Genomic DNA, 72,089 nt, shown 5'->3' on the forward strand with positions numbered 1-72,089 from the left:
AGCCACGAAGCTGGCCAGTAAAACCTGAAACGATCATTTTGCAAATAGTTCTATCTGTATTTTTCATACTTTTACAGATAGTTGCATACATAAGCATTCTATGCACAAGAATAGTCAATTGTCTATCAGTCAAACCATCAAGATTCCATTCATAAATTTCGGAACCACTATAAGACGTATTAGTCTGATTCCAATCACGTTCCTCTATTAAAACATCTTGAGGAGTAGGATAATTATAATAATAAATTTGCATTCTGGGTTTATCAGCATACTTATTATTCTTTTTGGGATAACCTCTGAGTTTATTAAACTCTGACTAAACTTCATTTTTATAATCAAAAGTGGTATCTAATTTATCGGCAAAATCTTTTGATAAATTAATAGGTTTGATATTTAAACCGGATAACTTTTTATCAAGAAGTTCTTCTAAATCATTTAAAGATTTGAATTTAAAATCTTGACACTCATGGGGTCTTTGAACATGAGTACGAACAATTTGAGGTTCTGATTTGCTTCCAGACGTAGAGGCAATATCAGTTGTCTTCTTGCTAGTACTCATATCTTTTATCAAAACAGTTAATTCATCAAGTTTTTTATCAAGAGAACTGATGTGTTCACCCAAAACTTTAACATATAAACTTAAATAGTTATTTTGAGAAATCAAATTATTAATTTCTACGATGCTGACTGCAGCAACATTTTCATCAATAAATTTTTGAAATGCAGTAAATGTAATAGGTGTATTATTTGGTAAAACAAAAGGTGCTTGAGCAGGGTATATTGCTTTAGTAATATTTCCCTTCCCATCTTTATAAGATCTTTCTAAAACCTTTATATAAAGCGGTAAATAAGTGGTTATAAACCAAGGAACAAAATATATAATTTGATTATGTAGAGCACAAGTTTCATAAAACTCTTGAGAAATATTATTTAAATCCTCTTTACTATAAGTATTAAAAAACCAAGTTTTAAACCGGTTCCATTTATTACAAAAAATTCTTTTTGAATATATTTTCTAGCTTGTGACCCTGGACTAAAATCTATTTGGTGTGGGATCATTAAGTATCATTGGGGTTGAAATCCATTTCGGATGCAGAAGGAATATCCTTATCAGAAATATTATCACTATCCTAAACAATATTTGTTTGGAGGTTAATCTTAACCCTTTCAACTGGCTTATCACCCATTTTGGTAGAAATTATATGAAAAGATGCAGCACGATTTCTAGCTGGTCCATAGACTGGTTCAACAGGTGAAATATGTTGAATATCAGGCAACAGTCTACGATTGGTAAATGAATGTCTATTATAATTAGGACTAATAGCAAGCAAAAGTCTATTATTAGAAAATGACTGCCTATTATAAGTGAAACTATTATCATCAAATTGAATGCAAATCCTACCATCCGGATTTTGAGTAATATGAGAATATTCTGTATTACTGACAGCATTAGTAATCTGACTAGGGGATATAACCGAATCCAAAGTCCAAGTAGTTGGGAAATTAATTTCTTCCCACTTAATAGGTCTCCTCGCGGTGACCTTAGACTTTGCAAAATTAATTTTCACTAATATAGTCTAATCGTATATATCATACAATTTACATCTAGGGTTTAACGTAGATAGTAATTTAAAATAAATTCTATATGATAAACATATAAGTTCAGATCCAGGCGCATAATTATAACTATGCGTTTTCACATTTAATGTCAATGCATCAAGTATATTAACATCAGATAGAGATAATTGAAGATTGGGTTGAGTATTAAAATATATTGGACCGTAGGCCACAGTAGATTCAATAGAACCCATCAGAGACTATTTAAAATTTAGATTTTTAGCATCTCTGAGAGCAGCTAAAAACGTCTCTGGTAACCCTTTAAGGGTTAATGGCTTAAAAGCAATTTGAACCATACCAACATGCAGATAATTATATTGATTTTTATATAATTCTACATCATGCTTGTTTAACAAACGAATAGTCTGTTCAGACGAATTTAAAGCTAAAGATTGCTCAGTAGTTTTAACTAGCTGTTTTGAAGAAAGTTTATCAAACCATCCATAATCATATATTGTTCTAATAGGGACTTTAGGAATTGTCCATTTGTTTAACAAATCAAGGTTTTGAAGTATATCTACCTCTTCAAGTCTAGTATTTTTCATACTAGTTTCTCCTAAATTCATAATGAGAATAACATATCTATGTCGAATACTTCAGATCTATCTCATATATACCATGAAAGTTCCTAGGCTCTGATACCATTTTAACAGTAGATAGACTGTTTCAACAGTAGAAACACTGTTTTATACAGTAAAAACAATGTACAAGGCTCTGATGATGATAATAATAATAATAATAATAATAATAATTCCCTTCTCTCTTCCATTTTCAATCTTTCAGTGTGTTTGTTTCTGTCGTTGTTTGTGCCATCATCTACCAAATACCTATATTTAATATTCAATATATCCTAACATAATACATGTCGCCATCATCTAACATAATACATGTCTCCTTGATTTGTATACATCTAACTTAACAAACTTATACTTTCAGATTATATCCTGTTCACTTTCATGTTGTGTCACCTTTATTGCAGTAACTATATAGTATAATTATTCACAGTTTTCTCTTCTTGGGCGACTCATGCAATTTAGAAAGTTGAGGCTTTCAATTGTCAAACACGTGTAGTTCTCTTGTAACTTTACTATGAATATTACAGGATAAGTTTCAGTTTTCGTTCAAGTTGAATTTACTAGTAGATGATAATCAGTTAACTCATTTAGGATTAATCTGTTATGCATTTTCTATTCTAGAAGCAAAAGTCGTACTTTATTCGCATTCAACGAAATGAGTTAACTAATAGCTGTTTTTCTGTCAACTTGTAGGGTGGCTGTGAGATATTGAAGGAACATTCAATCGATGTTAAAGAAAATAAATATAAAACTAATTGACGGATAAGTTTCTGCTGCATTGTGGTCAATATTGAAAAGTATAAATAAAAAAAATTATAATACGCCGGAAAATTTTGAAGTACTTAAGCGCTATTAAAAAAGTTGATGTGCACTAATTATATTATTTTGTGTGAAGACGAGGTCTATTAATGGAATAGATATCAATTAGATATGATAATAAGTGTACGAGTCATATTATAAGTGATGTGGGGTCTAGGGAGAGCCCTCAGTGCAAGTAAAGTTGAGAATTTCATGATAGACTAAAGTTGCAAATGAGTACGCACAAAACCAAACTTTGGACGAGCATATATACATATATATAAGGAGATATGTGGTGTATAACCTATCAAATTAAAGGTATTTGAGTATAGTTTCTAACGCTTCAAACCGTTTGTCATTTGGACATTCCTACAAGAAGTTATGACCAAATTACCAAATGCTGGCGTAGGAGCCTGCGGATGCGAAGCATCCGAGGCCGCGTCCGAAAGAGAGGCTGGCAGTGAAGTGCTGCCATAGCGTCCAGGTCCGCATCCGAACTTTAAAGAGGAGTGAAGTGGGGATGCGAAGCATCCAGGGCTGCATCCGAAACCCAGAAATCTGGGCCTATAAATACAAGGTCGGGTAAAGAGGGTATTTTGTGTATTTGGGGGTTAGGGTTCTTGAAGTGAAGGGGCGATTTTGAGCTCAAGTCAAGTCCAATCAACCAAGGTAAGTTGTTAATGATGTTTTGGGTTGATTATCACTCAATATACATGAGTTCTAACATCATTTTTTACTTCCAAATACAGATTTCATCATCAAATCCTCAAGAACACGAAAATCACCAAAGTTGTGATTTTTCAAGATTGATCTACTAGAGGTAATTCTAATGCTTCAAACTCGTTTATTATGAGTAGTTAGAAGTATTTGAAGCATTTATTACAAGTTTTAATGGTTGAAAGATTGGATTATAAAACTCTAGTTTATGGCATGAATAGTACTTTTGAGAAAATAAGAGAGAAGGTGAATGGTAATCTTGGCGATGAAATTTATGAATACAATGAACCTATGGGATTTGTTACTAAATTGGTCCCAATGGATGTTGATATTGTAGATTGAAGTTGTTTAGTATAGTATATCGTTGTATTATCATTAAGGGGTGAATTTCAGTTTCGGATCGTTGGCATTGAATTGAGGAGACAAGAGGGCATTCAGAGGTGGATACGCACGGAGTGAAAATTTCCTGAGTATTGATTAGCTTGCTCAACGTTGGGTTCATCTTGTTGAGGTAAGTAACAGTTTTAACTCTGGCTTTGAGGGGTGATACCCACGCTAAGTGACGGGTGTGTGGGTGTGCACCACGAGAGATTGAGACTTGGTCCGTCCCGTGAGGCTGTGAGGTCTAATGGCTATTATCTGTGGTTATGTGTTTATTATTGTTGAACTTGTTTATCTTCATGTTAGAGATCATGCTTAGGCTTTATTCATGCTCACATTATTTGTACTCAATCCTAGAAATGATTGTACATGTTTACCTCAGTCTCTATTATTTGCTAATATGCGGTGATACTTGATGTGGGCTGTGTTCCCTTATTTGTTGGTGATGATGAGGCTAGTGAGGTACATGATTGAGTGAGGCCGAGGGCCTGGTTGTGAGGATATTAATACCATAGCGCGTGAGTTATCCACGTAACACGTGAGTTGACCGTGCGGGTCCAGGTATTTATACCATAGCGGTGAGTTGTCCGTGTAGCACGTGAGTTGACCGTGCGGATGCAGGTATTGATATTGATTGAGTGAGTCTGAGGGCCTGGTTGTGAGGATATTAATACCATAGCGCGTGAGTTGTCCGCGTAGCACGTGAGTTGACCGTGCGGGTCCAGGTATTTATACCATAGCGCGTGAGTTGTCCGCGTAGCATGTGAGTTGACCGTGCGGGTCCAGGTATTTATACCATAGCGCGTGAGTTGTCTGCGTAGCACGTGAGTTGACCGTGCGAATCCAGGTATTGATATTGATTGAGTGAGGCCGAGGGCCTGGTTGTGAGGATATTGATACCATAGCGCGTGAGTTGTCCGCGTAGCACGTGAGTTGACCGTGCGGGTCCAGGTATTGATACCATAGCGCGTGAGTTGTCCGCGTAGCACGTGAGTTGACCGTGCGGATCCAGGTATTGATATGATGGCACGTGAGTTGTCCGTGCTTAGCGCTTGGGCTTTGGGAGCCCCTCCGGAGTCTGTACACACCCCCAGTGAGCGCAGAGTGTTGAGTGTTTTGAGTATTGAGTGTTGAGTGCGAGTGATGAGTGATAGAGTGACACTGCTGTGAGGTTGTATTTATTTGTGTTGTTGCTGCATTTATCTGTTAAACTTCTTTGTGGAATTTAAAGAGTTATGGAATTTACCTATTTATTTCTGCTTAGTTTTAAATTGTGAAAATAAATAATTGGACTGTTTTACTTAGCTCGTCACTATTGCTCAGTTCCTTAGTTATTTCTGTTACTTGCTGAGGTGGTTGTACTCATGCTACACCCTGCACTTTATGTGCAGATTCAGGTGAGCTAGAGCGCGGCGATCGTTAAGTTCAGGCCGGGTATCTGTGGAGACTGCAAGGTAGCTGCTAGCGTCCGCAGGACCTTGTTACTCCTTTTATCATTTCTTCTTTTGGATAGTTAGACAGTTTATATATCTTAGTTTATAGTTTTAAACGCTCATGACTTAGTGACACCCCGATGTTTGGGGCTCGTTTTCGTATTTTCTATATTATATTTAGAGTTGATTTAGTTTATGAGAAATTCAAATATTGAAATGTTTTATTAAATTCTTATAATCGGTTTAGTAGAAATATTTTAGAAAGTAGTCTTGCCTTGTAACACGATAGGCGCCATCACGACCATGGTTAGATTTTGGGTCGTGACAAGTTGGTATCAGAGCTTTAGGTTACATAGGTCTCACGAGTCATGAGCGGGTTTAGTAGAGTCTTACGGATCGGTACGGAGACGTCTGTACTTATCTTCGAGAGGTTGCAGAACCTTTTGGAAAACTTCACATTCTTGAATTCTTTTCGTGCGTTATTGATTCAGCTTGAAGTGTAACTATTTGAATTCCTTCCACGCATTTGTATGCGAACATGAGCGCTCGGTATCAGTTGAGCATCGACGGCTTGTGATTCCCTGGATGAGGTGTGAGATGTAATTTCTGTGCATTGACGTTGGGCCAGTCTGGAGGACATGAGGCCGGTTTTTTACTATAGCTTGAGCACTGAGGTGTTGATTGTGTGAGAGCGTACTTGTGGTACTTTGAGGGATATTTAAGAGAGTATTCAGTAGCTTATGAGCCTTACGGCGGTGTGATTTTATGCTTGGGTCTCGTGTGGTGAGTCTGGGTTGAGGATTATGGCATTATGGCGGGGCAAAGTATCAATTTGAAGGTAATTCAGAAGGGACTCGGGTAGATAGGACAACTTGGTAGTAGGTTGGATCGGCATAGTAATATGTATGATTAGTTCTTTGGGTGTGTATGAGGTAATGAGTTCTATAGGTATTTTGTGGCAATGTCCTTGGGTTTTTGGTGGCCTGTGTAGCTTGGTTGAGTTAGAAGGATTCAGTCCTGACGGATTGGTTTTGAGCCATTGGGGTTCTCTGGCAGGTGGACGACCCAGTTACAGGGGAAACTTTGCCAAAATGTTTACGAATTTGTAAAGAAAGCCAAATTTTAAGGGCCATAAGTAAGTTGAAATTTTGGAAAGGAAGTATGAGATTGATGTAGTCATGATTTCCTATGGATAATGGTTGGAGGTATAAGGATAACTCTATTCTTAGAAGTGACTTTTGAAACATTCGAGGACGAATGTTCTTAAGTGGGGGAGAATGTAACACCCCGGAAAATTTTGAAGTACTTAAGCGCTATTTAAAAAGTTGATGTGCATTAATTATATTATTTTGTGTGAAGACGAGGTCTATTAATGGAATGGATATCAATTAGATATGATAATAAGTATAAGAATCATATTATAAGTGATGTGGGGTCTAGGGAGAGCCCTCAGTGTAAGTCAAGTTGAGAATTTCATGATAGACTAAAGTTGCAAATGAGTAAGCACAAGACCAAACTTTGGACGAGCATATATACATATATATAATGAGTTATGTGGTGTATGACCTATCAAATTAAAGGTATTTGAGATAGTTTCTAACGCTTGAAACCGTTTGTCATTTGTACATTCCTACAAGAATTTATGACCAAATTACCAAAGGCTGGCGTAGGAGCCTGAGGATGCGAAGCATCCGAGGCCGCGTCCGAAAGAGAGGCTGGCAGTGAAGTGCTGCCATAGCATCTAGGTCCGTATCCGAACTTCAAAGAGGAGTGAAGTGGGGATGCGAAGCATCCAGGGCTGCATCCGAAACCCAGAAATCTGGGCCTATAAATACAAGGTCGGGTAAAGAGGGTATTTTGTGTATTTGGGGGTTAGGGTTCTTGAAGTGAAGGGGCGATTTTGAGCTTAAGTCAAGTCCAATCAACCAAGGTAAGTTGTTAATGATGTTTTGGGTTGATTATCACTCAATATACATGAGTTCTAACATCATTTTTTACATCCAAATACAAGATTTCATCATCAAATCCTCAAGAACACGAAAATCACCAAAGTTGTGATTTTTCAAGATTGATCTACTAGAGGTAATTCCAATGCTTCAAACTCGTTTATTATGAGTAGTTAGAAGTATTTGAAGCATTTATTACAAGTTTTAATGGTTGAAAGATTGGATTATAAAACTCTAGTTCATGGCATGAATAGTACTTTTGAGAAAATAAGAGAGAAGGTGAATGGTAATCTTGGCGATGAAATTTATGAATACAATGAACCTATGGGATTTGTTACTAAATTGGTCCCAATGGATGTTGATATTGTAGATTGAAGTTGTTTAGTATAGTATATCGTTGTATTATCATTAAGGGGTGAATTTCAGTTTCGGATCGTTGGCATTGAATTGAGGAGACAAGAGGGCATTCAGAGGTGGATACGCACGGAGTGAAAATTTCCTGAGTATTGATTAGCTTGCTCAACGTTGGGTTCATCTTGTTGAGGTAAGTAACAGTTTTAACTCTGGCTTTGAGGGGTGATACCCACGCTAAATGACGGGTGTGTGGGTGTACACCACGAGAGATTGAGACTTGGTCCGTCCCGTGAGGCTGTGAGGTCTAATGGCTATTATCTGTGGTTATGTGTTTATTATTGTTGAACTTGTTTGTCTTCATGTTAGAGATCATGCTTAGGCTTTATTCATGCTCACATTATTTGTACTCAATCCTAGAAATGATTGTACATGCTTACCTCAGTCTCTATTATTTGCTAATATGCGGTGATACTTGATGTGGGCTGTGTTCCCTTATTTGTTGGTGATGATGAGGCTAGTGAGGTACATGATTGAGTGAGGCCGAGGGCCTGGTTGTGAGGATATTAATACCACAGCGCATGAGTTATCCGCGTAACACGTGAGTTGACCGTGCGGGTCTAGGTATTTATACCATAGCGCGTGAGTTGTCCGTGTAGCACGTGAGTTGACCGTGCGGATGCAGGTATTGATATTGATTGAGTGAGTCCGAGGGCCTGGTTGTGAGGATATTAATACCATAGCGCGTGAGTTGTCCGCGTAGCACGTGAGTTGACCGTGCGGGTCCAGGTATTTATACCATAGCGCGTGAGTTGTCAGCGTAGCACGTGAGTTGACCATCCGGGTCCAGGTATTTATACCATAGCACGTGAGTTGTCTGCGTAGCACGTGAGTTGACCGTGCGAATTCAGGTATTGATATTGATTGAGTGAGGCCGAGGGCCTGGTTGAGAGGATATTAATACCATAGCGCGTGAGTTGTCCTGTAGCACGAGAGTTGACCGTGCGGGTCCAGGTATTGATACCATAGCGCGTGAGTTGTCCGCGTAGCACGTGAGTTGACCGTGCGGATCCAGGTATTGATATGATGGCACGTGAGTTGTCTGTGCTTAGCGCTTGGGCTTTGGGAGCCCCTCCGGAGTCTGTACACACCCCCAGTGAGCGCAGAGTGTTGAGTGTTTTGAGTATTGAGTGCTTAGTGCGAGTGATGAGTGATAGAGTGACACTGCTGTGAGGTTGTATTTATTTGTGTTGTTGCTGCATTTATCTGTTAAACTTCTTTGTGGAATTTACAGAGTTATGGAATTTACCTATTTATTTCTGCTTAGTTTTAAATTGTGAAAATAAATAATTGGACTGTTTTACTTAGCTCGTCACTATTGCTCAGTTCCTTAGTTATTTCTGTTACTTGCTGAGGTGGTTGTACTCATGCTACACCCTGCACTTTATGTGCAGATTCAGGTGAGCTAGAGCGCGGCGATCGTTAAGTTCAGGCCGGGTATCTGTGGAGATTGCAAGGTAGCTGCTAGCGTCCGCAGGACCTTGTTACTCCTTTTATCATTTCTTCTTTTGGATAGTTAGACAGTTTATATATCTTAGTTTATAGTTTTAAACGCTCATGACTTAGTGATACCCCGATGTTTGGGGCTCGTTTTCGTATTTTCTATATTATATTTAGAGTTGATTTAGTTTATGAGAAATTCAAATATTGAAATGTTTTATTAAATTCTTATAATCGGTTTAGTAGAAATATTTTAGAAAGTAGTCTTGCCTTGTAACACGATAGGCGCCATCACGACCATGGTTAGATTTTGGATCGTGACAAGTTGGTATCAGAGCTTTAGGTTACATAGGTCTCACGAGTCATGAGCGGGTTTAGTAGAGTCTTACGGATCGGTACGGAGACGTCTGTACTTATCTTCGAGAGGTTGCAGAACCTTTTGGAAAACTTCACATTCTTGAATTCTTTTCGTGCGTTATTGATTCAGCTTGAAGTGTAACTATTTGAATTCCTTCCACGCATTTGTATGCGAACATGAGCGCTCGGTATCAGTTGAGCATCGACGGCTTGTGATTCCCTGGATGAGGTGCGAGATGTAATTTCTGTGCATTGACGTTGGGCCAGTCTGGAGGACATGAGGCCGGTTTTTTACTGTAGCTTGAGCACTGAGGTGTTGATTGTGTGAGAGCGTACTTGTGGTACTTTGAGGGATATTTAAGAGAGTATTCAGCAGCTTATGAGCCTTAGGGCGGTGTGATTTTATGCTTGGGTCTCGTGTGGTGAGTCTGGGTTGAGGATTATGGCGTTATGGCGGGGCAAAGTATCAATTTGAAGGTAATTCAGAAGGGACTCGGGTAGATAGGACAACTTGGTAGTAGGTTGGATCGGCATAGTAATATGTATGATTAGTTCTTTGGGTGTGTATGAGGTAATGAGTTCTATAGGTGTTTTGTGGCAATGTCCTTGGGTTTTTGGTGGCCTGTGTAGCTTGGTTGAGTTAGAAGGATTCAGTCCTGACGGATTGGTTTTGAGCCATTGGGGTTCTCTGGCAGGTGGACGACCCAGTTACAGGGGAAACTCTGCCAAAATGTTTACGAATTTGTAAAGAAAGCCAAATTTTAAGGGCCATAAGTAAGTTAAAATTTTGGAAAGGAAGTATGAGATTGATGTAGTCATGATTTCCTATGTATAATGGTTGGAGGTATAAGGATAACTCTATTCTTAGAAGTGACTTTTGAAACATTCGAGGACGAATGTTCTTAAGTGGGGGAGAATGTAACACCCCGGAAAATTTTGAAGTACTTAAGCGCTATTTAAAAAGTTGATGTGCATTAATTATATTATTTTGTGTGAAGACGAAGTCTATTAATGGAATGAATATCAATTAGATATGATAATAAGTATACGAGTCATATTATAAGTGATGTGGGGTCTAGGGAGAGCCCTCAGTTTAAGTCAAGTTGAGAATTTCATGATAGACTAAAGTTGCAAATGAGTACGCACAAGACTAAAATTTGGACGAGCATATATACATATATATAATGATTTATGTGGTGTATGACCTATCAAATTAAAGGTATTTGAGTATAGTTTCTAACGCTTCAAACCGTTTGTCATTTGGACATTCCTACAAGAAGTTATGACCAAATTACCAAAGGCTGGCGTAGGAGCCTGCGGATGCGAAGCATCCGAGGCCGCGTCCGAAAGAGAGGCTGGCAGTGAAGTGATGCCATAGCGTCCAGGTCCGCATCCGAACTTCAAAGAGGAGTGAAGTGGGGATGCGAAGCATCCAGGGCCGCATCCAAAACCCAGAAATCTAGGCCTATAAATACAAGGTCGGGTAAAGAGTGTATTTTGTGTATTTGGGGGTTAGGGTTCTTGAAGTGAAGGGGCGATTTTGAGCTCAAGTCAAGTCCAATCAACCAAGGTAAGTTGTTAATGATGTTTTGGGTTGATTATCACTCAATACACATGAGTTCTAACATCATTTTGTACATCCAAATTAAAGATTTCATCATCAAATCCTCAAGAGCACGAAAATCACCAAAGTTGTGATTTTTCAAGATTGATCTACTAGAGGTAATTCCAATGCTTCAAACTCGTTTATTATGAGTAGTTAGAAGTATTTGAAGCATTTATTACAAGTTTTAATGGTTGAAAGATTGGATTATAAAACTCTAGTTCATGGCATGAATAGTACTTTTGAGAAAATAAGAGAGAAGGTGAATGGTAATCTTGGCGATGAAATTTATGAATACAATAAACCTATGGGATTTGTTACTAAATTGGTCCCAATGGATGTTGATATTGTAGATTGAAGTTGTTTAGTATAGTATATCGTTGTATTATCATTAAGGGGTGAATTTCAGTTTCGGATCGTTGGCATTGAATTGAGGAGACAAGAGGGCATTCAGAGGTGGATACGCACGGAGTGAAAATTTCCTGAGTATTGATTAGCTTGCTCAACGTTGGGTTCATCTTGTTGAGGTAAGTAACAGTTTTAACTCTGGCTTTGAGGGGTGATACCCACGCTAAATGACGGGTGTGTGGGTGTACACCACGAGAGATTGAGACTTGGTCCGTCCCGTGAGGCTGTGAGGTCTAATGGCTATTATCTGTGGTTATGTGTTTATTATTGTTGAACTTGTTTGTCTTCATGTTAGAGATCATGCTTAGGCTTTATTCATGCTCACATTATTTGTACTCAATCCTAGAAATGATTGTACATGCTTACCTCAGTCTCTATTATTTGCTAATATGCGGTGATACTTGATGTGGGCTGTGTTCCCTTATTTGTTGGTGATGATGAGGCTAGTGAGGTACATGATTGAGTGAGGCCGAGGGCCTGGTTGTGAGGATATTAATACCACAGCGCATGAGTTATCCGCGTAACACGTGAGTTGACCGTGCGGGTCTAGGTATTTATACCATAGCGCGTGAGTTGTCCGTGTAGCACGTGAGTTGACCGTGCGGATGCAGGTATTGATATTGATTGAGTGAGTCCGAGGGCCTGGTTGTGAGGATATTAATACCATAGCGCGTGAGTTGTCCGCGTAGCACGTGAGTTGACCGTGCGGGTCCAGGTATTTATACCATAGCGCGTGAGTTGTCAGCGTAGCACGTGAGTTGACCGTCCGGGTCCAGGTATTTATACCATAGCACGTGAGTTGTCTGCGTAGCACGTGAGTTGACCGTGCGAATTCAGGTATTGATATTGATTGAGTGAGGCCGAGGGCCTGGTTGAGAGGATATTAATACCATAGCGCGTGAGTTGTCCTGTAGCACGTGAGTTGACCGTGCGGGTCCAGGTATTGATACCATAGCGCGTGAGTTGTCCGCGTAGCACGTGAGTTGACCGTGCGGATCCAGGTATTGATATGATGGCACGTGAGTTGTCCGTGCTTAGCGCTTGGGCTTTGGGAGCCCCTCCGGAGTCTGTACACACCGCCAGTGAGCGCAGAGTGTTGAGTGTTTTGAGTATTGAGTGCTTAGTGCGAGTGATGAGTGATAGAGTGACACTGCTGTGAGGTTGTATTTATTTGTGTTGTTGCTGCATTTATCTGTTAAACTTCTTTGTGGAATTTACAGAGTTATGGAATTTACCTATTTATTTCTGCTTAGTTTTAAATTGTGAAAATAAATAATTGGACTGTTTTACTTAGCTCGTCACTATTGCTCAGTTCCTTAGTTATTTCTGTTACTTGCTGAGGTGGTTGTACTCATGCTACACCCTGCACTTTATGTGCAGATTCAGGTGAGCTAGAGCGCGGCGATCGTTAAGTTCAGGCCGGGTATCTGTGGAGATTGCAAGGTAGCTGCTAGCGTCCGCAGGACCTTGTTACTCCTTTTATCATTTCTTCTTTTGGATAGTTAGACAGTTTATATATCTTAGTTTATAGTTTTAAACGCTCATGACTTAGTGATACCCCGATGTTTGGGGCTCGTTTTCGTATTTTCTATATTATATTTAGAGTTGATTTAGTTTATGAGAAATTCAAATATTGAAATGTTTTATTAAATTCTTATAATCGGTTTAGTAGAAATATTTTAGAAAGTAGTCTTGCCTTGTAACACGATAGGCGCCATCACGACCATGGTTAGATTTTGGATCGTGACAAGTTGGTATCAGAGCTTTAGGTTACATAGGTCTCACGAGTCATGAGCGGGTTTAGTAGAGTCTTACGGATCGGTACGGAGACGTCTGTACTTATCTTCGAGAGGTTGCAGAACCTTTTGGAAAACTTCACATTCTTGAATTCTTTTCGTGCGTTATTGATTCAGCTTGAAGTGTAACTATTTGAATTCCTTCCACGCATTTGTATGCGAACATGAGCGCTCGGTATCAGTTGAGCATCGACGGCTTGTGATTCCCTGGATGAGGTGCGAGATGTAATTTCTGTGCATTGACGTTGGGCCAGTCTGGAGGACATGAGGCCGGTTTTTTACTGTAGCTTGAGCACTGAGGTGTTGATTGTGTGAGAGCGTACTTGTGGTACTTTGAGGGATATTTAAGAGAGTATTCAGCAGCTTATGAGCCTTAGGGCGGTGTGATTTTATGCTTGGGTCTCGTGTGGTGAGTCTGGGTTGAGGATTATGGCGTTATGGCGGGGCAAAGTATCAATTTGAAGGTAATTCAGAAGGGACTCGGGTAGATAGGACAACTTGGTAGTAGGTTGGATCGGCATAGTAATATGTATGATTAGTTCTTTGGGTGTGTATGAGGTAATGAGTTCTATAGGTGTTTTGTGGCAATGTCCTTGGGTTTTTGGTGGCCTGTGTAGCTTGGTTGAGTTAGAAGGATTCAGTCCTGACGGATTGGTTTTGAGCCATTGGGGTTCTCTGGCAGGTGGACGACCCAGTTACAGGGGAAACTCTGCCAAAATGTTTACGAATTTGTAAAGAAAGCCAAATTTTAAGGGCCATAAGTAAGTTAAAATTTTGGAAAGGAAGTATGAGATTGATGTAGTCATGATTTCCTATGTATAATGGTTGGAGGTATAAGGATAACTCTATTCTTAGAAGTGACTTTTGAAACATTCGAGGACGAATGTTCTTAAGTGGGGGAGAATGTAACACCCCGGAAAATTTTGAAGTACTTAAGCGCTATTTAAAAAGTTGATGTGCATTAATTATATTATTTTGTGTGAAGACGAGGTCTATTAATGGAATGAATATCAATTAGATATGATAATAAGTATACGAGTCATATTATAAGTGATGTGGGGTCTAGGGAGAGCCCTCAGTTTAAGTCAAGTTGAGAATTTCATGATAGACTAAAGTTGCAAATGAGTACGCACAAGACTAAAATTTGGACGAGCATATATACATATATATAATGATTTATGTGGTGTATGACCTATCAAATTAAAGGTATTTGAGTATAGTTTCTAACGCTTCAAACCGTTTGTCATTTGGACATTCCTACAAGAAGTTATGACCAAATTACCAAAGGCTGGCGTAGGAGCCTGCGGATGCGAAGCATCCGAGGCCGCGTCCGAAAGAGAGGCTGGCAGTGAAGTGATGCCATAGCGTCCAGGTCCGCATCCGAACTTCAAAGAGGAGTGAAGTGGGGATGCGAAGCATCCAGGGCCGCATCCAAAACCCAAAAATCTAGGCCTATAAATACAAGGTCGGGTAAAGAGTGTATTTTGTGTATTTGGGGGTTAGGGTTCTTGAAGTGAAGGGGCGATTTTGAGCTCAAGTCAAGTCCAATCAACCAAGGTAAGTTGTTAATGATGTTTTGGGTTGATTATCACTCAATACACATGAGTTCTAACATCATTTTGTACATCCAAATACAAGATTTCATCATCAAATCCTCAAGAGCACGAAAATCACCAAAGTTGTGATTTTTCAAGATTGATCTACTAGAGGTAATTCCAATGCTTCAAACTCGTTTATTATGAGTAGTTAGAAGTATTTGAAGCATTTATTACAAGTTTTAATGGTTGAAAGATTGGATTATAAAACTCTAGTTCATGGCATGAATAGTACTTTTGAGAAAATAAGAGAGAAGGTGAATGGTAATCTTGGCGATGAAATTTATGAATACAATGAACCTATGGGATTTGTTACTAAATTGGTCCCAATGGATGTTGATATTGTAGATTGAAGTTGTTTAGTATAGTATATCGTTGTATTATCATTAAGGGGTGAATTTCAGTTTCGGATCATTGGCATTGAATTGAGGAGACAAGAGGGCATTCAGAGGTGGATACGCACGGAGTGGAAATTTCCTGAGTATTGATTAGCTTGCTCAACGTTGGGTTCATCTTGTTGAGGTAAGTAACAGTTTTAACTCTGGCTTTGAGGGGTGATACCCACGCTAGGTGACGGGTGTGTGGGTGTGCACCACGAGGGATTGAGTCTTGGTCCGTCCCGTGAGGCTGTGAGGTCTAATGGCTATTATCTGTTTGTCTTCATGTTAGAGATCATGCTCATATTATTTGAACTCAATCCTAGAAATGATTGTACATGTTTACCTCAGTCTCTATTATTTGCTAATATGCGGTGATACTTGATGTGGGCTGTGTTCCCTTATTTGTTGGTGATGATGAGGCTAGTGAGGTTCATGATTGAGTGAGGCCGAGGGCCTGGTTGTGAGGATATTAATACCATAGCGCGTGAGTTGTCCGCGTAGCACGTGAGTTGACCGTGCGGGTCCAGGTATTTATACCATAGCGCGTGAGTTGTCCGCGTAGCACGTGAGTTGACCGTGCGGATGCAGGTATTGATATTGATTGAGTGAGTCCGAGGGCCTGGTTGTGAGGATATTAATACCATAGCGCATGAGTTGTCCGCGTAGCACGTGAGTTGACCGTGCGGGTCCAGGTATTTATACCATAGCGCGTGAGTTGTCCGCGTAGCACGTGAGTTGACCGTGCGGGTCCAGGTATTTATACCATAGCGCGTGAGTTGTCTGCGTAGCACGTGAGTTGACCGTGCGAATCCAGGTATTGATATTGATTGAGTGAGGCCGAGGGCCTGGTTGTGAGGATATTGATACCATAGCGCGTGAGTTATCCCGTAGCACGTGAGTTGACCGTGCGGGTCCAGGTATTGATACCATAGCGCGTGAGTTGTCCGCGTAGCATGTGAGTTGATCGTGCGGATCCAGGTATTGATATGATGGCACGTGAGTTGTCCGTGCTTAGCGCTTGGGCTTTGGGAGCCCCTCCGGAGTCTGTACACACCCCCAGTGAGCGCAGAGTGTTGAGCGTTTTGAGTATTGAGTGCTGTGTGCGAGTGATGAGTGATGGAGTGACACTGCTGTGAGGTTGTATTTATTTGTGTTGTTGCTGCATTTATCTGTTAAACTTCTTTGTGGAATTTACAGAGTTATGGAATTTACCTATTTATTTCTTCTTAGTTTTAAATTGTGAAAATAAATAATTGGACTGTTTTACTTAGCTCGTCACTATTGCTCAGTTCCTTAGTTATTTCTGTTACTTGCTGAGGTGGTTGTACTCATGCTATACCCTGCACTTTATGTGCAGATTCAGGTTAGCTAGAGCGCGGCGATTGTTGAGTTCAGGCCGGGTATCTGTGGAGATTGCAAGGTAGCTGCTAGCGTCCGCAGGACCTTGTTACTCCTTTTATCATTTCTTCTTTTGGATAGTTAGACAGTTTATATATCTTAGTTTATAGTTTTAGACGCTCATGACTTAATGACACCCCGATGTTTGGGGCTCGTTTCCGTATTTTCTATATTATATTTAGAGTTGATTTAGTTTATGAGAAATTCAAATATTGAAATGTTTTATTAAATTCTTATAATCGGTTTAGTAGAAATATTTTGGAAAGTAGGCTTGTCTTGTAACACGATAGGCGCCATCACGACCATGGTTAGATTTTGGGTCGTGACAAAAATACATTAGCGCCCAGGCACATAATAGTTGTAATATTTTTTATGGAGAAAGAAGAGTTGAAAGAAACAGAAATTGAGAGCATTACATGGTAATTTGCTGGAGAAAACTTTGCCAGAGCCATGAGGATGAGACGAGCACATGAGAGATGCCCTACTCTTTGGTATATAGGATTGAGGCAGTAATACCGGTCGAGGTCGGAGAACCCAACCTAAGGTACTCCCACGACATGAGCAACGACGAGAGAAGAATGCAGGAACTCGACGAAATTGACGAACAAAGAGACATGGCCTACATAAGAATGGTCGCCCAAAAACAACAAGCAAAGCGTTATTACAACAAGAAAGCGAAGATCCAGCCGCTTAAAGTCGGGGATTACGTACTGAAAGCCAAAACTCAAGCGAGCAAAGATCCCCGAGAAGGCAAGCTAGGAACAAACTGGGATGGTCCGTACAAAATCACAGCCAAAGCGAACAAGGATTCATTCCAACTAGAGACAATGGAAGGAAAACTACTACCAAACAACTAGAATATCAACCACCTCAAATACTTCGACTTTTGAGATAAAAAGCGTCCCCCAAGTCGTACTCTTTTTCCTTCACTTGAGTTTTGTCCCATTTGGATTTTCTCAAGGAGGTTTTTAACGAGGCGATGAAGGGAACACTTCGGGTTGAAGTACGCAAAAGTAGAGTCGTGGTTACTATTTCATTGCTCAACCTCTCAATACTCTCCATGTCAACCAATGAAGGGACTAGATAGACTGGGACTAGGACTGGAACGCCAGCCAACACCCAAAAATCTGTAAATTTCTCCAATTATGTAATCAAAGCAATAATGTCAAAGCAATAAGAAACTTATGCTTATTAGCACACCTTTTTCGTGTTAAGGTTATGTTCGACCTACCGGCTCTCGGCCACGATTTAATGAAAGGTTATGTTCGACCCCGCTCGAACAAACACCTACCGGACCTCGGCCGCAATTTAACAAAAGGTTATGTTCGACTAAACTCGAACAAACACCTACCGACCTCAGCTGTGATTTAATGAAAGGTTTTGTTCAACTAAGCTCGAACAAACACCTACCGGCCCTCGGCCATAAATTTAACGGATATGTTCGACTAAGCTCGAACAAACACCTACCAGCCCTCGGTCGCGATTTAACGAAATGTTATGTTCGACTAAGCTCGAACAAACACCTACCGGCCCTCAGCTGTGATCCAATGAAAGGTTATGTTCGACCAAGCTCGAACAAACATCTATCGTCCTTTGGCTACATTTTAACGAAATGTTATGTTCGACCAAGATCGAACAAACACCTACCGGCCTCAGACCGTGATGTAACGAAAGGTTATGTTCGACTAAGCTCGAACAAACACCTACCGGCCCGCAGCCGCAATTTAACGAAAGATTATGTTCGACCTCGCTCGAACAAACATCTACCGGCCCTCGACCACATCCCAACAAAGAAACAAAAATATACACAAGTACAGAAAATAAACCACAAGAAGAGAAGAAGATGCAAGGAACAACTTTATTTCATATACCCAAAACTGTTTACAATAGGCTCGTGAAGATGACGGCAAAAAATACACAAAAAATCAAAATAAAAAACTACTGGTCACCACCATTACGGCCTTCAACATCCTCGCCAACTTGGCCCTCAACAACGTCAACACCCTGACCATCAATACCCTTGCTATCGCTACCTTTGCCCTCAAGATATGCGGCATCATACCAGGAATTCTCCTCGAGCCGGTCTACACCCTCGTCCCTCTCGTCCTCACCGGCCTCAGGCATAACTGGATCATACCCACAAGAGACTCGAGCTTTACGAACCTTAACACAAACATCTTTGAGGGCAGCCTAAAAATGGATCCCCTCGCATGCAAATCTTGAAAGACATCTAATTGAGTCTCGGCATGAATCCACTCCTCATATAACTCCCGAAGAACATTAGGAAAATCTGAAGTACAGGAAGAGGATGGTTGTGCCAGTAATCGGACCTTCTCGGCCTCCAGAGTAGCAACTCGATCGTAGAGGCCAGAAGTTTCTTTCTCCAACTCTCAAATCCTCTTATCGAGCGCTCTTCTTTAAGCCTGGCCATTGTTAAGTCATTTTCTCACTCGAAATGGAGAGTCCGGATCACCACCTCAAGAGACTCCACCTTCATCAAAGCCTCTGACCGAGCGGACTCCACCTTCTGTAGCTCCTCCATCTTCTCGAAGACCTCGCCACTAAGAGCCTCTACCCTAAATTGACACTCCTCAAGCTGGGCTCGCAGCAAAAACACCCAAGCTTGGAGATCACTACACTAGGATTCGACCCTCTTGCTGAGCTTGAGCTCTTCCTCATTGCTCCTCAACATATGCTCCACGACGCTGCACTTCCCCACCATCTGCACTAGCTCTTCATCTCTGGCCTTCAAGTCATCCCTCAGTTGGCGCACATCGCCGCCTTCACGAAGCCGACACTGAAGCTCCCGATACTTCTCGAGGACTCTGAAGTACTTGTCCTTAAACTTCACATAGATATATTTACGCCTCTTCTCCCTACGAGCACTCTCAATTTCTAAGATGACCGTCTACAAAACGAACAAAGGAAGTTAGAGATTGTGAAAGAACAAAACCAAAGGAAAATAACTAACAACAAATATACTTACCTGAAGGGCGAGGCCGACAATGTTACTCGATAGGTCTCTATCATTCATAGTCTTGATGGTCATACCTTCAACTTCAGAACTAAGAGGGACAAGGGAGGGGATAATCATCTCGGTATCCACGAGAAGATTACGGTCCATCGGGATCGTAATAGTCCTCGAACCCCCCTCCAACTTCACTTCAAGCTGAGTAAGCCCCTCGTCGATTATCCTCAGCTCGTCTACACCCATGTCGGAATCAGATCCAACATCCTCCTCAGCAATAACCTTACCTCTATTATCAATCGAAGAGGGTACGTCCGCCGCAACACCGGAAGATGAGGCCTCTTCGCGTCTAGGAAGAATAAGGTCGTCACTGCCCACCACATCTTCGATCGCATCCCCCGTAGGTCATATACCCATATCCTCCAAACAAATAGCCTCGGAACTAGCCTCTGGGCTCTCCCCGATATGCACTGTGGAAGTCTCTTGAAGGACAAAACCGCAGTCTCCTACATCGGCGGCCGCCAAACTCTTCCCACCCAATATCCACGGCCCTCCTCTTACGAGGCATCAAATCTCCATCACCGGGCAAAGGTTCATCAACTTGTCTATAAGAGCGTACAAGGGAGAAGCCGAGGTCTCCACAGCCGAAGGAGGGACAGATTCTGACGCAGCAACGGGAGGGACCGAGAAAGAAACAACATCAGTCATAGTCGAAGAAGGGGCGGGAGCCAAGTACGTAGTAGCTTTCCTCTTCCAGAACAAGGGTACGGGAGCTCTCGACCTCCTCGGTGATCCCCTGGCCAAAGCTAAGAAAACACAAGGAAAGGGAAAGGTCAGCAAAGGTAAACAAAAAAAAACTAAGATACCGATGGGAAAAGGAACTTACCAGTCGAAGGGAGAGCATGCCTAAACTTTTTGAAGAAACTTGGCCACTCACGAATCCCTATGATGTGAGGGAGGAGTCGATAGACCCGGTCAGAAATGTGAGCGGCCAAAGGAGGAGGCGAGGTCTTGGCTGCATGAGAAGAGGACAAGAGGTCAAGGCCCACGACTAGGCACAGGAGAAAAACCATACACCTATAAGCAAGGAAATTAGGTACTTACGAGCATAATTCCAAGTCTCAGGAAAACTGTCGACATTGGCTACCACGTCCTTGGTTCTGACAAAAAACATTTGAACCAGAATTGGCAGTTGGCTTTGTCGTCCATCTTCACCACCAAGCACTTGCCCCCTCGGTGGCGAAGATTCAACATTGTTCCCCTATGAAAGATATGGGCAAACAAATGTATTAAGTGCCGAAGTGTCAACTCGACCCCGGCTAGCTCGGCAAATTTGGTAAGCATCTTTATAAGTTTATAAATGTACGGCGCGAGCTGAGCTGGGAAAATGCCGTAATAATGACTGAATTCCTCCGCCAGCGGAAGGAGAGGGAGAGAGTGGCCGACTTGGAAGGGGTAGGCGTAGAAGGCGCAATACCCTAGACGATGGACCTGCACCATATCCTACCCAACTGGGATTAATTCAATGTGATTGGGAAGGCCGAACTTAGCACCTTAAGCTTTTCCAATTCCTTCACCGTCATCACAGATCGAAAGGCTCTAGGTTCAGCATCAAGAGATTTGGTGAAATCGGATCTGCAATCAGGGCTATGTGGAATTATCTCCTCCACCGACGGGAAGGTTCTATCCTCGACGGCGACAGGAACACTCTCCTCATGGGAGGGAAACACCACTGCCAAGAGGGCCACATGACTTCCCTCACTAGACTCAGAAGGCATGTTAGACATAACTTGATATAGGAAAGAGGGGTATCAAATGATGAAGAGCTAAGAACAATACAAATCATTGGAACGGAGAAGAGAAGTTCGAAGCAAGAAGATAGCAAGAGAAAAATATGGGATTTCGAAACAACAGAAAAATTAAACCTCAAAATTGCATCTAATAACCTCTATTTATAAAGGTCTTGGCACCAGAACCGAAAACGGCCCATCATTACTGGCATTGGAACCGAAGCGGCGGGTTTAATTAGAGGTCATACGCGAAACAAAGCAATGCATCGGGAATATGTGTCATAATGACGTATGACGTCATGACGTCATCCTAACTCGTGGACAGCATAATTCCAGCGAATCGCCCGAGAAAATCGAAGCATTTGAAATGTGTAGCCCACGTAGGGCCATGCTGCCAGTCCGTCACAACCACCACGACCTGCATAACTCGCTCGATTGTTTTGACCACAAGGAATAAGGTCCGCTCATCGAACCCGCCTGAAGCCGGCCTCAATAAGCGGAGGGACTAACTGCATGAGTCAAAATCTATCTTTAGAATATTTAATCCAAAATAGTACTAGGGGAAGAGATTCCAAGTCATCGTTCGTCGAAATGGCCCAAGAAGCGGCGAAGTTTATGGTCAAAGAGTCAGCAAGGGACGAAGTCAAGGAGTCAACAAGGGTCGAGGTCGAGGACGAGTACTTTTGACGGAATTATAACGTCTAGTTTCATGATAGGATATTACAGAGAATATTCTAGTGGATATTCTTTGTACTTATACTATTAGGGTTTTTTAGGAGCATGTTCCCTATAAATAGAAAAAATATTATGATAGGGGACATGTGATATTCATTTGTAAAAAACACACTTTGACTTGAGAAAGAGAATCGGATCTCATTTGCTAAAATACAAACATCACATTTTCGCTGAGATTCTTGTCTATACTTTTTCACTAGATCCGAGAATAACTCAAATATTCAAGGGATTTCCTATCATTCATCATTGTGAGAAAGAACATCCACTTATTCCATCATTTCTTGGATGACTCATTCATTTTATTTACTTAAATGTCATTTATTGCTATTCATCGATATTGAATGCTACATTATTGTCTCTGATTTCTAGAATATTTATAGTATGCCACTGCACTGTCCGACGGTATCTATATAGTATCTGTTGCTTCTTTAAGAACTCCATCTAGGGTTATTATTGTTAGCTAAGATTAACCCTTATTTATATAAATTTAATTATTTGAACCAAGATATATATTTTTTGGTAGAACAATTTTTTCTTTGTTGATCCAAGATATTGAAGCGGCATTTGAATTTGGACACCTTAAAAGTAATTTGTGGTCCAATGTCATAATTGTACAGATGAGATCGCGCAGTTCACTTTACACAGCAATCAGCTAGTAACACCTAGGGGTCTACAAATCGAACCGGAAAATCGCACCAAACTGAAAAGTCAAACCAAACCGATTAAAAAACCCGACTAGGTTTGGTTTGATTTGATTTGGTATTGAGTAAAAAAATCCGAACCAAATCGATATATAAATATATAATTTTTTATATATAATTTTAAGACTTTATATAGAATTTTATTTAAAAGATATCAAGAAATATTTGAGATCCTCTCATGGATATAATGTTTAATAGAACTATAAAGTGCATTCATTTTATTTACTTTAAATAATAGATTGTATCACTTTCTTATTATGTGTTATTGAAATGCGTCAATCATCTCTTTGTTATTTCATATTCATATGTCAAGATTTGTTATATATTTTTCGAATTTGAAGTGATATTTCGATAATCTAAAATTACATAGAACATATCATTATTTAGGTATCATATTGATTTTTATGTTTAATTAATAAATATGGTTAACCCTGAAAGCGTACATCAACCAAAATTTATTGGTAGACGACTAAGAAAATAAACTATTATGTGTTACTACAAAAAATTCTCCCATAAGATCACTTTAATAGATCATATGTTTGTTATTTTTTTTTAATTTTTAGTAAACATATATTCACTTATCAAAAATTTATCTATAACTTTAATAATGCAAGATTGAAATAATATTCACGTAACAAAAAACCCAAAAACTTAAAAAATCCGACAAAACCGAACCAATCCAAACCTGGTTTTGATAAAATCCGAAACACCCGGTACCACTGGTAACACCATTTAAATCCTACCCTAGTACCCTCAAACCAATCCCATTATAAAAAAGAGCAACTACCAACTTTACACTTTTGAGAAACGCAGTCTTGTCAGGAAGCCAATCTAATAAACTCGTAGAATCCCATAAAACACATAAATAAATTTAAAAGAATTGTGAAACAAACAAATTTTAATGATCTTGAGAACGAGGTTGCCTGCGAAAAGGTACATCCTTCTTAATCACCACAACATCTTTACCATTTTCCTCTTTTACATTTTCCACCTTACTCTCTGTTTTCTTCTTTGACACTCGGAATGCACTCTTCAATCCATTCATAAACCTTCGACTAAAGTTAATCTTTTCCACTTTCATACTTTCCTCGTACGACGCTTCTGATGAATTAGACGACCCAAGTAATCCTCTTTCTCTACCTGTGAGAATCCGAAAGCTTGCTGAGGAAACTGATCCAATTTGTCCTCTATCAATCTTATTCTCGGAACTCAATCGAAAACTAGCAGACCTAGCAGAATCATGCGTCAAATTACTCTTCGTATTTTGATCTGATTCTTTAAGAAGCTTCCTCATACCACTCAACTCATTCTCCAAGCTCTGAATTCGCGAGCTAGTGGCATTCATTGCTGCCTTTAGCTGTGCCACTTGACGTAGTGCTGCATCTCGTTCGAGAATTGTACCTAAACTGACTTCGTTTTTGTTCTGGAGATGATTAATGTGATGATGGTGGTGGTTGTCGGCCGCAGTGGCGGTGAGGATAGAGCGACGTGTGTTTAATTGTTCCACAAACATGGCTTGGACCACAAACCTTAATGGCATTCTTGAGTTTTGGACCGCATGCATTAGAAGTTGAGGCGAGAGAATGGTACAGTCGATGTAATTGCACATTGCTATTTTTTCTTCATCTGATATCTTACCCTTGTATTCCTGTTTAAAGAACAGATTCAACAGATTAATTAAAGGACAAAACAAATGGAGCATAATTGGTAGGGAACTATGATTTTTAGACCCAAATTTTGAAACCTATTTATTGAATTTTAAGTTTTATCATTGATCCACGTAACTTGACGGGTTCCACTCACAACTTAATTGATTTTTAATTGAGTCATGTAAATATTTTGTTAATAAAATTTAAACCTAAAGAACTGTTGAAACTATGTACGTCTGACGTTAAGGGAAAGATTTATTCCTTATTTTGGGATCAAGTTAATTAGTTGTGTGGTCTTAAATTTTCTATGGTACACTCTAATACGTTGAACTTTTTTCATTGTCGTTATTTTTGCAGCAAATTTGTCAAATATTTTCACATTATCGTATCACCTAAAAATATATAGCATGTAACTATTCGTGGATATAATTAGCTGAAAAATAAGAGACTACCTGGTACGGCAATTTTTTTTTACATTGCTGGTATAAAAATTATACACCGTTCGTGTAGGTATATACATTAAATCCAATTTTATACCGACTCCGCTCATTCATTATATAGTGAATCTACCAAATTTACCGTTTTAATAGTAATATTTTATCTTGAAATTTTGCCATTTTTACAAACGTCTTTTTCCAAAATTAGCCTCAAATATGGCCAGTCAAAAAAAACCTCAGTAAATAAAGCATGTAACTTGTTGAAAGAAAACAAAGCAAGTAACCAACTTACCTTAAGATAAAGGTCAACAACTCTATAGAGCTGGTCATGGCTTCCGCTCAACCACCGATTCATTGACTGAACGATTAATTGAAAATCCACGGGTCGCAACTCTTTAACGTCGTTGAGGCATCTCATAACGCCGTTACCATCGTCAACCAAACTCAACGCTTCAATACATCTACTCAACACTGACGACGTCATTTCAGACTCCGGCAACAGCGAAACGCAAGAACGCAGCACAATTGATGCATACTCTCGGTTAACGGCAATTACACGGCGGAAATATGCTTCCGTTTTCTGTGCCAAGCTCTCGCTACCCACCATGTTATTAGTCTCCGTCATTTCCAGCAACTCCGCCGCCGTACGAAGAGCGGCGACGTTAAACGGCGTTATGACTATGTGAGCATCGTAACAAAACTCGGCGATTAAAGAAAATGTTTCTGCCGTTATCTTTAACGGCGGAGAGAGGGTTAATTCGGACTGGCCCTTCAGGTACCTTTTCAGAAATCCACTCCTTGCTGCCAACGGATCCTAAGGTAAATTTAGGAAATTAGTAAATGCCCCCAGCTTTTGCATTAATTGCGAAAATTACACTTCAGTTTGTAGGCACAGCTCTCAAGTACATACCCAAAAATAAATTTTTTTTTAAAAATGGTCTTTTATTTATGTACTGATTCTTTTTTTCAAAACGTATAAGTTGAATTAGATGAATTGCAAATTATAATATCTCCATTACACTTATTCTAGTCATCTTGAAATAGACAATATTCCAAACCTTAGGAACACATGAAAAGAAAAAGAAGTGCTGCTAATGGTGAAAATTGAGTAGCCCAAAAGACTAAAAGTAGTACAATTACCATCCCTCTGACCGTCATTTATCAATTTTCGTTATTAATACATTAGTAGTAGTATAATTTTTGCATTCTGACATTCCCAGAGAAGAAAACAAAAAAAAGGGGGAATTCTAGAGATATGCTATTAAGAAATGGGTCACATTTAGATTATTACTATTAAAACTTTACGTATAGATAGTAGAGATTTGTGTTGAAACAATTTAACTTAAGATTACGGTAAGATACGAAGAAATAAACAAATTATTGAGTCATCAGCCATAATTTATGCCTGTTCAGATTGATAGCGATGTAGCAACAACATACTAGCAATAAGTCAACTTTATATCCAGCAATTCATGGCGACACTCTCTCCTGATATTCATAATTTAAGATTGGAAAAATGGTTTATAATTTGCAGCTACACATATAGACAAGAAGCACATATCAATCACATGTAAAATAAAGAAAAATTATCGAAGAAACAAAAGAGGACCCAAAAAAGAAAAAAGACCACAGATTTCGTACAAAGCTCCTTCTGATTCTCTTTCCCCATGGGAAAACGAAAAAGAAAAAGAAGAGAGGTGAATAGTGAATATATTTGGAGCATGAGAGTACCTTGTGTAGGCGAAAACGTGACTCCTCAACATGTATAACTACATCAGTGTCATTTCCTGTAACTTGGGACCTTAAATAACAATTTCAAAGAAAAAAAACACACAAAAAAATCAGAGAGTAAATCATAGCCCTTGAACGTAAACTGAGTAGGAATTTAATTAGCAGTAAATTGTATACACCTCCAACCCCCGAGGATGATAATTACAACTAATCGTCAGTAACTTGAAAAAATTATAGTAGTAAATTATTTACTAGAATAGATTAAAATAAACTAACAGTGTAACAATTCTTGTATATTATTAGTGTATATAAGTTAAATTCTTACCGGAAGACAACCGGAGAGCGGGGAGGCGAAGGAGATGGGGAGATTTCTGGAGAGACAGAAAGGGAAGTGGAGGAATCTTCAACATCATCTTCATAGATAGTATTCACAACCCCTAAATCTGCCCAACGTCCTCTGATGGCTTCCATGGCCATGGCCTTCAATTTTTACCTTACTGTACCTACCACTGCTGCTTCTGCCGAAACGTTACGTTGGGTTTTGTTAGTAATAATTTTAGGGTAGGGAGAAACCAAAGGAAGGGGGTGAAAGAAAGAATTATTCCCTCGCTGGTAATTATGTAGTTGGGGGCATTAAATGGTAACAGGTAAGGTAATAAATGCCTTTGCCTTAATACTCTTTTGGTTGGAAATTCAAAATAACTTGCTTTCTTTGTGAGCACTGGTGATGATTCTCTTCCTAAACCAGAGTTTGAAATCTGATTTGCTTTCTCTTTTAATCTCAACTTTCCTTAGAAATCTATGAAGGTGCAACTGATGTGTAGTCCAAATGGCTGGAAAATTTCATTGGATGGAAGACAAACAACTATTTTACTAAAAATAGAATGAAATGATGTTGTTTTGTTTTTCGGTTAGACAAGAGATCGATGTATTACCAAATGGCAATGAAAAAAGAATGGCATGTAGTAGACTATATACAACTTACACTTATACAAACTCAAAACTTAAAAAAGAGAAAACTATTGAAGGAGGAAAGAAGCCATCGCTTTCGGGAGCGGTGCATGTAGTTGTGCCAAATTAAACTAAATAGGAGACTCATACTCATTCAAAGGGGTGTAATTGTATAATTATTATTATTGTTATGGAATTAATATCATAATTCTTTTTGTTTATATTTGCATTAATGTATCAAGGTTGTTACGTTGGTTGACAACTAGCAATATTGTCATTTGTGATTCATTCACCAAAAATTAGTTTTTATATTTATTTGACGGTCAAAGAATATTTTAGGTAGTCTAAGTAGGGATTTTATAGGATAAGTATGTTCAATATTTTATAAGACGCTGAAAAATATAACTGAAGAAATTATTACTAGTATTTTCAGTCATTAAGTTTTTTTGTTGGTCAATGAGATTTTAAGTAGCTTTAATAAGGTTTTGGTAAGAAAGTATTGCATTGAATTGGGACAAAAAGAAGAAAAAAAAACACTTCGGCCTCTAAAAGAAGCGTTACTTAAAAAGACTTGTCAAATTAGGCCTCATGAAAGCTAAAGGAAAAGTTCAATGGACGCAACTGAAGTTAAAACTAGTTCAAGAACTTGTGTGTGCCAAAAATATGTGGAGGTTAATATTCATATGTTGATATTATTACGAAGTAATCAATATATTATTAGGTTCAGCCACTACAGTTATTCGGAACCTATTAACCATTCCGACCAAAAATAGGGCTTCTTCATGAAAACAAAGAATGAATTAAGCTTAAGACTGAATGGCCATGTAATTGTGTTGATAAAGAAAACTATGGAGAAAGTTATGGTTTAGGGAAATAGGCTATTCAGTACTAATCTTAAAATCCGGTTGCCCTGTATGTACTATTTAGATAATTGAAATAACCAAAGTAAGATATATCATAAAGTTTTGCTGGGGAGAAAGCTTATGACATTTATTTCCACAATTAGGAGGGTAAAATATATAGGCAAGTTACACATTGGTCAATCAGCCAAAACTACTTACATTCAGTAACCAACATACGAAAAATATACACTGAATTATGTAGAATATATGTATATTTTTTTGTATATTATATATTAATTTATGTGTGTGTGTGTATATATATATATATATATATATATATATATACACCAATCTTAGGGTACGTGCGTTACACGTGTATATAACGTCAGTAAACTAAAACTTGTATATAAGAAAAAATTAATTATGCAAAATAGAAAATAACGTTAAAATAACAATCATTTAAGTGACAAAAATAAACATGAGTACATAGACGTAGTAATTGGATATTTTCAGAGCTTGCAAAGATAAACAGATTAGTTAAGTTAGTTATATATTATTTTCATTATAGATATTTTATTTTATGAGATAATAATATGTTAGTATATTATTGAATCTAACCCAATTTCTCTTTCATAAACAATGTTGCTGGTCCTAAAACTTTTAAATTATTATTTAATATTGAAGAAAAATGATGACTCTTTATCATTTTATCATTTAGATGCGTATTAATTTACAATAATAATAACTTATCAAGTAAAATATTTAATCAAAGAAACTATGAAAAATGTTTTTTAAGCTAATCAACATATTTAAATATAATTAATAATTTAAAGTTGTAAAAGGAACAAAAAACTCAAAAGATTAAATATACAGAAAAATTTATAAATCAAGAACATATAATTTCAATGAGCTATATATTGTCAAACTACGTATAGACATATAATGCAAGATTAATAGCAAAAATTCGAGAAGAAAATATAAATCAGTAGTTAATTTCAAACATTAGTTTGAATAGTAGAAACAGATTTTAGCTAGGAGCACAAAATGTAGTTCAACTTCATTAGGTCCTACACTAAAATTAATGCACCACAATTAATCGCAAGTGGTAAGATCATAATAAAGAAAAAAAGAATGATTCAAATTTTTTTCAGAATTGTTGAACGGAATCTTCATGCTTAATGCAAATATTGTAAAAACGTACTGAAAAGACAAATCTGTATTTTAGACTAACTTGCCATAACTATTGGTTTTGAACCTACAAATATGATATAAAAATAAATTATAGTTTATAGTCTTAATGCAATACTAGAAGGACAAAGTTTATCCAATAGATCATTAAATTTTAATTGATTTTAAACTCCTTTATTAGGCAAAAGTATACAATATTTCATATTATAATTTTATTAAGCATAAATTTATGAATGTGTGGTTTATCAAGAACAGAGCGGGAGATAATTCTTACGTTGACAAAGAAGAAAAACCCAAGTTATCTCCATGAATAGTAATGCTTGAACAATTTCGCTTCTTGGTCAAAATTTAATTTTCTTCCCACGAGATTTATTTTTATAATTGTAAAATCTAAGCTTGAATTTGTTAAAAAGAAAGTTAAGCTTAAATATTAAATTTATACAAACAAAAATGTCAAAAGTTTAATGAAGAAAGACAAAAACCTCAACTTTGAAGGAATTTAAAAAACGAATCCTATAAACAAGGAGGGGCTAGACAACATATTGGATACTTATGGAGATTTATGTTAACAAATACTAAAAACAAGGGCTTCGAAACCATTGGATGCCTCTAATATTCATTCACAATGTTGTTATTAAGGCTGTTTATCGGGCGGATTAGACGGTTAATTACTCTTAACGGTTTGGCTTAACGGTTATCGGCTTTTAAATGTATTAATCCGCTAGCCACCCGATAAGATATCGGGCGGATTAGTATCGGTTTAGCTCTTATGGGGCGGTTATCGGGCGATTTATCGGCCTAATTCAATCTATATTGCGTGCATTAATTGTTTGTTGACCGCCTAGCATACAAATTCAGAATAGAAAATTACACATTGAGTCCAGACATACATGTCTGTTAACGCCTACATAAGAATGTAGTGTGTCATGTGGTGTAGAGTGAAAAAAGCAGAACACATTGTAGTCTACATTACATCCCAAAGCAGACAATGATATGATGTAATTAAGGAAAAAGTAGTTCTAATGGATATGCGCCTGTAACTCTTGCTAGCTATAACGTGGATCATACAAGGATATCAAATTTTATTGAGATAACTATGTGATTGCCTGGGTTTAGATACAAAAGAACAATTTCAGTAGTTTAGCTCATTAAATATAATGGCATCTAAGCTTTTATTAATTTATTCATATCACAAACGAAGCAACATTACAATAAACGTGCGGTCCTTCCCTTTGTTTCTTGTTCATTTCTCTTAGAAAGGTAACAATATATTAATAATTAACACAAAGGATGTGCTGGAGCCATATTTATAATTTTAAAAAGCAAAAATATGAGCTTGCTCTTCGTACTAGGGCATTAAGATAGAGTGCTGGAAGCCTGGAAGTTGACGGGATAGAGTACTGCGGGTGGCTGCTGGAGTGCTGGTTGAATTTCTACTGAAACTGGTTGAATTATGGTCGAATAAAGAGAACCATAATTCTGCTGGTGGTTGAAGTTTAGGCGTTAGGGTTCTGATTATTTAGGAATTAGGCGTTAGAACTTAGAGATAAAGTACTAGAAGAAGTGGAAGGGTTTTTTATATTATATATATATATATATATATATATATATATATATATATATATATATATATATATATATATATTCTTAACGGGTTAACGGATTATCCGTTAAGAAATTGAATAATCCGCCCCCAAACCGATAAGCCGTTAATAAAAAAAAATTTAATTTGTTCCCCGTCCGTTAAACCGTTAACCCGATACCAATAAGCCATTAAGTTTCGATTTCGATTCGGTTTTCGGTTTCGGTTCGATTTTGAACACCCCTAGTTGTTATGCCTTTTAACTAACCAAAAAGAAAAGAATTATGTAAGAAATTATAGTCATGTTGCATACTATAATTAATGAAGGATTTATAGAAAGTAGAATTTTAATAAATTTTAAGTCCTAAATATTAGGTTCATACATAAACGCATACTCCTAAACTTGAGGAAAAAGTGCTCGAGATTTTTACTATAAAAAATAAAAAAAATTCTAAACCTAAACCAAGGTGGAAGTGCTCGAAAAGTTTACCTAAAATATTTATAACTAATTAATAAATTTTGTACCTAACATAATTATAAAGAATTAGTAATATTTTTCATACAAGCTTTTGTACTTAACTAGTTTCAAGATATGCGTGTTGCACGTGTACTCTATCGTTGAGTATAAATATCTTTAAAAAAATTACATAATATTTAATAATATATTATTGAATTGTAAAATAATTAAAAGAAAAAATTCAAGCATATGAAAGTGATGAAAATTAGTGACATTTAGCTAACTCAACAAAAGAAAAAATCTTACTTCTACAATGTCCTTAAAAAATTCTCACACAATATATTATTGTTATCAACTCCCCATATAGCCGTATGATTATAGAGTTAAATTAAATTTAAATAATTTGGTTTTCGAAATGTCATCCATTTAAAAATAAATTTATATCACAATCACTTGCATTTTGTTGTCTTCATCATGTCGAGGAAAAGCAAACAGATTGCTAGACAAATAAATATAAACATAGGCTTAAAAAGGAATTTTCAACTGGTTAAAACTTGTTGACGACAATTTAGACGCGAGATTTAAATAATTTAATTAATACTAAAGTTTTGTTTTTGTTTGTCATAATTAGTCTTTAGTAATTTCATGGATGAACAAAAAGAACGGCCAAAAGAACGACCAATGTGTAATTTGAACTTTCTTAAATTTACAAAAAATTCAAGAATTAATATTTCTATTGATTAAATTCTTGCTATCTCTCAATCAACCTACATCACAATTTACGATGCGCTTAGAATGGTAATCGTAATCAAAAATTTTATTTGCGTATTAAATATGTATTTATTCAAAGAGAATGCATTGAAATTGAAATTGAAATTGAAATTGAAAATAGAAGTCTATACTCCATATGAATTCATTTCGGTCACTTTTCCGATGTTAATTTACAAGTGGTATTATTATTCAATTTTACGTCAAATAAGGTAGGCATTCAATTCCTATTCAAATTAGACATGTTATATCAAAAAGTTTCCATATTAGACATGAAAGTCATATTAAATATATACAAGCTACTCCCTCCGTCTCATATTAATAGTCATGGTTACTAAAAATAATTGTCTCAAATTATTTGTCATTTTAGAAGTTCAAGACCAAATTGATTGTTTTTTTTCTTCTTTTTTACCTTTAGTAATAATTATTCTTGAAGATAGAGATAACACATAAATAGAATAAATATTCAATGAAAATAGATTATATCTTAAGACAAGGATAGAATAGTCTAATCTCTTTTCTAATTAATATTTCTTAAATGGCGTGTAAAAGAGAACACAACATATAATATGAGACGGAGGGAGTATAATATAACCATCTTAATAGGTAAAACTCTAAAGTTGGCGTAGTTACTGTTTTCACTTTACTTTGTTCTTTTGCTCGAGTTTTTTTATTTTAAACAAAATTTGACTACGAATACAATTCTTGGTAATACCTTTGACATACACAACTTTACAATATATTGGACTTTAACCTTCATTGAGATTGACACATAGAATTAATCTTTGAAAAAGAACATATATGTCGAGAAAAATAAATTACCTCAAGAAATATATACACAACCAAATAATTAATAGAAGAATGGTTATTGTTTCGCTGTGTAAAAGTACTATACCAAATTGAAAATTGTAGAATAAATTGGAATGGTTGATAGCATTACTATGATTAAATGCACCAAATTAAACCTCATATACATATTCTAAAAACCCTAAAGTGAATTCTAAACCTTAAAAAAAAGAAAAGAATCTCCAGCCTAAAGAATCTTTAAGCGAAAATAACATGGGTATTAAAAGAATCTCAAACCTAAAGGACTAAAGAATCCAAAACAAAACCTAAAGAATCCTAAATCTAAAGAAAGGTCATACGGCACTAAAGAGCCGTAAACCTAAATAAATAAAGAGAAGCAATATATATATTATTAGCTATTATTTTTTAAAGCGGCAATAGTGTAATTTTCCCAAAAAATAAAGAGGCAAACAAAGTATTCACCTAGGACCAGCTTTCCTATATGGACCAAACCAAGGTAGTAAAAGTTTTCAAATTTAGTTCTGCTCAAGTACATCGCGTTAAATCCAATAAGTGTCATTTAGTTGGGCCAAAAACTTACAAAATCTCAAGAAGTATAAAAGAAACGCACATTGCGTAAAAACAGGCTCAAATTACAGGCCTCCAACAATAGAAGGGCCCAATAGATACCCTAGAATTCCCCCAGCCCCATCTGTTCCATATAAGTTCCTCATAAACCCTAAAACAATGTTGTCCACCGGCCACATTTGTAGAGAGAGAGAGAGAGAGAGAAATCGGCGAAGATGAAGTACAATCCAAGAGTATCCTCCTCCCGCCGCAAGAACAGGAAGGCTCATTTCACGGCACCTTCCAGCGTTCGTCGCGTGTTGATGAGCGCACCTTTGTCCTCCGACTTGCGATCCAAGTACAACGTCAGGTCTATGCCGGTAAGGAAGGACGACGAGGTTCAGGTTGTTCGCGGGACCTACAAGGGCCGTGAGGGCAAAGTTGTTCAAGTTTACCGTAAGAAGTGGGTGATTCACATTGAGCGCATTACCAGAGAGAAGGTTAACGGATCTACCGTTAACGTTGGTATTCACCCGTCCAAGGTTGTCGTCACCAAGCTCAGGCTCGACAAGGACCGTAAGTCTCTTCTTGACCGTAAGGCTAAGGGTCGTGCTGCTGCTGATAAGGATAAGGGTACTAAGTTCACCGCCGAGGATATCATGCAGACCGTTGATTAGTTTTTCTGCTACCTCTTTTGTTTCTGTTCTGTTATATTTTATTGCTATTGCTACTTGGTGCTTGTTGGGATAACTAAAGAGGGTTTTTCCGAGACTCTGAATTTTCTGACAACAGTATGCATTTTTTGCTATAATCAAATGTCATGTCATTCTCGTTAAGTATTGTGTTAGCTACATTTTTATCTGTTGCCCTGTGTCTATTTTCCTTGCTACTTATAAAAAAATGTGGTTTTGTTCTGCTAGTTTGCTTGCTCTACTAGTTTATGCATTAAACATGTTAATGGCACACTCAATTAGGTGATTAGTAGTTAGGCATTTGATTTTTTGGAGTAGCTTATATAATAGTGCATACAGTTGTTAAAATGCCGCGCCTGCATTTGTGTGTTTGATCTAGGTTTGAATTGTCTATTTGTAGTTCAAAACTATGTAGATTTTGAGCTATATTTGGGTTTCTTATCAAAAGTGATTGCATACTTTGCCAACTATCTAGTATGTGATTGCAGCTCTGCTGAGAGCTGGTGTGATGATTCTTCATTCACTGATAACTAAATCTAATGCTTGATTTTCTTTGGAGCCGGAAGCTCTAATGTACTTGAATATTAGGCAGGAGGTAATATATAAAATCAGTATAGTCTGATTGATGATTGTGTCTTGCCGCATTTTCTGCTTCTGAAGCAGCATCTCCATCAGTTAGTGAGCTAGCTGCTACTTCTGCTAGAAGTCATCTTTAATACTCTAGTTTTTCTCTCCTATACCTTCACTGCTGCATTACCTTTGACAACTCAAAGTAGGAGTGGTTGATGTTTGAAACCATGGATGGTCTTTTTCTCATATGTCCAAGTCTTAGACATAAATATCCTGTAGTTGTGTGACGGTGGGAGGTACTAGGTAATCCATGGAATTAGTTGAAGTGCTCACAAGCTGACTCGGTCACCACCTTTATCCAAAAAAACAATTAGGAGTGATTGATGCAATGGTGAATTCAAGTTTTTAAGCATTTAGGTGGAGATTAATGATATATCCACATTTCTTTATAACAATGAATTTAGACTTGGTATTTATTTTATCATCAATTATTTATATGCAGTTCGAATTGAAAGTCTGTTGCACCTACCATCAGAATTGTGTATATGCTCCTGTTCTGATGATTTGGGTGGAATAGAACACAAAAGAAAAGCTTTGAACTGTGAGGCACTAGACTTGTACTGTACAAGTTTACATACTTCCTATAACGATACTTTTTTTCCTGTATTCCCTCGAAATTGCATAATCGATTTGATTTGGTCACTTCATATTAGTACTAGTCGACAACATAGTTTTTCTAATTTTGTTTGGCAGTTTATGTCCTTTGCTTAGAGTAGTCTCACTGTGTAAACTTGATTTTCTCGAGTTGTAAGAGGTGGTTGTTGTCTTGTCTAGTTGATAGATCATACTTCCACGCTGCAATTTAGCTGAGACAAACATTTTGTGCCTTCAGACTCCCAACATATAACCAGTCGAATCACCTCAATGATATTCTCTTCCCACAGTAGCACTTGAAAAATGCCCAGAGCAGTATGCAAAGTTACAGGACAAAATAAAATGAAAAACAAAGGATTATTTGGTCTTTGAAATGAAAGCGGATAATCCAGTCAATGGACGATGCTAGAACATTACCAGAGTAATAGCAAGGTTAAGTTTAAGAGCTTTTCCTCTCTTGCAGTTGCAATTGCGCTCCAAGATAACAATTTTGGTTCGCAAACAACATTTCATTCTGAGCTGTAGAGCTAGTGGTTCTGTTTTTTAGAAAAGCTGGAAGGCTTAACTTAGCTTTCGCTTTCTACGAGTAATCTTTAGGCATAACACCAGATAGTAGACAGTTCAAAGGCAGTTACTAAGCAAATGCACTTCCAGTTAGCATAGGTAAAGAATTTAGTACTATGTGAAAGGAGTCTGGTCTAAAATGACAGGTAACGTAGTAGGGATGGTATGAAACTTCTTTCAATAAGTTTCATCTAGTAGTACATTTTTAGCCACAGAGCACGTGGAAATGCAATTATTGAAAGCGCTTCACAGCGAGGAGGCTAAGACGCTCAGTAGGCTCCGAACTTATTTTCGGAATACTAGGACTGGAGCTTATTCAGTATAAACGACAGATTATCCAAATCACAGCAAGCAAATCCAAAGAACACAATTTAGCAATTGAAGAGATCAATTTAGCAAGTTAAATCTAAATTTATGCAATCGGTATGTCAGCTATTGCATCATGCCAAACAAAAAAACTCTTCCAGAGGGAACACAAAAATCTCTTCATCTCTATACTTTCTCAAAAGGGAATGAAAAGACAAGGAAAACTAAAAAAAAAAAGACCATAAAAAGGTCCTAGTATCGGAGCAACTCTTCCAGAAATCATTTAATCTGTGAAAAAAACCACCAGTTTGTTGAACTATTTATTGAGCACCTGTCCTCCAGGCACTACCCAAACAAATTTTTGGTTGTACACATCCGAAGATGCAGTTCAAGGCTTAAGAGCAAGGGCCACACCAAACCTGGGTGTCTTATCCAAGGCCTTGGTGTCAAACTCACTAGAAATAGTCAACAATGACTTCGGAATGAGCTCATGCTGCAGTAGAGCCCCCAGCTTGCCATGATTATTGAGCTTGAGCTTCAGAATTGTCAGGTTATCAACAGCATATGACCCTCCAACTGTGAAAGTGTTCTCATTTGTGGAGAACCTTCTAGTGATCTCGCCCACAGCAGCACTCTTCTTCACTTCATCTAGATGATGTATATATGATGCCTTTATCGTGTCCCCTTTGTCACCCCTGAGGAAAAAAAGTAGAACAACAGATATGTCAAACTTAAATCTTCTTAACATTTATGCTTTAGTTTCATAGATATACAAATGCTCACACTGATTAACTTACAGTATTATAGCAGCACAAGAATCTGGTTTTGTCACACTAATGCCAGCAGTATATTTTGCAAGTTTATCCCCTGCAGTATCATAACTCGCCTCTGCACCGATGGCGAAAGTGGGAGTACCAAGCGTGACCGAGAGATCAGCTGTAGGACTTTGATTCAGACTGACAGCTGTACTAAAGGCAGCATGATGGTGATAGTACTGAACCTCTATCTGCAAGAACAACCAAATTCAAGTTTCAGAGGGGAAACTTCTATAATTTCTGGCAATTGATCATAGCAATAACATATGAGTAGTTTTCACCTTGCCAGAACTGTAATCAGGGAACTTCAGAGAGGCAATAGTTTTTGTTGAGGGGACGATGTCATTGAGAGTAAGAGTAGTTGAGATCTGCAAGGAAAAGGTTGAAACGTGAAGACGTAAAACAGACAAAAATGACAAAGAGACGGGTATGATTCTGATTTCTGCAAAGAAGATCACGGCATGAGCAACTCACGTTTGACCCTGTATCCACTTTGACATCAATCAAAGTGTTCTTATATTTGTACTGTGCTCCAACATCTCCAGTTGAAAGCCCTCCCTTCTTTACAGCAGTTGATGTAAGGGCCTATATCGAGGAATCAAGATTAAAGAACGGGAAATTGGGAATTCAAGCTGATCTATTAATGTGGAAAAACAAAATAGAGAAAATTTTTGCACATAAAAAGCTGAAACTCTCTACTGGAGCCATTTACTTTAGGAAAAAGGATTTTTCTCAAGTCAGCCAAACACAGGTGCCACCTTAAGGTGAAAAGGCTAAATGCTTTAAGAATCATCCTGTATTTTAGAAAATGGCCATATGGGAGCTTACTCAAACTCTTTCTGTATCATTTCCTTTTTTTCTTTCTTTTTGAGCAACAAAGGAGATTATTTTATTTCTAAAAAGTACAGCACCAAGAGACTGCTATCATCAGTACAGAGATGGGACTAGAAGATTGTGCATGGATCTTAAGCAATATCCTAAGAAAGGCAAAAACCATATGATACAATGAGGCCATAAACTGCACAAGCTTCTCAGTACCATGTGCACTCTCTTGTCTGTACCAGAAAGATAAGAAGTCTGACGCATTGAGTTTCAATAAGCATGTAAACACCAAAGATTATGTTTAATTGCTCTTTCCACGCATTGTCATCTTTTTTTCCTTTTGAGCAGGTGGGGTGGGGTGGTGGGGCTAAAGGCATCCAGATGAATAGAGGCGTGGCAAGGTGCAGCTTGCATTGGGAGGGGTGGCTGGTGTTGGGGAAGAATGGGTGGTCTAGTAGGGAGAGGGTTATACGAGGCTGGGGTTTGGGAGGAGAATGGGAAGGGTGCTTTGATTTCGAAAAGGAGGGTGAAGGTCTGGCAGGGAGGGGCTTGCAAACTGTGATGGTGGAAGGGAGACAGTGCATGGTGTGTTCAGGTTTTGGGAAGGTCCAAATGGAAGTGTTATAACATTCAGTTTGGGTAAGGGTAGGGGTGGCTTTTGTAATGATGAGGAGAAGGCACAAACGCACAGTGGTAAGAAGAAGGTACCATTAGGGGAAGGGGAAGAGGAGAGTTGACTGTTGAGTGACGCAATTACAATTTTATCTGGCTTGGGATAATCATCTACTTGAAGTCAACTAATCTCTCTTCCCTATTATTTTTAAGGTAAATATGATTAGCTCTGTCGGAGTTTTCATCATTTTTAACTTTCTCTAGATTCTCTAAATGAATGTTGATGGTATAAGAGATCAATTCACAACATATCAAGTTAGAGGAGAGGTCTCATGTATTTCATGAAATAGAGGGGACATTATTTTGCTCGACCTGAGTACCTGACGAGAGGTCAAAGAAACGACCCTAATATATATATAGCTCTTCAAAAGTTGGGTAAAAATTGTCTGCTTAGAAATTTTCTAATGGTAGTTTGCTCATTACTCTTCCATAGTAGGAAGATAAAAAGCCAATAATCAAAATCGCCATTTTCCGTACTCAGAAACTGCAAGAATAGGAATATAACGTACATTTTCATTTTATGTGGCTCCCTCCATTAAGTTGGACTTTCTCAAGAATTTGCTACTTCATTTTTCAACATCAAGAACAAACTCCGGCTAAAGCATATCTTTAATGAAAATATACTTCAGACAAATACGGCAAATGAACAACGAAAAGAAGAGGTAGAACTTTCTCTGTGTCTTGCCAAATCAATACTACTTAAACACCTAGTGTTGACAACAAAATTCTACAGCCTTTTGTTTCAGCTTCAAAAGTATAAAGGAACAAGTCAATTGTTAGAATATTACTGCATCTACAGTACCAAATTATTGAACAACATCTTGTGCCAAGTTTGAAGTTCCCAAATACTAAGGTATAGCATTGGTCTCCACTCTCCGATTGTGTAAGTTTTGGTCTTCATAAAATATCAACAGCTTTAATATTTTTTGATGTCCGAGAAATCCATCTAGAGTCAACCCTTTGGCCAATTCAGCCTTCGAAAATCGGGGAAGATGGGCCCACCCCTCTACCCTTCTCCGCTTAAACACCAGAGTTAGTTTGCTTGGTGCAGAGTTGTGACCTAAGACACAAGTCCCTCAACCTTAGAGGATTGAGCTAATCCCGGAGGGGGCTAAACAACTCTAATATTTTTCTTTGAAATGGAAGTATCAACAACTTTGTTTACCACAAATGATGAAAAAATATCCTCCTTTACCTCAAATGATTAAAACACATCCCCTGGGAGACGCATATCATTACTGATTACTCCGATAAGATATCACAGGAATCAAGGACTGAGCTAAGTTAAAGGTGATGTTTAATCATTTTGTGAGGTAAACGGAAGAGATGGATTGAAATTTTAGCTGCGATATAGAATCAAAGGTATATCACACCTACATAGTACGGAATACAATTTCTGCAATAGAATCAACAATACCCTTAAAAAAATTGGAAGCTACAATTAAATCCATTTTCACTAGATGAGATACGTGGTGAGTAAAGATATAATGGCTTTGCTAAACAGCATTATCCAACTTTTATGTTTTGTAATTAAAGTTTAAATTTACGCACTGTTATTTTAGAATAAAAAATTCAAAACGCACCTAAGAAAAGGCCCTAACATCTTAAAATTTATGATAGGCGAATAGCTGTTTCTCCATAGCTAAATAAAATCCGCATCATACTGAGCAACAGAAAATTCTCAATAGGAAAAGGAGTTAAGACGCTGGATCAGGACTTCAAGCCAAGTGACAACTCAAATCATGAATTCACTATAATAAGAAGATTGCATAAAACCCTAAGCGTACAAATTCCGCACCTAAATAAACCAAAAATGAGATTCTCCACGGCAATGATATGAACTATTACGAAATAAAGGCGAGAGCTAAAAGTCAATAAAATCGTACCACTCCAGTGTCACTGTAGGTTGAAATAGATAGTTTCTGATCGGAGATATAGTCCTTTGTCAGCAGATCTGTCGATTTTAAATCAAATATCAGGCGACTTGTCAGTATATGCATCTATATATGATAATTCGTCTACTTAACTAATATAGTCATCGCTCATGAGTAACAAAATTGAAATTAAAATGAAAAGAAGATGAAAGTTCATTAAATGGATCGAAAAATCACCTCTGGCTTTCTTGCCAATATCAGAGAAAAGTCCAGGTCCCTTGCTCATTTTCTCACGGAAAGTGGTGAAAATTCGTATCAACTATAGAGATAGAGAGAGTAGCGTAGCAAGGCGGAACGTGAAACTGGAGCTGAGAGGGAACTAAAAAATATTGAGGAGAAAAGGTCCGATCAACACCAGAACGTGACAGTTTGTGGTCGCCAACATGGATCCAATATAGACCGTCGTTTTAATCGGACGGCTAATATTTGTGGTCTGGTCTATTGGAAATTTCCTTGGTAAATGTGTGACAACTGATTTGAATCTTCATCAAGTCTCAACAATTATTACATTATTAAATGAAAAAAGTAAATTAAAAGAAGGTTCTTCTGATTTCTGAAAAATATCCGATAAAATTGTAACAATAAAAAGAATCAGCATTGTCCCATTCGTATAGTTGATATACTGCAGAAGAAAAAATAGAAACGATGAGACTCAAACCATTCACATATCGTGGAAAAGACTTTAACCTACCACTAGGCTATAAACTTGATTATTTCTTGTAAATTGATAATCAGTTAAATTATTAGCTCTCTTATGTTTTGCTAATTTGATATTGTGCAATCCACCTGTGGGGAATAAAACTAATAAACTTATAAAGGTTTTAAATCACCTTAATCACTAAGCTATATTTTTGGACTATGCTAAGGGATTCAAAACATAATATTTAAAAAAAATAAATAAATTTCGCCTTATATATATATATATATATATATATATATATATATAGTATAAGGGGTCGGGTGAACCTTCCGCTCCTGTCCACGACTTTGTATGTGAAAAGGCGTAATTACTTTTGTAGGTTCTAAAAGTCTTAGATGTTGGCAAAGTAGAGTCTAAAGTTAAAACATATAATATTTCTAGATTAGTTGAGGTGCTAATGAAACTTGGTATAGAGTAAATTGTAAGTGGTACAGTGTGTGTGTGTTTTACAATGGGTGTCACAGTGTGTGTTTGTGTTTTACATTTACACAATATCTTGAATTCGGGATACCATATAATCGTATAATGCCAAATGGCCTAACTATTTGCATGTGTTAAAAGACAACAATCAGCACGAAAGCGACGAAATTGAGCGGAGGATTGACGCTGAAGTAAAATTGGTAGAATGTGACTAAAATAGAAATGTTGATGTCAAACTAAAAGAATGAGACTATGCAGAGTAGTTGTAAAACATTGTGCCTCTTATTGCACCATGCTAATTGTATGGGTCAAAATCTATCTTTAAATTACTCAAGTCAAAATAGAATTCGTGGAACGTTCTCAGTTGTCGCTTGTCGAAGTAATCTAAGAAGCGATGAAGTCTGTGGCCGAAAAGTCAGCAAGAGCTGAAGCCGAGGAGTCATCAAGGATCAAGGCCGAGGTCGAGTACCCTTGACAGAGTTATAACGACTAGTTTCAAGATAGGACATAAAAAGAGAATATTCTAGTGGATATTCTCTGCACTTGTACTGTCAGGGTTTTTCGGAACATGTTCCCTATAAATAGAAAGAGACGCAATGATAGGAGACATGAGATATTCATTTAAAATACACTTTGACTTTAAAGGAGAGAATCGAATCTTATTGCAAGCATACAAACACAACATTTTCACTAAGATTCTTGTCTACACTTTTCTACTGGATCCAAGAATAACTTAGATATTCAAAGGATTGTCCATCACTCATCATTGTCAGAAAGAACATTCACTGATTCCATCCTTTCTTGGGTGACTTATTCATTCTATTTACTTAAGTACCATTTATTGTTATTCATCAATATTTAATGTTACATTATTTTCTTTGACTTCTTAAATATTAGTTGTGGGTTGCCGCTGCTATTAAAATATATCTATGTGGTATTTATTGTACTTCTGAGAACTTCATCTTTGAGATATTATTATTAACTAAGACTAACTCTCATTTATATAAATTTAATTAGTTGAACCAAGATCAATATTTTTTTATCAAACAATTTGGCGTCGTCTCTGGGGATTTCTTAGTTAAATTTTTAGTTTCCTCTAGATCTACATCTAACGCAAGTCACTAACATCACAAATCCCGAGATCTCCTTTCTTTGTATGCACAAAAACCTACATGGCAGGTAACCAAGGAGAAAGGGCAAAAATAACGAGCGATTTCCCTAGCAACTCATGAATGTTATCAACGAGAGTTGCAAAACAGTAGGCGAGGACGTGACGCCCAATGCGCCCCCTAGGCGCGAGAGGTTGCCTCCCCCCACTGTAGCATAACAAAACCCAATGGAAAAGGGGCCTCCACGTCTGCAGAAGAAAAGACGCACCTAGTTGTGAAAAATATCCTCGAAGCATGACTGATCGACATGCTAGTGAGTGTCCTCAACAAACCCGCTCCAAGCATGACTACAGAAACCGCAAGAGTCTGTATGATACAACAAACAGACGAGCAGTGCAACCGACTAAGCCCTCAGACAACAGGCATAACTCACAATATCACTAACAATGCAGATGACAACACCCTCACTGCCGTTCTAAAGAGGATGGAAGAAATGGAGAATAAGAACAAAGTACTCCGAGACCAGATGAAAGAACACCGAGTCGACAAGATACCAGACGCTCCTAAGCTGCTGCCAAAAAGGGACGTCGGCAGGTTTGTAGAGTAGTCGTACATCAATGACGCGGCCACGCATATCATACCAAAGACCTTCAAAATGCCACCCTACCTCAAGATATACGACAGAACGACTGATCCTAAGGATCATGTGACTCATTACGTCACCTCCGTGAAAGGCAACGACCTCTCCAAGGAACAAGTGTCCTCTATTTTGCTGAAGAAGTTTGGGAAAACCCTTATGGGAGGGCCATTAACATGGTATTTGCAGCTACCAGCCCGCTCCATAGAAACTTTCAAAGAAATGGCTGATAAGTTCGTAACCGCCCAAGCCAGAGCCAAGAAGGCCGAAGCAAGAGTAAACGACATATTCGCTATGAAGTAGTCCTTGGAAGAGGGACTTCCACGCCAGGTTCAATAGAGTAAGGATAACTCTGCCAAACGTATCCAAAGGGATGGTAGTCGCAACTTTCCAGAACGGTTGAGTAGAGATGGTTCAAAAGAGACTAGAAAACTGTTGAGCCGATTGATGAAATATCCTCCAACCATTTGGGACGAAATCCATAATGCTTATTGTGCCGAGGTCCGAGCAGACAAAGAATACCTCAATGGACCAACTCACCGGCTAACCTCGGTACAAACCGAATCCAGAAAAGAATGAATAGGCAACACCAGAAGGGATCACCCGAATCCGCGACCCAACAGGGAACGACACCAACCATATGTTAGGGCGGCCGTCGTGCCTCCCCCTCCCCCCGCTATGAAGAAGGTCCATACCGGCCATGGACTGGGACTCATCAGAATGAAAGAGGTATGCCCCTTTTATTATCTGCTCACATTTTTGCATGTCACCAATAGAAATAGTCTACGCTATCGAGAAACTCGGAACAAAGGTGAAGTGGCCGCCGAAGATGAGATCAGACCCGAGCACCGGAAAATCGTATACCCACTGTGAGTTCCACCAGGAACGTGGGCACAAAACAGAAGATTGCATCGCCCTCAGACAAGAAGTCATAAACATGTTGCGATAGGGATACCTCAAAAAGCTGTTAAGCGACTAGGGTAGAACCAACTTCGCTAGAGGACGTGAACAGCAAGGCCTGCCGAAACCGCCATCACCAGCTCGTACTATCAACATGATCATCGGCGGAGGCAATGACGCCTCCATCAACAACGTGAAGTTCACCACCACTCGTGAAGTTCGTCACCACTCACAAGCTCAAACGGTCTATCACCCGCGATTGGCCTTCAGTGCACTCGCCAACTCGGTCTTCAACAGCATCACCACCCTGACCACCGATACACTCACCATCTCGATCCCCTCGCCATCGCCACCTTCGCCCTGAGGATAAGCGGTATCATACCAGGAGGTCTTCTCAAGCCGGTCTACACCCTCGTCCCCATCCTCCTCATCGGCCTCAGGCATAGCGGGTTCATATCCATAAGCGACTGGGGATTCATGAGCCTTAACATGAGCATCTTCAAGGGAAGCTTGAGAAACGGACCCCGCCGCATGCAAATCTCAAAACACATCTAACTGGGCCTCGGCATGAATCCATTCTTCATATAACTCCTGAGGTACATTGGGAAAATTTGAGATACGGGAAAAGGACTGTTGTGTAAGTAATTAATACTTCTCGGCCTTCAAAGCTGCCACTCGATCATGAAGAACTGAGTTATCTTTCTCTAGCTCTATGATCCTCTCCTTGAGTCGATCTTCCTTGGCTCTCGCCGTTGATTGATCATTCTCCCGCTCGGCTCGAAGAGTCCTATTCGCCAACTCAAGCATCTCCATTTTCCTCCGAGCATCCAAACGAGAGGACTCTGCCTTCTCAAGCTCCTTTTGCTTCTCGGTGATCTCACTATTGAGGGCCTCTAGTTGAAATTGGCACTCTTCTAACTGCCCCCGCAACTCGACCACTTGAGCTTGAAGGTCACTGTATTGAGCCTCCACACCCTTGCTGACGTCAAGCTCCTCTTCCCTACTCCTCAAGGTCCCCTCAAGGATGCTACATTTTTTGATGGCTTGCACCATATCATCATCCTTCTCTTTCAACTCATCCCGAAGGGCCTGCATATCGCCGCCTTCACGAAATCGCCTGCAGAGATCTCGATACTTGCCACGATACTCAAAATACTTATCTTTCAATTTCACAAAGATTTCTTTACGCCTCTTCTCCCTCCGGGCACTCTCGATCTCCAAAATCACCGCCTGCAATCATAAAAAGGAAAGAGAAGAAAGAAGTCAGAACCAAATATGCCCTGAAAAAAAAAAGGTCGAAGCACAAACACTCACCCTAAGAGCTAGGCCAGCAATGCTCCTCGACAAATCACCATCATCTATTTATTTAAAGGTCTTACCCTCTATCTCGGAATAGAGAGGGCCGAGGGCAGGGACTACCTCCTCGGTGTTCTTCAATAAGTCACGATCCTCGGGGATCGCGATAGTCCTCGTAGACCCCCCCAACCTTATCTCAAGCTAGGTAAGCCCTTCCTCCATCATCCTCAGGTCGTCCACATCAACGTCAGAACCTGAATCATCGCCCTCCTCAGCGATGCCTTTGCCCCTCTCGTTAGCAGGCAAGGAAGTATCCATGACTATTTGAGAAGTCGATGCCTCCTCTCGCCGCGAAGGGTAGAGAACATCAGCAACCATATCTCCAGTCTTCATCACCGCGGAGGGAAGAGATACATACACATCGGCTCCCACCGACCTCGGAGCCTCGGAATTCAGCTCGACATCATCCCCTACTATAATAATCGTCATCTCACACAGCAAAAAGTCCCCTTCTGCCACATCAACGACCTGGATGACTCATTCACCAGCATCCATAGACCTCCTCTTTCGAGGTTAGAGATCTCCATCACTAGGCAAAGGCTCATCGTCCTCATCAATAAGAGAATATAGATGAGGAATCAAAATCTCTACGGCAGAAGTAGAAACAGAGTCGGATGCAACAACAGGAGGAGTCGGGACAAAGATAGGATCAGTCGCGGTTGAAACATGGGCAAAAATCGAGGGCGTAGCCTTTCTCTTTCGAAATGAGGGCGTGGGAGATCTTGACCTCCTTGTAGACCCACTGTCCAAAGCTAAGGAAAAAATAGGAAAAGGGAAAATCAGCTAAGGAAAACGAGCAAAGAAATCAAAACGTTGATGGTAAAAAGAAAATTACCAGTCGAAGGAAGAGCATGCCCAAATTTCTTTAAAAAGCTTGGCCATTCACGAATCCCTACGATGTGAGGAAGGAGCCGCTTGACCTAGTCAGAAATATGAGCATCCAAAGGAGGAGGTGAGGTCTTGGCTACAAAAGAAGAAGGCGAGAAGTCAAAATTTATGATCGAACACGGGGAAGGAACCAAAGTACATACGAGTATAGATCCAAGCCTCAGGAAAGCCGTCGATGTTAGCCACGATGTCCTCGATTCTGACAAAAAGGAAGTTAAACCAGAATTGACGACTAGACTTTTCATCCATCTTCACCACCAAGCATTTTCCCCCTCGGTAGCGAAGGTTTAGCATCGTCCCCCTATAAAATCTAGGAGTAAATAGAAGAATTAAGTGTCGCAGTGTCAGTTCGACCCCGACCAGCTCATCAAACTTAGTGAGCATCTTTGTAGCTTTATAGACGTACGACGCGAGCTGAGTAGAACAAATGTTGTAGTGACGACAAAACTCTTCCACCAGCGGAAGGAGGGGAAAAGAGTAGCTGATGGAAATGGTAGGCGTAGAGGGCGCAATACCCAGGTCGGTGGACCTGTACCGTATTCCCCTTGGCCAGGATCAACTCGATATGATTGGGAAGGCTGAATTTAGCCTTAAGCTCCACTAATTCCTTCACCGTCATCACTGACCGAAAAGCTCCAGGTGCGACCTCTGGTGACTTGGTGAAATTGGACCTAGAATCAGGGTCGTGTGAGATTATCTCCTCCACCGACGGGAAAGATTCATCCTCAATGGTGGCAGGAATGCTCTCCCCATGGGTAGGGGTGTTCATAAAAATCCGAAAAACCGAACCGAACCGACCAAAAAAACTGATACTTTTTAGGTTTGGTTTTGAATTTTAAAAATTGATCAAATTTGGTTTTGTTTTGGTTTTAATAAAAAAATAACCGAAAAAAACTGAACCAAACCGACTATAAAAGTAACTATTTAAATTTATTTTTACACCTATATATATATATGTATATTTTTATATAAAGTTTCTAAAATCATATGGTACATATTATTCATTTATATTTTTAGTCTAGTTCTTTGCTATTATAATAATCTAATTTTTTGACTTTACATTCTAGTTTGATAAGGGGTTTTCTTTTGCTAAGTACAAGAATTTATTTCATGTTAAAAATAATCAATTTTTAATTGAGTACTTTAATTATTCATCACTATTTGATTCAATTATCATCAATATATCTTGGTAAATGATAGATTTCTCAAAGAGCAATTGATTTAATAGTGTTATGTTAAAAATATAATCACAGGAATATGCGTTCGGTCGTGTAAGTCTCATATTTAAGAAAAAAACCGATGAATAACCGAAAAACCGACAAAAACCGAATCAAATCGAATCGATAAAAAACTGACTTAATTATTTTGTCTTGGTTTGGTTCCAATATTTAAAAAACTGACTTACTTGCTTTGATTTTTTTATAGGGAAAAACCGACCCAAATCGAACCATGAACACCCCTACCCATAGGAGGGGAACACCATTGCCAAGGGAGCATGTAACGACCCGGCCTATCGTTTTGAGTGTTTTAGCCCCGATCCCCTATTATTTTCCTCCTCTATGTTATATTTTGGTTATGTAATTTACCAGGAGTGTTTGGTTTTGGTTTCGGGCGAGTTTTGGAATGAAATAGGACACATAATCCCTAAATTGGAGGCTTAAGTTGTAAGAGTTAACCATAGTTTGACTTATGTGAAGATGACTCCAGAATATAGTTTGATGGTTCCAATAGCTCTGTATGATAATTTTGTTCTAAGGAGCGTGTCCGGATATTGATTTGGAGGTCCGTAGGTCATTTCAGCTTGAATTGGCGAAAGTTAGCAAATTGAAGGTTAGAAAGTTTGACCGAAAGTTGATTTTATTGATATCGGGGTTGGAATCTGATTCTGGAAGCTGGAATAGGTCCATCATGTTATTTATGACTTGTGTGCAAAATTTGAAGTCAATTAGAATTGTTTTGGTATGAATCGACATTAATTTTGAAATTCGGAAGTTAAGTTCCTTAGGCTTGAATCGATGCGCGATTCATGGTTCTAATGTTGTTTGATGTGATTTGATACTTCGAACGTGTTCGTATGATGATTTAGGACTTGTTGGTATATTTGGTTGAGGTCTCAGAGGCCTCTGGTGTAATTCGGACCATGTTCGGCACATTTCGGAACCTTGAGGATTGCTGAAGCTACTGGTTTTTCTACATGTCTAGTTTCCTTCTACGCATTCGCGAAGGTTGTCCCACATTCGTGTAGAGTCTTCAGGGGTCACTGGAATTTTACCCTTCGCGTTCGCGAAGGTAAAGATGCGTTTGCGAAGGTTCTGTGAGTTGTTCATCGTGATCGCGTAAGGTTAATCGCGTTCGCGTATAAGAAATGGAGGCTGGGGGACCTTACGCGGTTGGTCTACACGTTCGCGTATGAGGGGTCGTGTTCACGTAGGCTTAGGCTTAGCGTTCATCGCGTTCATGTGGGGATCTCACATTTTCAAAGAGGATTTTGGCAGTGTGTATTTTTGTGCATCGCGAACGCTAGGCACATTCTGCGTTCGCGAAGAAGAAATCGCTGGGTAGCAGAATAAAATTTCAAAACGAGGGTTCTATCTCATAATTCATAATTTGGACCTAGAGAGCTCGGTGTGAGGAAATATTTCGAGGGTTCTTCAAGGAAATTGTTGGGGTAACTGATTCTAACCCGAATTGGACTATATTTCATGAATCTATTACTATTTTTATCATCTAATTAGGGATTTGAGTTGGAAATTTGGGGGAAAATGGTAAAAACTTCCTAGACTAAATTTTTGAGTTTTGAAAGGCGATTTGAGGTCGAATTTGAGTAATTCTTGTATGGTTGAACTCGTTATCGAATGGGTATTCGGATTTTATAATTTTGGTCGGGTTTTGAGACGCGGACCCGAGTTGACCTTTTGAGTTGACTTTTTAATTCTTTGCAAAGATCATAATTTTATTGTTCGAATTAATTTTCTATAGTTTATATTTATTGTATGAAGTTGTTTTGGCTAGATTTGAGCCGTTCGGAGTTGGATAATCGAGGGAAATGCCTACTAGTGGATTGAGTTAGCGTGATTTGAGGTAAGTGACTTGCCTAACTTTGTATGGGGGAATTACCCCTTAGGATTAGTGTTGTTTGTGATAATTGTGATATGTGGAGGCCGTGTAGGCAAGGTGACGAGGGTATACACGGGCTAAATGTGGAAATTTGCCGGTTTTAGCTATGTAGATTCCTTTCATGCGTTAATTGAGTTATCTTAACATGTTATCTTCATCTTCATTAGTCTATTTTTCACATGTTCTACTTGTCTTATCTCTTTCTTACTTTCTAATTGCTTTACATGTTTAGTTGAAGTTCTTATTTCCGTTATTTCGTATTCATTATTTAACCGTTGAACTCTTTACTTGAAGTGGTTATTCTTGGAATATCTTGTTGTTGAAATTGGTATTGAGTTATGAAAGCCGTCATTCGCATTAAGACAAAGTGTTAAGTTGTGAAATACTATTCTTGCTGAGTTATTCCCTACCGGTTATTATTGTTGAGACTCTTGTGTACTTTTTGGTTATTATGAAAACACTGTTATTGTTGGTTTTTGTGGCAAGCTGTGATATTGGGCACTTGGGGTGCGATTCGTGATACGTTGTGATATTGATACGCATGCAGTGGTATAAGGTTTTGAAACGCATGCGGTGAGATAAGGTGGGCTTGATACGCGTGGCTAGTAGGGGCACTACTAGAAGCCATGCAGTGTGATAAGATGGGCTAAAACACGGGATGATATTTCAGAAAAATATTTTTTAAAACTAAATGCAAGGCTCCCACGGTGATATAAAGAAAGATTGTTATTTATTCTTGTGATTTGAGGCTACGAGGCGGTACCTCGGTAGTGACTCTTGTTGATATTTCCTTATTGTTGCACTTGTCTTTGGTTGTTTTGTTCCCTTAACATATCACTCCTTGTTTTTCTTTGTGTTGCATTATTTGCTTTAGTTCCGTGTAGCTAACCCTGATATGTTATTTGTTATTTCAATTTCATTACTGTCATTATTACACTGCCTTACACTTGTTCAGTCTTTTTATTTATTCCAGTAGGGCCTTGACCTAACCTCGTCACTACTCTACCGAGGTTAGGCTTGAAACTTACTGGGTATCGTTGTAGTCTACTCATGCTACACGTCTACACATCATTTTGTGCATATCCAGATACTTCCTACTAGTCCAGGCACTAGCGGGGGTTCAGTTTTTGGAGACTTAAAGGTATACCTACCGGCATCCCCATGCCTCGGAGTCCCCTTCCACCTGGATTATTTTATTTTTTTATCCTTAATTTAGACACTAATGTATAGAAATATTCGGTATCGCTTCATAGAGCTTATGACTTGTAATTCGCCCGGTTTTGGGCTATTTTATATATATATTGAGTTGTGGAGATTTATTTTTATTAGTTGTTAAGTTTAGAGACTTCAATTATTAATTCAGTTATTTTCGCATGTTTGTTAAGCTTACCTAGTCTTAGAGACTAGGTGCCATCACGACATCCTACGGAGAGAAATTGAGGTCATGACAGAGCAACACAGCTCCCCTCTCCAGCCTCAGAAGGTAATTTAGACATGATTTAACGTAAGGAAGGAGAATAACAAATGAGATGGAATGAAGAACAATGTAAGTCACTGAAACGGAGAAGAGAAATTCGGAGAAGGAGAGAGCAAGAGAAAGGTATGGGATTTTGACGCGTTAGAAGATTTAAAATCCAAAATCGTGTTCAAAGACCTCTATTTATAAAGGTCATGGCACCGAAACCGAAAACGGCTCATCATGATTGGCACCGGAACCGAAGCGGCAGGTCTAATAAAAGGTCACACGTAAAACAAAACTACGGATCGGAGATATACGTCATAATGACGCATGACATCATGACGTCTTCCTAACTCGTGGACAGCATAACTCCAGCAAATCTCCCGGGAAATTCGAAGCATTTGAAATGTGCGGCCCATAGAGGGCCAGATTACTTGCTTGCTCGCCGCAACAACCATGACCTACGTAGTCTAGTTTATTAGCTCGACCACTAACAACACGATCTACTCATTGAACTTGTCCACAAAGCCGGCCTCAATAAGCGAAGGGACTAACTGTATTGGTCAAAATCTATCTTTATAATACTTAAGTCAAAATAGAATTAGTGGAACGTTCCTAGCTGTCGCTTGTCGAAGTAATCTAAGAAGCGGTGAAGTCCTTGATCGAAGAGTCAGCTAAAGCTGAAACCGAGGAGTCATCAAGGATCAAGGATCAAGGATCAAGGATCAAGGCTGAGGTCGAGTACCCTTGACAGAGTTATAACTACTAGTTTCAATATAGGACATAAAAGAGAATATTCTAGTGGGTTATTTTATTTTCTTATACTTATTTAAACACGAATGTATAGAAATATTCGGTATCACTTCATAGAGCTTGTGATTTGTAATTTGCCGTGGTTTGGGCTATTGTATATATATACTGAGTTATGGAGATTTTCTTTTTATTATTGTTGAGTTTTGAGACTTCAATTATTAATTCAGTTATAGGGTCGTGACAAGTTGGTATCAGAGCTCTAGGTTCATAGGTGTTATGATTCACAAGTAGGTTTAGTAGAGTCTCACAGATTGGTACGGAGACGTCTGTACTTATCTTCGGGAGGCTATGGAACTGTTAGGAAAAGTTTCACTTCTTTGATTCCTTATCATACGAATTTGTTGACTTCGAAATTCTAAATCGCTGTCTTTCTATTCTCTCACAGATGGTGAGGACACACACAGTTGGATCTGATGATCAGACACCTGCACCCCCTGCTAGAGTCACGAGAGACTAGGGCCGAGGACGGGAACATGGTGCAGCCAAAGCACCTACCCGAGCTGCTACAGAGGAGACACCAGTAGCTCCAGTTGGAGAGAAGGCACCTGAGATGCCTGTTACTACCCCTGCACTTTAGGAGACTCTCGCCCAGGTTTTGAGTATGTTTGGCACTTTAGCTCAGGCGGGGTTGATTCCACTTGCTCCTGCCACATCTCATGCCAGGGGACTCCCACCGCTCGTACCCCAGAGCTTGAACAGGTCCCAGAGATCATACCAATGTAGCCGGTTGTCCCAGTTCAACCCGAGGTTAGGGCAACAGCTTCTGAGGGGGAGCAACTCAGGCTCACGAGGTACAAGAAGTACCACCCTCCTACTTTTAGCAGGTTGGCTTCAGAGGATGCCCAGGGTTTTCTAGAGGAGTGCCACCATATCCTCCATACTATGGGTATTGTGGAGTCGAGTGGGGTTGCTTTCACTACGTTCAAGCTTAAGTGAGCGGCTTATCAATGGTGGCGAGCGTATAAGTTGGATAGCCCGGCGGAGGTAGCTTCACTCACCTGGGCTCAGTTCTCAGAGATGTTCTTGAGAGAGTTTATTCCGTAGAGCCTTAGGGATGCATGGTGCTCAGAGTTTGAGCAGTTATGCCAGGGTGCTATGACCGTATCAGAGTATGCAGTTCGGTTCAGTGATTTGTCTAGGCATGCACCAGCCTTGGTTGCTACTGTCAGAGAGTGAGTTCGTCGATTTATCGGGGGGGATCAACCCTGGTATCAGATTTAGCATGGCTCGCGAGTTGGAGATAGACATCCCATACCAGCAGGTAGTGGAGATTGCTCGGAGATTGGAGGGTATGTGGGCCGGGGAGAGAGAGGCCAAGAGGCCTCTAGATTCTGGCACATATAGTGGTGCTCGTGCCTCAGTTGCGGCCCATCATGGTGGAGGCTATGTGAGCCATCCTGTTTATTCAACACTTCCAGCTTCCAGCGGTATTCTGGCTACTCCCAGGCCTCAGGTTGTCCATTGTGCTCTGTCACTGTCTAGTGCGCCTCCTGCACGGGCTGCTTTTAGTGGTCAGTCTAGCCGACTAGGCTCGAGCCAGTTTTAGTAGCCATGTCCTCCGAGAGCTTGTTTCGAGTGTGGTGACACTCGTCATATAGTGACAGACTGCCCCAAACTCAGGAGAGGTGCACTTGCACCTCCACAGTCTACTCAGGCCCCACGTATTCCACAGGGCCCTCAAGCTTCTCAGGTTGTGGTTACCGCACCAGTTGCCACTCCATCTGCATAACCAGCTAGATGTGGAGGTTGGGCAGGTAGAGGTCGCCCTAGAGGGGAGGCCAGGCCAGATATTATGCTCTTCCTGCTAGGACGTAGGTGGTTGCATCTGACTTAGTTATCACATGTATTGTTTCGGTTTATCATAGAGATGCATCAATCTTATTTGATCCAGGCTCCAATTATTCCTATGTATCATCTTACTTTACTCCATATTTGGGTATATCCCGTGATTCCTTGAGTTCTCATGTCTGTGTTCACACCTATGGGAGATTCTATTATTATTGACCGTGTGTATCGGTCATGTTTAGTTGTTCTTAGTGGTTTTAAGACTAGAGCTGATCTATTATTGCTCAGTATGGTAGATTTTGATGTTATTTTGGGCATGGACTGGTTATCACCCTATCATGCTATTCTTGATTGTCACGCCAAGATGGTGACGTTGGCTATGCCAGGTTTGCCGCAGTTGGAGTTGAGAGGTGCTTTAGATTTTATTCCTAGCAAGGTGATGTCTTTCCTTAAGGCACAACGGATGGTTGGAAAGGGATGTGATGCCTATCTAGCATATGTGAGAGATGTCAATGTTAGTGCTCTTACCGTTGAGTCAGTTCCAGTAGTGAGGGATTATCCAGATGTATTTTCAGCGGATCTTCCGGGCATGCCGCCCAACAGGGATATTGATTTTGGTATTGATTTGTTACCGGGCATTCAACCCATTTCTATTTCACCATATCGTATGGCCCTAGTAAAGTTGAAGGAGTTAAAAAAGCAGTTGCAGGAGTTACTTGATAAGGATTTCATTCAGCCAGTGTATCACCTTGGGGTGCTCCGGTCTTGTTTGTAAAGAAGAAGGATGGTTCTATGCGCATGTGTATTGATTATCACTAGTTGAACAAGGTTACAGTGAAGAAAAGGTATCCATTGCCATGCATTGATGACCTATTTGATCAGCTACATGGTGCCAGAGTGTTCTCAAATACTGATTTACGGTTAGGCTATCATCAGTTGAAGATTCGGGAGACAGATATTTCGAAGACTGCCTTCAGGACTCGGTATGGTCATTACGAGTTCCTTGTGATGTCATTTGGGCTAACCAACACCCCAGCAATATTCATGCACATGATGAACAGTGTATTTTAGCCCTATCTTGACTCATTCATCATTGTGTTTATTGACATCTTGGTGTACTCCCAGAGCTAAGAGGATCATGAGCAGCACCTGAGGACCGTGCTCCAGACCTTGAGAGAAAAGAAGTTGTATGCAAAATTTTTAAAGTTTGAATTTTGGCTTGATTTGGTGACATTTTTGGGTCATGTAGTGTCGAGTGAGGGGATCCAGGTAGATCCGAAAAAGATTTAAGCAATTTATAGTTGGCCCAGACCATCTTCAGCTACTGAGATCCGAAGTTTTCTTGGTTTGGCAAGGTATTACTGTCGATTCGTAGAGGGTTTCTCATCTATTGATGCACCTATAACCAGATTGACCCAGAAAGGTGCTCTATTCAGGTGGACCGAGGAGTGTGAGGAGAGCTTTCAAAAGTTCAAGACTGCTTTGACTACAACCCCAGTGTTGGTGTTTCCTACGGGTTCGGGGTTTTACACTGTGTACTGTGATGCGTCGTGTGTTGGCCTTGATGTGGTGTTGATGCAAGACGGTAGGGTGATTTCCTACGCGTCTAGACAGCTGAAGGTGCATGAGAAGAACTATCCTGTCCAAGATCTTGAGTTAGCATTTATTGTTCATGCCTTGAAGATCTGGAGGCACTATTTGTACAGTGTCTCTTGTGAGGTCTATACCGACCACCAGAGCCTACCACATCTGTTCAAATAAAAGGATCTTAACTTGCGTCAACGGAGGTGGTTAGAGTTGCTTAAGGACTAAGATATCACCATTCTGTATCATCCCGGGAAGGCCAATGCAGTGGTTGATGCCTTGAGTCGTAAGGTGGAGATCTTGGATAATTTAAATTATCTACCGGCAGCGGAGAGGCCATTAGCATTAGATATTTAGGCCTTGGCCAAACAGTTTGTTAGATTGGATATTTCAGAGCCGAGTCGAGTTTGGCATGTGTGGTTTATCGGTCTTCTCTATATGATCGTATCAGAGAGCGTCAGTATAACGACCCCCATTTGCTTATCCTCAAGGATACGGTTCAGCATGGCGATGCCAAGGAGGTTACTATTGGGGATGATGGTGTGTTTCGGATGCAGGGCAGGCTATGTGTGCCCAATATAGATGGTTTACGTGAGTTGATTCTTCAGGAGGCTCACAGTTCGCGGTACTCCATTCACCCGGGTGCCACCAAGATGTATTAGGATTGAGGCAACACTATTGGTGGAAGAGAATGAAGAAGGACATACTGGAGTATGTAGCTTGGTGCCTAAATTGTCAACAGGTGAAGTATGAGCATCAGTTGACAAGTGTATTGCTTCAGAGGCTAGAGATTCTAGAGTGGAAATGAGAGCGGGTTGCTATGAATTTTGTTGTTGGACTCCCACAGACTCAGGAAGTTCGATGCAGTATGGGTGATTGTGGATAGGATGACCAAGTCGGCTTATTTCATTCCAGCGGTGACTACTTATTCTTCAGAGTAGCTGGCTCAGGTTTATATTCGCGAGATTGTCAGACTTCATGGCGTACCGGTATCCATCATCTCTAACCTGGGTACATAGTTTACATCACGGTTCTAAAGGGCCGTACAACATGAGTTAGGCACGCGATTTGAGTTGAGTACAACATTTCACCCTCATATGGACGGACAATCCGAGTGCACTATTCAGATATTGGAGGATATGCTTCGTGCATGTGTGATGAAGTTTGGGGGTTCTTGTGATCAATTCTTGCCGCTTGCGGAGTTTGCCTACAACAACAGCTACCAGTCAAACATTCAGATGGCTCCGTATGAGGCCTTATATGGGAGGTGGTGTCGGTCTCCGGTGGGTTGGTTTGAGCCGGGTGAGGCTAGGCTATTAGATACACATTTGGTTCAGGATTCTTTGGAAAAGGTTAAATCTATTCAAGATCGGCTTCACATAGCCCAATTTAGACGAAAGAGTTATGCGGATCGGAAGGCTCGCGACATTGTTTTCATGGTTGAGGAGTGGGTGTTGCTCCGGGTTTCTCCCATGAAGGGTGTTATAAGGTTCGGAAATAAGGGCAAGTTGAGCCCTAGGTATATTAGACCTTTTGAGATTCTTCAAATGATTGGAGAGGTGGCATACAGGCTTGCACTACCACCTAGTCTAGCTGAAGTTCATCTAGTATTCCATGTTTCTATGCTCCGGAAGTATCACGATGATCCGTCTCATGTGTTGGATTTCAGCTCAGTTCAGTTGGACAAGAATTTGTTTTATGTTGAGGAGCCGGTGGCCATTTTGGGCAGACAGGTTCAGAAATTAAGGTCGAAGAACATTGCTTCAGTGAAGGTTCAGTGGAGGGGTCAACCAGTCGAGGAGGCGACTTGGGAGACCGAGCATGATATGTGTAGCCGTTTCCTCATCTTTTCACCACTTCAAGTATGTCTCTATACTCGTTTGAGGACGAATATTTGTTTTAAGAGGGGGAGGATGTAACGACCCAGCCGGTCATTTTGAGTGTTTTGGCCCTGATCCCCTATTATTTGCCTCCTCTATGTTATACTGTGGTTATGTAATTTACCGGGGGTGTTTGGTTTTGGTTTCGGGCGAGTCTCGGAGTGAAATGTGACACATAGTCCCTAAGTTAGAGGCTTAAGTTGTAAGAGTTGACCGTAGTTTGACTTGTGTGAAGATGACTCCAGAATGGAGTTTTGATGGTTCCAATAACTCCGTATGGTGATTTTGGTCTTTGGAGCGTGTCCGAATGTTTATTTGGAGGTCCGTAGGTCATTTCGACGTGAATTGGCAAAAATTAGAAAATTGAAGGTTTGGAAGGTTGGGAAGTTTGACTTGGAGATGACTTTATTGATATCAGGGTTGGAATCTTATTCTGGAAGTTGGAATAGGTACGTCATATTATTTATGACTTGTGTGTAAAAGTTGAAGTTAATAAGAGTTGTTTTTGTATGAATCGACATTAGTTTTGAAATTCGGAAGTTCATAAGTTCCTTAGGCTTGAATCGATGTGCGATTCGTGGTTCTATTGTTGTTTGATATGATTTAACGCTTCAAGAATTTTTGTATGATGATTTAGGATTTGTTGGCATATTGGGTTAAGGTCTCGGGGGCCTCGGGTGTAATTCAGACCATGTTCGGCGCATTTCGGAACCTTGAGGATTGCTGAAGCTACTGGTTTTTGTACAGGTCTGGTTTCCTTCTATGCGTTCGCGAAGGTTGTACCGCGTTCGTGTAGAGTCTTCAGGGGTCACTGGAATTTTACCCTTCACATTCTTGAAGGTGAAGACGCATTCACGAAGGTTTTGTGAGTTGTTAATCGCGAATACATAAGGTTAATCGTGTTCGCGTATAAGAAAGGTAGGTTGGGGAGACCTCACGCGGTTGGTCTACGCATTCGCGTATAAGGGGTCACGTTCGCGTAGGCTTGGGCTCAGTGTTCATCGCGTTCGCATGGGGGATCTCTCATTCGCAAAGATGATTTTGGCAGTTGTGTATTTTTGTGCATCGCGAACGCGAGGCACATTCCGCGTTCGCGAAGAAGAAATCGTTGGGCAGCAGAATAAAATTTCAAAACGAGGGTTCTATCTCATATTTCATAATTTGGACCTAGAGAGCTTAGAGTGAGGCGATTTTTCGAGGGTTCTTCAAGGAAATTGTTGGGGTAAGGACTATATTTCATGAATATATTACTATTTTTATCATCTAATTAGGGATTTGAGTTGGAAATTTGGGAAAGAATGGTAAATACTTCCTAGACTAAATATTTGAGTTTTGAAAGGTGATTTGAGGTCGAATTTGAGTAATTCTTGTATGGTTGGACTCGTTATCGAATGGATATTCAGATTTTATAATTTTGGTCGGGTTCCGAGATGCGGCCCTGGGTTGACTTTTTTAGTTGACTTTTTAATTCTTTGCAAAGATCGTAATTTCATTGTTCGAATTAGTTTCCTATAGTTTACATTTATAGTATGAAGTTGTTTTGGCTAGATTCAATCTATTTAGAGTTGGATAATCGAGGGACAGGCCTACTAGTAGATTGAGTTAGTGTGATTTGAGGTAAGTGACCTGCCTAACTTTGTGTGGAGCAATTACCCCTTAGGATTGGTGTTGTTTGTGATAATTGTGATGTGTGAAAACCGTGTACGCAAGGTGACGAGTGTGTACATGGGCTAAATGTGAAAATTTACCGATTTTAGCTATGTTGATTCCTTTCATGCCTTAATAGAGTTATCTTATCATGTTATTTTCATCACATTAGTCTATTTTTCACATGTTCTACTTGTCTTATCTCTTATTTGTTAATTGCTTTACATGTTTAGTTGAAGTTCTTGTTTCCTTTATTCCGTATTCATTATTTAACCGTTGAACTCTTTACTTGAAGTGCTTATTCTTGGAATATCTTGTTGTTGAAATTGGTATTGAGTTATGAAGGTCGTGATTCGCATTGAGGCAAAGTTTTAAGTTGTGAAATATTATTCTTGCTAAGTTATTCCCTACCGGTTATTATTGTTGAGCCATGGGCTCTTTATTGTGAAAACACTGTTATTGTTGGTTTCTGTGGCAAGCTGTGATATTGGGCACTTGAGGTGCGATTTGTGATACGTTGTGATATTGATACACATGCGGTGGTATAAGGTTTTGGGGTTAAAACGCATGCGGTGAGATTAGGTGGGCTTGATATGCGTGGCTAGTAGGGGAACTACTAGAAGCCATGCGGTGTGATAAGGTGGGCTAAAATGCGGGATGCTATTTCGGGAAAATGCTTTTCAAAACTAAATGAAAGGCTCCCGCGGTGATATAAGAAAATATTGTGATTTATTCTTGTGATTTGAGGCTACGAGGCATTACCTCAGTAGTGTCTCTTGTTGATATTTCCCTATTGCTGCACTTGTCTTTGGTTGTTTTGTTCCCTTAGCATATCATTCCTTATTTTTCCATGTGTTGCATTATTTGCTTTAGTTCCGTGTAGCTAACCCTGATATGTTATTTATTGTTTCAATTTCATTACTGTCATTATTACACTGCCTTACACTTGTTCAGTCTTCTTATTTATTCTAGTAGGGCCTTGACCTGATCTCGTCACTACTCTACCGAGGTTAGGCTTGGAACTTACTGGGTACCGTTGTGGTCTACTCATGCTATGCTTCTGCACATATTTTTGTGTAGATCCACGTACTTCCTACGAGTCCAGGCACTAGCGGGAGTTTAGTTTTTGGAGACTTCAAGATATGCCTGTCGGTGTCCGCAGGCCTCGGAGTCCCCTTCCACCTGGATTATTTTATTTTCTTATCCTTATTTAGGCACTAATGTTGTCACGACTCAATTCTCCTATAGGTTGTGATGGCACCCAAACTCGCCGTTAGGCAAGCCAATAGTGAACTAACCACGTGATTACTCCTTTTAAAACGTTTTCAAGTAATTATATTCCTTTAATTAAAAGGTTAGGAAGCATCAAATTTAAGTAAATAAGACGAAAGCAACTAAGTGCAATCATAACAATGGTAATAAATCCCAAAACCATAAAGCCTACTAGTGTGTGTGCCATGATCTAGTGTCACAAGTGTATGAGCTACTAGTAGAATATACAAAACACTAATCTACTATCCCAAATAAAGTAGACAGAAAGCAAAACACAAAAGAAAGACTTTGGGTGCTATAGAACGGCTCGGAAGGCAGCTCACCGCTCAGTCTCGGAGTATCAGCAGTGTGCGTCAGGGTAACTACCAGATGCACCTGCCTCAGAAGCTACACGATTAGTGCAGAAGTGTAGTGTGAGTACATAAGCAACATGTACCCAATAAGTATCAAGTCTAACCTCGAAGAAGTAGTGACGAGGAGTCGACATCGACACTTACTATGGTCTAACAATAAAATGCAGGAATTATAAATAAGCATGGATTATGTAAACAATTAATACAACCTAGCAACAAGCGGTGAATAATAATTCTTTCGCTAATAATAAATTTTGAGTCAATTTATGTCATTTAAATAATTATAACTGCTCAAGCCATAAATTAATATCAAGTAAAATTATGCTCCGAGTATTATCACGCACGATTTATGCTGAGGTCGTACGGTCCGATCCAAAAATATACTTTGTGCACTGTCGAGGGTCGAATGACACGAACCATAGATGCATCTATTAACCTGCCGAGGCGAACGGCCCGCTCCCATGAGAGTATAGGAATTTACCTCGCTCGCATAAATACTTGCGACGCGAGTGAACATAGATTTCTTAAAGTTATTATAAAATTGTTCAATTTTTCCCAAACATAAGAAATCCAAACTGGGGATTTTAAATCTAAAAATCCCTAATCTCGGTTCCATGTAAGCAAATTAACAGGCATAACCACATAACAGTGCAAACAAGGCATGATGTAAACCTAAGACTATCCGGACATCACATGTAATATAGCTACGCACGGACTCTCGTCACCTAGTGCGTACTTAGCTCCCCACACAAATAATTTACAACGAAATACACCTAAGGGGATGACTTACCTTGTTCTCAAGCTCACTTTCGATCCTCAAATTAATTCTAAAGCCTCAACTCTGTTCTAAACGACTCAGAACTAGTCAAATGTTATATAATTTAGTCAATACATGTTCAAAAGTTCGTAATTTAACTATTAGAGTATATACCCAACCCAAATTGGAAGATTCCTAAATTTCACCCCAGGCCCATGTACACGGATTCTAAAATATTTCAAAGATAAATGTTACCCATAACCTCACGAACTCAAATATATTATTTTCACCCAAACCCACAACTATTTTCGTGGTTAAATCTCATTTTTATCAAAACCTAGGTTTTTCATCTAAACCCATAATTTTCATAAATTTACATGTTAAAATCTACCCATAATATATATATTTAACTCACATTGGATAGAAATTACTTACCTCTAAATATCTGGTGAAAACCCCTGTCTAAGAGCTCCAAATATCGCCCAAGGAATGCAATAAATGAGCCCAAAATGTTTAAGTCCCGACATAAATGAAGGTTCTGCCCGGCAGGTTTTCTGCTTCTGCGGTTCCTTGGCCGCATCTGTGGGAAACACATCGCAGATACAGTCCTCCCTTAGCCGGCCTAAATTCATATTTTCGAAATGAGGGCTCGCTTCTGCGCTGCCGCTCCTGCGGCAGATGAGCCGCACCTGTGCACGCCCACGTTTTTGCGGTCGCGCATCTGCGGTCGCCTTGTCCGCATCTGCGGGTTCTAGGCCGCCCACACTGGGACGTATCTGCAGCTGCTGGCTCGCTTATACGAGCTTGCACCTGCGGCTGGCCCTCTGAAGGTGCGATTGCACCAGAAGCTGGGTGCTTCAGCTATTCAACCAAGGCCAAATGACTTCCGCGCATTGTCCGAATGGAATCCGGGGCCCCCGAGGCCCCGTCCAAACATACCAACAAGTTTGAAATCTTGAGACGGACTTACTCGAACCCTCAAAACGCAAAAAATAACACCAAAAGTAAGAATCATACACCTAAACCAATAGAATCAACTTATGAACTTCAAGTTCTTCCAACTTACTCCGAACGCGCCGAATCATACTTAAACTACTCGGAATTACTCCAAATTTTGCGTGCAAGTCTTAAATCACCATACAGAACTAGTCCCAGGCTCAAAATCCCAATTGGACCTCGATAACACTAAATCCTACTTCAAACCAAATTTAAAGAACTTTCAAACCTTCAATGTGCCAACTTCCAATATTAAGCGCCAAAATGCTCACGGGTCGTCCAAACCCCGATCCGAACATACGCCCAAGTTAAAAATCATCATACGAACCTATTGGAACCATCAAATCCTAGTTCCGAGGCCGTTTACTCAAAATATTGACCAAAATCAAATTTATCCTTTTAAAGCCAAACCAAGGAACCAAGTGTTCCGATTTTAACCCGAACCATTCCAAATCCCGAACTAACCATCTCCGTAAGTCATAAAATAGTAAAAGTACATACGGGGAGTCTTATTTAGGGGAATGGGTATCTAGAAAGCAAAACAACTGGTTGGGTCGTTACTAATGTATAGAAGTATTCGGTATCACTACATAGAGCTTGTGAAGATTTTCTTTTTATTACTTGTTGAGTTTTGAGACTTCAATTATTAATTCAGTTATTTACGCATGTTTGTTAGGCTTACCTAGTCTTAGAGACTAGGTGCCATCACGACATCCTACGGAGGGAAATTGAGGTCGTGATAAAGCAACACGACTCCCCTCTCCAGCCTCAGAAAGTAAGTTAGACATGATTCAACGGAAGGAGGGAGAATAAAAAATGAGAGGGATTGAAGAACAATGTAAGTCACTGAAACAGAGAAGAGAAATTCAGAGAAGAAGAGTGCAAGAGAAAGGTATGGGATTTTGAAGCGTTAGAAGATTTAAAATCCAAAATCGTGTTCAAAGACCTCTATCTATAAAGGTCATGGAACCGAAACCAAAAACAGCTCATCATGATTGGAACCAGAACCAAAGCGGCAGGTCTAATAAAAGGTCACGCGCGAAACAAAATGACATCATGACATCATCCTAACTCATGGACAACATAACTCTAGCAAATCACCCGGGAAATTCGAAGCATTTGAAATGTGCGGCCCACAGAGGTCCACGTTACTTGCTCGTCACAACAACCATGACCTACGTAGTCCGCTTGATTAGCTCGACCACCACCAACATGATCCCCTCATCAAATCCGTCCACGAAGCCGGCCTCAATAAGCGGAGGGACTAACTGTATGGGTCAAAATTTATCTTTAGAATACTTAAGTCAAAAGAGAATTGGTGGAACGTTCCCAGTTGTCGCTTGTCGAATGTAACGACCCGACCGATCGTTTTGAGTATTTTATCACCGTTCCCCCATTTACTTCTCAATTTATGCTTTACAGTAGTTATGTGACTTGCCGGGGTGATTGGTTCGGGTCCGGTAAGGTTTTGGAATGAATTGGAACACTTGGTTCTAAGGTTTAAAGCTTAAGTTAAAATAGTGACCGGATGCCGACTTATGTGTAAACGATCCTAGAATAAAGTTTTGATGATTCCAATAACTCCGTATGCTGATTTTGGACTTAGGAGTGTATCCGTAATATTATTTGGAAGTCTGTAGTTAAATTTGGCTTGAAATGGCTAAAATAGAAATTTAAGTTTGGAAGTTTGATCGGGGAGTTGACTTTTTGATATCGTAATCGAAATTCGATTCTAGAAATTAGAATAGCTCCTTATGTCATTTATGACTTGTGTGCAAAATTTGAGGTCAATCGAACTTGATTTGATAGGTTTCGGCATCAATCGTAGAAGTTGAAATTTCCTTAGTTTTAATAGACTTGAATTGGAGTGCGATTCATATTTTTGATGTTGTTTGATGTGATTTGAGGGCCCGACTAAGTTCGTATCGTATTTTAAGACTTGTTGGTACATTCGGACAGAGTTCCGAGTGGCTCGGGTGTGTTTCAGGGTGAGTTTTGGGCGAGTCGGGGCATTTCAGCACTCTGATGTTGTTCTGGAACTTTTGGAAGTGCGGGGGCACATTTTGGAGTGCTGAGGCAAAGCCTCAAGTGCGGACTTCTAAAGCTTATATCTTTTAATGAACAAGGAATTTGAGATGATTAAAAAATTAAAGTTGTAGCCCTTTGAATCTAGTTTACATAAAGGTATACCATTAATCATTTGGACATTTGTAGAAAAAGTTATGGTCAATTTATTGAAACCTGGTAGTGTAGAGACTGTTGAAGTGCGGCAGCACAATTTGGATTTCGGTTGCAGAACCTGGAATGTGCGGACGGCATACAAATTTTGCGGTCAGCACAATGAGGGATCATATTTTTGTACTTTATAAACGAGGTTTAGAGTATTATTTCATATTTGGACCTTAGGAGCTCGATTTGTGGCGATTGTTTGTGGGATTTTCAAGAAATTTATCGGGGTAAGTGATTCTAACTCGGATTTGGTTAACATACTTGAATATATCATTGTTTTCATCATTTAATCAGTATTTGGATATGAAAATTTGGGGAAAATTATAGAAATTTCATAAAATGAATCTTTGGGATTTGAATGTCAATTCGAAGTCAGATTTGAGTGAAACTAGTATGGTTGGACTCATAATTGAATGGGTTATCGGATTTTGTGAGTTTCATTGGATTCCGAGACGTGGGCCTCACGAGCGATTTTTTAGTTAAATTTCGAATTTTGTTGGAAAATTAGTATTTTCATATGGAATTAATTCCAATGATTTGTATTGACTGAAACAAATTAATTGTGACTAGATTCGAGGCATTTAGAGGCCAATTCGCGAGGCAAAAGCCTAGCGGAGTAAGAGATTACACGGTTTGAGGTAAGTAACACTTCTAAACTTGGTTCTGAGGGTTTGAAACCCCAAATTTATATGTTATGCGATTGGTATTGAGGTGACACACATGCCAAGTGACGGGCGTGCGGGCGTGCACCGTGAGAATTGCGACCTGGTTGATTCCATGGCACTGTATAATGGTTCTACCTTGTTGATATCCGTGTTTTCATCATGTGATAATATAGTTGAGCTGTCACTCATGCTAGATATCATGTTTAGGCTTTATGACGGTACTGTTGGGGCCCATAGTGGTCGTTTCTTGCTATTGTCTTACTGATTTTATTGATATTTCGTGCTCAGTCATATTCATTCATTTCATATCACATCTCAGTCTCTGTTGTTATTTATTGAAACATCATATCATTGTTTCCGGTCTAGTATCATGACATTGTGAGCTCGAGAGAGAGAGACTGGAGAGATTGATGACTGAGCGAGGCTGAAGGCCTGAATATGAGTGACGTTTATGGGATCGGGCTGCACGCCGCAACGGTTATACTGATTTACAATAGCGCTTGGGATGAAGGAGCCCCTCCGGAGTCTGCACACACCCCCAGTGAGCGTGGTTAATATTATTGAGGGATGGATCTTCCCTGGACATGGATCTTGTTTGAAGCATTATATACCTGGAGATGGATCTTCTCCATGGGCTGGATTGACCCTACTCGGTACTAGGTGACTGATGGTTAGTGATGTATATATTCCGGGATGGATCTTCCCTGAGTCGTATGGGCCATATACAGTACCGAGTGATTGGGCATTTGAGAGTGTAAGCACATGAGGCTGTCAGCACGGTGCGTCACATACAACATGTGCATTGGCATTGTAGAAGTAGAGAAGTTATATTGTTCATATCATTCAGATTTGATCCATTTTACTGTTTTGAGATATCTATTGAACTTGAAAGCATGTCTACGTTTCTGCACTGTTATTTCCTATATTGAACAGTGCCGGTTGAGTTCGTCACTAATTTCAGTCCACGGTTTGAATTTGTTACTTATTGATTTGGTTGTACTCACTCTACACCCTGCACCTCGTGTGCAGATCCAGGTGCTTCCGGTTACGGCGGCTGCTGAGTGAGGAGTCGAGATCTTGGAGACTATCGAGGTAGCTGCATGGCATTCGCAGGCCTTGACTCTCCTTCGTTATCTTTATTTGTATTTCAGTTCTTATTCCTCAGACATTGTAGTAGGTTGTATCCTGCTATAGATGCTCATGTACTCGGTGAGACCCCGATTTTGAGAGATATTTGTATTGCGTTGTGGTTTTATTTCCATTTTTAAATGGGTTTTCTTAAATATTAATTGCTTCCATTTTATTTTCAAAGTTTTTACTTGGTTGAACTGGTTGAGTAGTTGACTTGCCTAGTTTCATGATAGGCGCCATCACGACAGTTGGTTTTGGGTCGTGACATCGAAGTTCTAAGAAGCGGTGAAGTACGTGGTCGAAGAGTCAGCAAGAGCTGATGCCGAGGAGTCAGCAAGGATCAAGGCCGAGGTCGAGTACCCTTGACAGAATTATAACAGTTAGTTTTAAGATAGGACATAAAAGAGAATATTCTAGTGAATATTCTCTGCACTTGTACTGTTAGGGTTTTTAGGAACATGTTCCCTATAAATAGAAAGAGACAATGATAGGGAACATGGAATATTCATTTGTAAAATACACTTTGACTTTAAAGGAGAGAATCAGATCTTATTGCAAGCATACAAACACAGCCTTTTCACTAATATTCTTCTCTACACTTTTCCACTGGATCCGAGAATAACTCAGATATTCAAAGGATTGTCCATCACTCATAATTGTCAGAAAGAACATCACTGATTCTTGATATGTGCATTTTACCTAATGTTAACCACATAATTTCTCTCACAAAAACATATAAATTATCATGTTTCCTCTATATTCTTCACTTTATTTTGCAGGAATAATTATAGAAGAATTGTTGTGCGCAACATGAAAAAAGAAAAATAAAAATTCAAGAAAAATACAACAAAAAAGTGTATGATCGAGCTATGATTCATTACTGTCGTGACAATACACCAAGTCTCGAGTTGCCATGATGAATCGACGAAGTCTAAACTTAGAATGACGAATTCTCATATCTGCAAATTCAAAATCTAGATTTGCCATGGAAATCTAGCACCAAATCGAGAAGTCAAATTATCATATGTGCAAATGTAAAATCTAGATTCGCCATGGAAATCTAGCACCAAATTGAGAAGTCATCATGAAATTTTCTTATATAAGAAGATGTTGCCCGATCAGAATAGGGAATCCCAGTGGAGAGAAAGCTTAGAGCTAGAAGTCTTAATCCAAATTCTTAATAAGGTTCTCTGTTTTATTTCTTTCACTAGTATCGAGTTATCTTTTCTTTTAAATCATAATAGTGGTTTATTTGTTATTTCTAAATAAATTCCAGTGTAAAAAATTACTTTAGTTCCTGCTTTTAATTAAATAAGAGGAATTATTCTTATTGTATATTTCTTTCTATTTTCTTATTTAATCGACAAGAATATTTTCATTGTTAGTACTAATTCCAGTATGGAGTAACTTTTCTTGTGTTGGGAGAAAAATGGATATTAATATTTCTATATAATAGTAGATATTATTCCTCAAATTTACATGCTTGAGCTAAAAAATTTTATTTAACTTTTATCTGCTTTTGTAGTTAGGCGTTATTTGATTTATTAACATCTATCTATCTTGTACTACATATTAACTATTTATTAATTCTGTAATCGAGAGAGTCAGAAGAAATAATATAGTTAATTGTAGTATTGATACATGTTAATATTTATTCAGTAACATCTATCTCTTTTATGTTATAATTAATTTTACACTTATTTGTGTAATGATCCGGCCGGTTGTTTTGAGTGTATTAGCCCCGATCCCCTAATTATTGTTTCCCCCGTATCTTTTCCTGCTTATGAGACTTGCCGGGAGATTTTGTTGTGGTTTTGAAGTGATTTGGGACACTTAGTCCCTAAAATGGAAGCTTAAATCTTAAGATTTTGACCGTAGTTAGAACTGTGTGAAGACGACTCCGAAATAGAGTTCATCCTGTTCCGTTAGTTCCGTTGGGTAATTTTGGACTTAGGAGCGCGTCTAGAATGTGATTTGGAGGTCCGTAGTAGAATTAGGCTTGAAATGGCAAAAATTAATTTTTTGGAGATTTTGACCGGAAGTGAACTTTTTTATATTGAGGGTGGATTCCGATTCCGGAAGTTGGAGTAGGTTCGTAATGTTGAATATGACTTGTGTGCAAAATTTGAGGTTAATCGGACGTGGTTTGATAGGTTTCGGCATCGGTTGTAGAAATTTGAAGTTTCAAGTTCATTAAGTTTGGATTGGAGGGTGATTTGTGTTTTTGTTCTTATTTGATGTGATTTGAGGGCTCGACTAAGTTCGTATGGTGTTTTAGGACTGGTTGGTATGTTTGGTTGAGGTCCCGGGGGCCTCGGGTGAGTTTCGGATGCTTAACAGTTCATTTTGGACTTGTGAAAGATAGCAGATTTTCTGGTTTTCCCAGTTGCTGGTTTCCTTCTTCGCGTTCGCGAGGGGTGTTCCGTGTTCGTGAAGAGGAGCTAGAGGTAGGAGGAAGACTGTTCTTCGCGTTCGCGAAGAGGATCTAGAGGCAGGAGGAAGATTGTTCTTCGCGTTCGCGAAGTGGGGGTCGCGTTCGCGAAGGGGTTGTTAGGCAGTGCATCGCGAACGCGAGAAGGGCATCACGTTCGCGTAGAGAAAGGTGAGCGGCTGGGACCCCAGGCCTTTTTGCCTTCACGTTCGCGATGTTGGTACCGCGTTCGCGTAGGGTTGAGCTGAGTGGTCTTCGCATTCGCGACAAGGGTATCGCGTTCGCGAAGAAGGATTTGCCTGGGCAGAATATAAGATTTCAAAAACGAGGATTTGGCCATTTTTATCAAAACTTGAGTTTGAGAGCTCGGATTTGGACGAGATTTTGAGGGATTTTCAGAGACATCAATTGGTTAATGATTATTCATTTGATTTTGGTTATATCCCACTAATCTATCACTAATTTCATCTTTTAATTTCCCATTTGGGTGGAAAATTTGGGGAAAATGGGAAGAAGTTCTTCAACTAAGATTTTGGGTTTTGATTGAGATTTTGATATCGGATTTGGATAATTTTGGTATGAGTGAACTTGTGAGTTAATGGGCTTTTGGGTTTTATGACTTGCGTCGGATTTCGAGACGTAGGCCCCGGGGGGCCGGGTTGAGCCTATTTCGGATTTCGACTTATAATTTCATGCTTTTCTTGTGGAATTGATTCCTTTAGCCTATATTAATTATATCGTACTACTTGTGGCTAGATTTGGGGCATTTGGAGACTGATTTGAGGGGCAACAGTTTCAGAGTAGGATTTTGTGCGGTTTGAGGTAAGTAACAGCCTTAAATCTGGTCCTGAGGGTATGAAACCCCAGATTTTTGGTATGCTGTGATTATTTTGGAGGTGACGCACATGCTATGTGATGGACATGTGGGCGCGCACCATGGGGGATTGTGACTTGGTCCATCCTGTGAGACTGTAAAGTCGAATAGCTTATTGTTAATTACATGTTCTCTCTGTCTTCTAGAAATTTGACTGCCATTCATGTTAGATACCATGCTTAGGCCATATGATATCATTGTTGGGACCCGCAGCAGTCGGGTACTTGTTGAATTAGCTGCTATTTGTTGTCTTGTACTCAGTCACAGTTTTACTTACGTATCATATCTCCGTTTCCTCTTGTTTTCTTGTTGATACTTGTTATCATCTCTTTTGGGCTGATTTGTATGATTTTCGAGAGCCCGAGAGGCTGGAGAGGTTAGTGATTGAGATAGGGCCTGTGTGTCGAGCTGTGAGCTATGTGAGTGTATATGGATCGGGTTACACGCCATAATTGGCATGGAGGCTGAATGTATATGGATCAGGTTGCACGCCGCAATGAGCCTTATGGCTATTTATGGATTGTGGATCGGGTTGCACGCCGTAACGAGCCTCATGGCTACTTATATTATTAGATCGGGTTGCACGCCGTAACGATATAGCGCTTGGGCTGAAGGAGCCCCTCCAGAGTCTGTACACCCCTAGTGAGCGCAGGTACCTATTGAGTATGATTATTGAGGGTTGAGAGCCAAGTGTTTGAGCTATTGAGAGCTTGAGTGATTGTTACCCTGAAAGGTTGCATTTATTTCCTTTGTTGCTGCACTTAGTTGAATTATGTCATTGTTTTGAACTTCTGGAAAAATATTGTATCCAGTTGATCTAAACTGAGTAAATGTACAACTGACTTAATTTATATTGTCGGAATTGAATCACGTCTACTTTCATTACTGAAACTACTGAAGTGAACAGTAATTGTATAGCTCGTCACTACTTCTCAGTTCCTTATTTAATTTTGTTACTTACTGAGTTAGTTGTACTCACACTACACCCTACACTTCATGTGCAGATCTAGGTGTATCCGGTCATGGAGGACGTTGATCTCGTGCGTGGTTGAGTATCAGAGATTCACGAGGTAGCTGTCAGCTTCGCAGTCCTTGTCTCTCATTTCTTGTTATCTTTTTTTTTTCTGTACTGGCATTTAGACATAGACTCTTCTGAATACTATTTCTTAGACTGGTTGTTTAGATGCTCATGACTTGGTGACACCCTGATGTTTGGGGCTATTTTTTCACGTTGTATTTTGAGTTTAGCTCCTGTCTTTATGAAAACTCTGTTATATCAAGCTTTTGGTTTATTTTTGTGAAACATTTGAAGTATTTTGAAAAATCGACTTGCCTAGTACCATCGATAGGCACCATCACGACAGGTTAGGGTTTTGGGTCATAACAAGTTGGTATTAGAGCCTAGGTTACATAGGTCTCACGAGTCATGAGCATGTTTAGTAGAGTTTTGCGGATCGGTACAGAGACGTCTGTACTTATCTTCGAGAGGCTGCCGTATCTTTGATTCTGGTAACTGAATTTTTGTTGATCTATTCTCTCAAAGATGGTTGGGACGCATGCTACGGGGCGGGATGAACAACCACCAGTATGACCAGTCAGTGTTGTGAGAGGCCGAGGTCACGGTAGAGACCCCGGTAGGGGCAGAGGTGCAACTCGCATCGTAGCTAGGGAAATATCTGTAGATCCACCAGTTGCCCAGTTCAGGAGTAGGCTCCAGTTGTGGATGAGCCTGTGGGACCAGCTCAGGCACCACCTGTGCCCATTGTGATTCCAGGCCTTCAGGAGGCCTTAGCTCAGATTCTGACCATGTGCACCAGTCTTGCTCAGGCGGTGTCTGTTCCGGCCGCAACAGCTACTTCTCAGGCCGGAGAAGGTGCTCAGACTCCTGCCGCCTGTACACCAGACAGGTGGTATAAGGTCTCCAGACACCAGGGGCACCACCAGCCCAGCCGGTTGTAGCTGCTCGGGAATATGTGGTTCCTGTCATGCCCGTTCTATATGTTTGGTTCCCACAGACAGGGAGAGGATCAGGAGGTTCATAGATGGCCTC

The 72,089-nt window shown here is 39.5% G+C and overlaps 4 protein-coding genes across 4 annotated transcripts; 1 reads left to right on the forward strand and 3 right to left on the reverse strand.

Moving 5' to 3' along the window:
• Nucleotides 1–23,715: 23,715 nt before the first annotated feature.
• LOC104098926 (BTB/POZ domain-containing protein At3g49900) lies at nt 23,716–27,812 on the reverse strand. The gene is made up of 4 exons (XM_009605783.4): nt 27,192–27,812; nt 26,867–26,936; nt 25,428–25,949; nt 23,716–24,697 (listed from the first exon to the last, which is right to left on the reverse strand). The coding sequence occupies exons 1-4, from the start codon at nt 27,341–27,343 to the stop codon at nt 23,948–23,950; spliced, it is 1,494 nt and encodes a 497-aa protein (XP_009604078.1). The 5' UTR covers nt 27,344–27,812; the 3' UTR covers nt 23,716–23,947.
• A 6,365-nt stretch (nt 27,813–34,177) lies between these two features.
• Nucleotides 34,178–34,843, forward strand: LOC104098925 (large ribosomal subunit protein uL24z-like). The gene has a single exon (XM_009605782.4). It carries the CDS (start codon nt 34,244–34,246, stop codon nt 34,682–34,684), a length of 441 nt encoding a protein of 146 aa, XP_009604077.1. The 5' UTR covers nt 34,178–34,243; the 3' UTR covers nt 34,685–34,843.
• Nucleotides 34,844–36,843: 2,000 nt separating this feature from the next.
• LOC104098924 (mitochondrial outer membrane protein porin 2) lies at nt 36,844–41,690 on the reverse strand. Its single transcript, XM_009605781.4, has 6 exons — nt 41,214–41,690; nt 40,989–41,056; nt 38,083–38,193; nt 37,890–37,976; nt 37,591–37,799; nt 36,844–37,488 (listed from the first exon to the last, which is right to left on the reverse strand). The coding sequence occupies exons 1-6, from the start codon at nt 41,260–41,262 to the stop codon at nt 37,182–37,184; spliced, it is 831 nt and encodes a 276-aa protein (XP_009604076.1). The 5' UTR covers nt 41,263–41,690; the 3' UTR covers nt 36,844–37,181.
• A 3,757-nt stretch (nt 41,691–45,447) lies between these two features.
• Nucleotides 45,448–46,587, reverse strand: LOC138905378 (cilia- and flagella-associated protein 58-like). The gene is made up of 2 exons (XM_070193895.1): nt 46,345–46,587; nt 45,448–46,032 (listed from the first exon to the last, which is right to left on the reverse strand). Exons 1-2 carry the CDS (start codon nt 46,585–46,587, stop codon nt 45,448–45,450), a joined length of 828 nt encoding a protein of 275 aa, XP_070049996.1.
• Between the last annotated feature and the right edge of the window lie 25,502 nt (nt 46,588–72,089).

This window comes from Nicotiana tomentosiformis, chromosome 2, assembly GCF_000390325.3.
Source record: "Nicotiana tomentosiformis chromosome 2, ASM39032v3, whole genome shotgun sequence".
Classification (NCBI taxonomy): domain Eukaryota; kingdom Viridiplantae; phylum Streptophyta; class Magnoliopsida; order Solanales; family Solanaceae; genus Nicotiana; species Nicotiana tomentosiformis.

What these genes read in the sequence shown, in the direction of transcription:
- LOC104098926 (XM_009605783.4), bottom strand. Translation starts at nt 27,343, where the DNA reads ATGGCCATGGAAGCCATCAGAGGACGTTGGGCAGATTTAGGGGTTGTG. An exon ending in CGCTCTCCGGTTGTCTTCCG is followed by an intron (nt 26,937 to 27,191) that starts GTAAGAATTTAA and finishes TTGTTATTTAAG; the next exon opens with GTCCCAAGTTACAGGAAATG. An exon ending in CACGTTTTCGCCTACACAAG is followed by an intron (nt 25,950 to 26,866) that starts GTACTCTCATGC and finishes AATTTACCTTAG; the next exon opens with GATCCGTTGGCAGCAAGGAG.
- LOC104098925 (XM_009605782.4), top strand. Translation starts at nt 34,244, where the DNA reads ATGAAGTACAATCCAAGAGTATCCTCCTCCCGCCGCAAGAACAGGAAG.
- LOC138905378 (XM_070193895.1), bottom strand. Translation starts at nt 46,587, where the DNA reads ATGACGATTATTATAGTAGGGGATGATGTCGAGCTGAATTCCGAGGCT. An exon ending in GCGATGATTCAGGTTCTGAC is followed by an intron (nt 46,033 to 46,344) that starts GTTGATGTGGAC and finishes TTATGATTGCAG; the next exon opens with GCGGTGATTTTGGAGATCGA.
- LOC104098924 (XM_009605781.4), bottom strand. Translation starts at nt 41,262, where the DNA reads ATGAGCAAGGGACCTGGACTTTTCTCTGATATTGGCAAGAAAGCCAGA. An exon ending in TATTGGCAAGAAAGCCAGAG is followed by an intron (nt 41,057 to 41,213) that starts GTGATTTTTCGA and finishes TAAAATCGACAG; the next exon opens with ATCTGCTGACAAAGGACTAT. An exon ending in TCTTGTGCTGCTATAATACT is followed by an intron (nt 37,489 to 37,590) that starts GTAAGTTAATCA and finishes TTTTTTCCTCAG; the next exon opens with GGGTGACAAAGGGGACACGA.